Consider the following 61,258-nt stretch of genomic DNA (forward strand, 5'->3'; position numbering starts at 1 on the left):
GTTGTCTCCTTGCAAATACAGGGTTGATGTTTTGAGCCAGTTTGTCTCTGCTGAATGGACCTGAGAATGGCTACCTGAGTGAGTACTCTAACATGGGAACCCACAACCAAAGGGAGAGCCACTGCCACTCTGAGTAGATGAGGAGGGGAAGGGAGAAGCTTGCAATGCCCACCCATTTCATGTTTTCCTAGGCTCAGAGCATTTTATATTTTTAGTTTATATTTTTAGTTTCTGCTGTGATCCTTGTGCTTTTTCTTGATGTTTTATTTTTAAAATTGCATTGCCAAATCCCACTATTCCCCCACTTTTCCATTTTAGGCAGGCATCTTTTAAGGGGGGGAAGGTTCGGGGTGTCAGTTATCAAAGACTGTTAAATTAAAAAAATGCATGTTTGTATTTTAACTAAAATATCTTTAATTGTGTTTTCTGTATCCTTTATAAAGTTTATATCTTCGCTACCTGGCATTACATTTTATGACACACATGACCTGGCTCCACAAAGTCCCATTTATGTCTGATCTGGCCCTTGTAACAAATGAGTTTCACATCCCTGGTCTACATTGCATTAGAATGGTTTATTGATTTATTTAAATTATTTTTTACTGCTTCCCAGCAATTATCTTTCAAGGTACTTGTTTGAACTTCTAGTGGGAAAGACATCACTGTTAATGTGAAGGACTAAACTAGATTAAAGTTAAGGTAAAGGTTTCCCTTGCTCAAAAGCTAGTTGAATCTGACTCTAGGGGGTGGTGCTCATCTCCATTTCCAAGCCAAACAGCCAGTGTTGTCCGAAGATGTTTCCATGGTCATGTGGCTGGCTTGACTAAACACCAAGGCACACGGCACGCTGTTAAATTATCGCCAAAGCGGTGCCTATTTGCTATTTCTTGCTTTCGAACTGCTAGGTTCGCAGGAATTGGGGCCAGAGACGAGAGCTCACTCTGTCATGTGGCACTAGGGTCTTCAACTGCCAAACTACAGACCTCTGGTCTGCAGCTCAGCATCTTAACCTCTGAGCCACCTCAGTACCTACCCCTGGATTAAAGTTACCTGTCATAAATAGGAAAATATCAATTGTCCTGCATTGTCCCAAATGGTACATTCATAAATATCCTGAAAACAGTTGATTTCAATGCTGGTTTTAATTTTATAAACACACAGCAAGGGTTTTATTGATGTAATCCATCATCCTAAAACAGAAGACATATTGTTACATGCACCCCACTTCCCCAAGCAGTGAGAATTTCCAGGGTCAGCATCTCCCTGGGTGGGCTCCCTTTACAGAAGAGAGAACTGAAGATTTACGGCACTTTGTAGTATTTGCTTTATTTATAAATAAGCAAGTAGAGTAAAGGTGGAGGCAGACAGGCACACCTGTGGGGCAGTAGTTCTACTGTCCCATATCAGAGCTGATCATCTGTGCAACCACAGGGTACTTCACTCTCAAGTCTAAGTGCTTCTCTGTTAGTCCCTTTCACAATTTTACACTGCATGTTCGTTTCTCACTGACACCCATAATTTCCTTCCATTCAGCTTGGTGGGAAGGTATACCTTCTCCAAACCCAGATAGGCACTTCACCAGAGCAACTATCTGACACATAAGGTCCAGTGCTGGGCATTTAAGGCCCATTGGGTGCAGAATCATTTACATTACCATTCATGTTGGAAATCCACTATGGTCAGTCGAAGCTTGTAACAATGGAAACACTTCAATTTCTCTCTTACTTATGCTATCAAGTGTAGTGAATTATAAACAAATAAAAACAATCCCAGGAAGACAAAGGGGCATTTCCCCTACCTTTTGTCAGAAGGCTTTGGTGGGCCAAATAGCTGTAGCGGGGGCTCAGTGAATGGTATTGGGAGTTGGGATGGATTGAGTGTTGGTAATGATTTCCATTCATTACCCAAAGTTTTCTATTTGAAGTATGCTTGAAATTCCAAATTCATTCATTTCTTTGTGTAGCAGTTTATAACCCTCTAATCTACAAGAAATCCAAGGCCCATTAACTCAACTTTTGAAGTGAAAAAGAATTAAATTAAATTCTTAAAATTTGAAAGAAGTGAATGTATTACATTTGGTCACAGGAAACATTAAATTTCTGATCCATTACCATCTCATCTGCTTCAGATTCAGAATTCAAATATATAAAATAGAAAAGACAGCTAATGGAAAACTGTGAACTTGAAGTCAAATATGAAAGTCATGATTAAATGCAGTTTCCCCCCTAAAAATTATGTAATTGTACACAATCCACAATAGCAAAAGGGCAGTAACACCGTTACAGAAGGATGTGAACAGCACCCTTCATTGTTTGTACAGAGAGACTGGTTGGAAGCCATGACCACAGCCTGTGTTGCTTTTCCCTGCATTGTAGAGGAAATCATCTGGATGCTTTGCATTATGTTGGAAGCCAAACACTGGAGTGCAAAACGTCCTTGTTATGTGCATAACTTCCTCTTTAATAGTGAGATAGGCATTAGAAATATCCTTGGTCCATCCCAAGGGCCTCATGTCTTGCCTGTGCCTTGTGCACATTTGTAGAATCTGTTCCAACAAGGGATGCCTTTGGCTGATTCACAACACAAACATAGCCAGAGAATGTACAGCCTGTGAGCCTTGTTGGCCTTACAACAATGAACAGACGAAGACACAAAATACTATGTGCTAATTGAGGCCAATGATCCCTATAGTTATAGGTCAAGCTAACTATCATCTGCTAAAATGTTTAGCAGTGCATCCATTCCTCTGTGAATATTTTCAGGGATGCTGAACACACTTATTTATTTATTTTATTGGATTTATGAATCTCTCACCCTGCAAGTAGGCTCTAGGTAATTAACCTTATAAACATTTAAAATACAATTGACATACGATTAAAATTATCAACAGTAGAACCATAAATTAAAATCAATTCAAGATGACATAGTAATCCTTTTTTGCCAGCCACACTGCTGTCCTGTGCAGCAGGGCAGGGCAGGTTACATGGGGGCCATAGAAGAGAAAGAGAGGGTGCCAGTCCTAACCTCCCATTGCTGCCCTCAACTAAAAGCCTGGCGGAACATCTTTGCCTTACAGGCCCTGTGGAATTGCATCAGATCCTGGAAGGCCCTGATGTTATTCAGCAGAGTTCCACCACATCGGGGCCAGGACTGAAAAGGTCCTGGCCATAGTCAAGGACAGACGGATCTCCCTAAAGCCAGGGATCACCAGTAGGTTGTTATCAGCTGGTCTCAGCATTCTTCTGGGGACATATTGGAGGAGATGGTTCTGAAAGTACGTGGGTCCTTAATTGCTCAAAGCCTTAAAAATCAACACTAATACCTTGAACTTGACTCGGTATTCCACTAGTAACCAGTGTAGCTGGCACAGCACAGGTTGTATATGTGCTGTCCATAACATTCCCACCAGAACTCATGCCACCACATTCTGGACTAGCTGGAGCCTCCAGGTCAGTCTCATGGGCTACAAGATGCTCTTGTAGCTTTTTTGCGAACACGCTGCCAGACTTGCTCAAGTCATCTGAGTTCTTGCTTCATCCCCCTGAGCTCTTCCATATACCAGGGGGACATGTCCTCTTCCTGTAGCATTTTTTTGTATTCACGAGATATATAAAACCAGAAGCCTTCTAACTTATATGATGGAAAGATAAATAATTTTTTAACTGGGTAGTGCTGAACAGAATCTAGGCGCTGTTGTACCCAAATCAAATAGTCTCAAGAGAGTGCTATGTGAAAACTAAGCACTCATAAAATGTGGTGTAGTGGTAAGGTTGGGCTAGGACTGGGTTGCCTTGATTCAAGTCCTCACAGGGCTCACTGGGAGATTTGGGGCCAATTGTTGTTTCTTGGCCCAATTTATCTCACAATGTTGTTGAGAGGACAAAAGGTACAAGGAAGAAACATGTTATGACTGACGCCTGCTTCTTCTTTACTGTGATCACCAAAAAATAAGAAAGCTGCAATCGTGCAAGTGCGCTTATTTTCTAACAAAAGTGTACTTATGTTCTTACAGCAATACGAAAATGCAAAGAATGTTATTACAGTATACAATGTCTATAATATTTCAATCCCAGATGTTCAATTCCAGATGTTGACGAAATTCTCCAGAGTAGATCCTTCGTTTCGTAAGAACTTCCTCCAAACATCAAATTCCTTTATAAAATACAATGTGTAGTAATTATCTCATTATTTGAACAATGTACCAAAAAGCTTATTGTTATTAAAAATATTATACATGCAGTTGTATCTCTTCGTTTCAAATTTCATTCCATGATTAATTCATTGTTCATTATTATTCCTCAGTTTCTATGAATAAATCATATTACTATCATTAGTTATACATCTAATGGTATGTAACAGAATTCAACATTAAAAAATTGTGTAACATCTTACCCCAAAAGGTAGAACATTTTTTTGCAAGACTAATTCTTTCAAAATCATGGGCGAACACGTTCAATAACAAGCCTTAACAGGTGTATATAGTTTATTTTTTATTTTATTTATTCAGGTATTTCTACCCCGGCCTACCCCGCAAGCGGGCTCACCTCCTATTATGTCCGCGGACCTCCTATTATGTCCGCGGGTATTATGTCTGCGGACAACCACCAGGGGTCTGTGGCCTCAGTCCTTAGCTTGGTTCCAAACACAATAGGAACCAAGGATCCTAGTCCACCATGAGCCCTCCAATAGGACCTTGGAGGGAAATTCAAACCCTCTAATGGAACTGTGGGTGTGCCTGGGTGGAGTGTATATAGTTGGCCCTTGCCAGGCCATGTGTGTTCTCTTGTGAAGTACAATAAACACATCTAGTTAGCATGTCGTAGTCCGAGTCTCCATGTGTGAACCCAGTACTTTACAGTTTTATTAATCTGAAGGTCCCACCCTGTGACAGAATCTAATTTGGCTTTTGCCCAGCCCAGGAACTTGTCAGGAGAAAACAGGTGCCCTCCTTTTAGATCCCTTGAAATAGTAATGGAGACGGTGTACAGTGAACAATAATAACCATTTTATTTAATAGGCAGGGATGGTATGGGTAGTAAAAAATTAGAAAGGCTGAGGTAAACATTGTTGGTAAAACAGTATATTTTTCAGTTGACGGACAAGATGGCGTTGTAGCAGCTTATTTTACAAATTCTTGGTTCTTATCAGTGAGAGATGGTTGACTGAGTATTTAAGTTTCAGTTACAATGTTACTGCATCTAGTTTCCTATTAACTGTTCAGGATTTCTGGAAAGGTCACTCTTTTAGTGTATCAAATTCTTTCCCCTTTTCTGAAATCACGTGTCTTCTTTTCCTTGAATAGTCTATAAGCGCTTCCTTTCACAACAGACCAGGGACTGCCTCAGTGCCAAGTCCCTGTATAACTGGAAAGGGCTTGTATTTCTTTCCTGAAAATATAATACTTGTCGTTTTGGCCTGATTGGGAGCTTCAGCCTGTGACCCAGTCACTCTGCCAAAATTTCAAACCCCAGTTCTTGGCATCTGCTTGTTTGTACTTAGGTTTGCAACTTGTACTTAGGATTGCAACAATGCCATCCATTTTAAAAAATTCTTCCTAGCCTTTACATATGGCCCAATACTGCTGAGAACTGTAGTGGGTAGGGAGGCAGGGGTCTCTTCTCTTTTCCATGGTTGAAATGAAAACCCCCAGCTAATAGCAACTATAGTGGGGTTGATTTGATGGGAAAGAGAAGAGTTAGGCCCCTAAAATTATACTTCTCATATTTTTATTTATTCAAAGATTATATTGAAACTCTGCAACTGCTGCTCTGCTAAAAATTCTGTAAGAAGATTCCTGCAAAAGAAAACGCTGTTTCAAAGAAATGAAAAATTGAAGATGAGCATCGTGTCTTTAATGGCAAATGGACTACTGAGTACTTCTTTTGTTTTAAACAAAAATAAAGCAGTTTGCCTGATATGTCTTGAGAGTACAACGTTAAAAGGCACTTTGAATCCTGTCACAAGAGCTACTAAATATGTCAAGGAGAGGTAAAGGTAAAGGTTCCCTTGCTCGAAAGCCAGTCGAATCCGACTCTAGGGTTGCGGTGCTCATCTCCGTTTCAAAGCCGAAGAGCCAGCGCTGTCCGAAGACGTTTCCGTGGTCATGTGGCCGGCATGACTAAGCACCAAGGTGCACGGAACGCTGTTACCTTCCCTATTATAGTGGTTCCTATTTATCTACTTGCAATTTCTTGCTTTCGAACTGCTAGGTTGGCAGGAGCTGGAACTAGAGATGGGAGCTCACTTTGTCATGCGGTACCCGGGTCTTGAACTCCTGAACTACTGACCTTCCACAGCCTGCAGTTCAGCGTCTTAACCACTTGAGCCACCACAGCTCCCAAGGAGAGGTACAAGTGAACAAATTCTGGCTGCAGTCACACTGGAGACTTGGCATGATCTGGTTGCTCCTCTATTTGTGGCAGTTTAAATAGTTGTGGGAAGTTTTGATCAGACATCCCACCCTGAACTGGCTTCACTCTGTGCTTGTCCCATGATCAGATTGTTGCAGCATTCTTTTGTTTTTGTCTTTCACCCATGCACATAAATGGGTATCCAAAGCTTTGGCTCCTTTTTGACAGCTCCATAATCTCTCTGCTAAGTACTCCAGCCCCTCTCAGTCTCCTTCCCTTCACCTCTCATCCATGGAATATTGCGGGGGGAGTAAAGTGCAGATTTACATGAGAGTAGTCCCATTTATGTCAGTGCATTTACCCTTGTATCAATCATGGGATGCTCTCAGACTTTGATGCAGAAACAGGAGAAAGCACATAGCTACCTGATCCAAAACCAACCAAACAACCAAAGGAGATGGAAACAGAAGGAAAGGTTCAGACTTCCCAAACAACTTGGTTTTGCAATGCGGGGGGGGGGGAAGGAAGGTTCTGATGTCATAATATGCAGGGTGGAAGTGCTGGCATCCCTTAATACCGGACTTTCCCTGGTCTCTGATTACTCTGCTTCCAAAGCGGAGCAACACTGGGTGCCGACCACTGGGGCATGGAAGACAGATGTTGTCACCTGATCTTGCTCTTTAAGGTCCTTTCCACACTTGGATCTCATCCCTGGTTTTATCAGAGTTCAACAGAGTTCAACTTGCACCATACCTCGCATTTATCCCTTGTTATAACAGCATCCGTTTATCCTGGGACAAGTGTGAGGCAAAACCAGGGTGACCTCAATGTAATGTGGAAACAAAAAATACCCCGAGATAATTACAGGGGTGAACTCGAGTGTAGTGTAGGAACAAAAAATACTCTGAGATAATTACAGGGGTGAACTCGAGTGTAATGTAGAATGTAAGTTCAGAGACAGGACTGCACAAGGATTTAAAGTCTAGTGCGCAAAGGACATAAATCTGCAAAGGTAATGCTACTATATTGCAGTAAACTGCTCATGTGACCACAGCCAAAATCTCTTAAAACTCAATGTTTTTGCAGCAAAATCATTTTAGAAAGCATGTTGAGGAGAACCTATCTACTGTGAGGGCCAGCTATCATGTTTCTGAGTGTATTGCTGGGAGTAGTAGACCATTCACTGATGGTGAATTTATTAAAAAGTCTGTGGTTAAAGTAATGGAGGAAATGTGCCCTGATAAGGTACCTTGTGTTAGTTGTGTCAGGACCTGCATCTAAAATCACCACGTGTGCTGAAGAACTAGGGGGGAAAGCTGTGTTAGGGAACAAAGCATGATATTTGTTTTATGGACTGCTTATTGCTACACAATGGACTGTGCACATACACCTAGGCTCAGAAAACTGTACACTTTAGGTCACCTGTTGTGATCACACATAGAGGGTGCCTGCACATACCTTACATGTAAATAAGGTTTCAGCAATACAGTTGCCCAGCCTGGTGAAGAAGCACAAATCTCCATTATTGTTAGCAATGAAACAACAACTTTGGGAAGAAACAGCCACCATAGCAAAGCTGCTTGTGGTCACGTATTACCCATTGCCATGTAACTGCTTTGTTCCTGAGCTGGAATTTCCTGTCAGATGGACATTTGGTTATCAAAGGAACTGGCCAACTTCATCAGCATTACAAGGAAGCATCCTGACACCTGGATTTCACACCTGTCCAGATGCCATACTTAGAGTAAGGTTTTAGGTTACAATATTGGCCATCCCTCCTAGGTAACCTCCCTCCCTACCTGCAACCAATGGGATTGTTTTGGGGACGGACTAACAGGTAGGTGGGTCAAGAGGTTGGCACAGTTACCACCCACCTCGTGGACCCCCTATAACAGGAGAGAACCAGTCACCTGGCCCCTCCTGGCTAATTAGCATTCCCCCAAGACAACCCCTGTCTGCTTTTACCCCTCTTAAGTCCCACTTGCTATCCCCAACCCTTGCCTCTACTATTAATCTATTGATCTATAGTCAAGAGACCCACGCATTCCGGCTGGTTCTGGTCGTGTGGACTCCCTTTGTTTTCCATTTCTTCCCATCCATTCTTCATTGGAACAACCAAGCTTCAAGACAGATTATAGCCCATCACCACCCCTACCTGCTAATGCAACTGTGCTTATTTCCTACTGTAATTCTTAGGAACTTGATTGAATGTGTGAGTGCATCAGTATTGTTTGTATGAGATATATTTTTAAGTAAAAGACATCTATTTTAACTACAACAGCCTCGAATCCTTTACTGGTAACCCTTGGTGGGATCAGGACCTTGGTATAAATTGGCAAGAACCCATCTATAATTGCCAATTGCTATAAATACAAGCAATTCGGCTAACAGCTGCATATGTCACTGATTTTCAAGGCAAAAAGTTTCAATTTGTTTTCTTTGGCATTAGATGAGAGCAATGACATTATAGACACTGCTCAACTACTAATTTTTATCAAGGGGATAGATTTCAACTTCAGAATTACAGAAGAGTTGTGTGCACTGCAGAATTTGAAAGGCACTACAACTGCAGAAAACATATTCTTGAAGGTAACATGAATGAATGAATTTTATTGTTATGATGCTTAGCCAGCAATTTCCTGAAGGTGTGTAAATCAGTAGAAAAGCTTGTCTGAGTTAAGATAAATTGAAAAACATCACAAGTGATGGTGCAAGAAATATGGCGGGAAGTAAAACTTGTGTAGTTGCAAGAATCAATGAAGAGATATTGAAATTAAATGGTACACTTCCCATGCAATCTCACTGCATCATCCATCAGCAAGCCTTGTGTAGTAAGATTTCTCAGTGGGAAAGTGTGATGTGTATTGTATCCAGCATTAATTACATCAATTTCAAAATTTTCTTTCAGAGATAGATGCAGAATATGGAGATTATTGTACCATGCAGAAGTCAGGTGGCTTAGCAGAGTCAAAATCCTCAAATGTTTTTTCAGTCTTCACCATGATGTCTTTCTCAAGGAGAAAGGAAAAGATCAAGAAGTACTTTCTGACCCTGAATGGATTTTTGATTTGGCTCTCTTAACTGATATCACAGAGCATCTGAACACGTTGAATCTAAGGTTGCAAGGAAAAGGAAAGCTTGAGTGTCACATGTTTTCTGAACTGAAAGCCTTTGAAGCAAAAATAAACATTTTTGTGAAGCAAGTTAAGGTAACTTTTCAATTTTTTCATGCTGCAATGGACTAAAATTTGAGAAGGATGGGAATTTACAATTCAATATTGAAAAACACATTAAAGCACAGAACCTCTTGCAGATGGAATTCCGGAACAGATTCACTGATTGTCATAAGTATGGAAAGGAAATAAGAATGTTTCAGAACCATTTGAAGTAGCACCAGAAGACACAAACAGCTTTTTTACATAGAACAATTTGATTTGCAAGCCAGTGATAATCTCAGAGGCATTTACAAAGAAAATAGTCTGTTAAATTTCTATTAGAATCATTAGGGAATTAGAATTAGGGACTTCCAGGGTCATCCAACCCCCTGCACAATGTAGGAAATTCACAAATACCTCCTCCCCACACACCCTGATCCCTGCCTGGAAGATGACAAAAAACCTCCAAGATCCCTGGCAAAACTGGCCTGGAGAAAAATTGCTTCCTGATCCCAAAGTGGCAATCAGGATTTCCCTGGGCATGTAAGAAAGGGCTACAAGAACTAAACACTGATGCAACCCTTCCTGCTCTCCCTTTCATGAGCTGCCTAAGTTCACAGAATCAGCATTGCTGTCAGATGGCCATCTAGCCTCTGTTTGAAAACCCCCAAAGAAGGAGAGCCCACCAAGCCTGTTCCACTGAGGAACGACTCTGTCAGGAAGTTCTTCCTAATCCTTAACTGAAAACTCTTCTGATTTAATTTCAGCTGGTTGGTTCTGGTCTGACCTTCTGGGGCAACAGAAAACAACTCTGCACCAACCTCTATTTGACAGTCCTTCAAGTATTTATTTATTTATTATTTGCATTTATAGCCCGCTCATCGCACAAGCAAGCTCAGGGCGGGTAACATCATAAAACATACAATAAATACAATTAAAATTAAACAATTTAAACAATTTAAAATTAATAAACATTAAAACAGTCACACTTCTAACTTGAAGTACTTGAAGATGGTTATCATATCACCTCTCAGTCATCTCCTTTCCAGGCTAAACATTCCCAGCTCCTTCAAACTTTCCGCATAGGACTTGGTCTCCAGACCCCTCACCATCTTCATTGCCCTCCTCTGGACACATTCCAGCTTGTCTATATCCTTCTTAAATTGTGGTGCCCAAAACTGAACACAATACTCTAGGTGAGGTGTAACCAAAGCATAGTGACACTATACTTCCGTTGATACAGCCCCAAATGGCATTTGCCTTTTTAGCTACCGCATCACACTGCTGACTCATGTTTAGTGTATGGTCTACTAAGACCCCTAGATCCTTTTCACACTTACTACTGCCGAGACAAGTCTCCTCCATCCTATAATTATGCATTTGTCTTTTCCTACCTAAATACAGAACTTTACATTTATCCCCACTGAAATTCATTTTATTTGGTTTAGTCCAGTTTTCCAACCTGTCAAGATCATCCTGTATCCTGACTCTGTCTTATACCATATTTCCTACTCCTCCCAATTTAGTGTCATCTGCAAATTTAATAAGCATTCCCTCTATTCCTTCATCCAAATCATTTATCAAGATGTTGAACAAAACAGGTCCCAGGACAGATCCTTGAGGCACTCCACTTGTCACTCCTCTCCAAGAGGATGTGGAACCATTAACAAGCACTCTTTGGGTGTGATCTGTCAACTAGTTACAGATCCACCTAACCATAATAGGATCCAAACCACATTTTACCAACTTGTCAACAAGAATATTGTGTGAAACCTTATCAAAAGCCTTACTGAAATCAAAATACCTGGTTTACCTGATATATTTATCAACCTAAAGAAATTTGCTGCAGGCATATTCACAGTCTTTGGCTCCAACTACATCTGCAAATGAACTTTTTCAAAAATGAAAATTGTGAAATCCAAGTGTAGGTCAAGACATACAGATGAACATTTACAAGACATTTTAAAGATGTCTGTCACAAACCTTGAGTTGGACATTAATGCCTTGGCTAATAGAAAACAACCACAAAAATCACACTCACTAAATAATCCACTTTCAATCCACATTTCAACTGGATTTTGCCAGTTCACACAGTACAGTTGGAAAGTGCTCTGAAAGTGGATTGAAAGTAGATTTTTCGTGTGTGTGACCACAGCCTAGGTGAGCATGTGTAGCATAAAAGGATTCCACAGTAAAATAACATTTCTTCATTGACCTCTGAATGTTTACTTTTGATCTAAATTGGTAGGTTAATAATTTTGTTACATTTTAAGATGTGGCCCTCTTTAGGCATTGGGTACTCTAATGTGCCAGACGTTTGGGGATCCCTAATCTAAACTATATTCAAAAGACTTGTGACCAAAGACGGCCCCATGCATTATACTGCAACAGCAAGATCTATTCAAAGGAGAAATTTGGAAGAAGCTGAGGATGGTCCGTATGAAGGTATAAATCTTGGAGTTCTTATATTTGGCCCAGATCATGTTCCCTTGGCAGCTGGCAGACATATGCTGTATTCACTCACTCCCTTGAGAGCTCTAAGCACCCACTATCAGTAACAACATGTCAGCGAAAAATAAGCTTCTTACAGCTGAAACCTAACCCTTGGGAGCAGTGATAATGGCACATGTAAAAATAGCCACACTGAACCACTAGTTCCTTTGAGATGTACTTGTGAAGGACTTGCTGGTCCAAGTAGAGGAGAACAAATTTTCATATCAAACCGGGTTCACCTGCCCAGGGCACTTTTTTTGTGGCAGATCCCTTAAACAAGGACAAAGGGGTTCTTTAGCAACATGCCAGCAAGGGATGAGGATGTCCTCCTCTATTATCTTCCTACAATCTTCTGTACCTCTCACTCTTAAGCATGGAGTTAACAATGTATGGAAAGCATGAAATACCGATAACATCTTTAGTTTAGAGTGCTATTAGGTCCATAGTATAAGTTTGTTAGTATTTTAAATAATACACTAATAGTATTTTAAATAATACACAGGACAATCTCTTGTGAACAAAACAATCTGCTTACACCAAATGAATAAACATAAGCATACATGTATTGCTAGCAGTACTAAATGGTTCAATATAAGCAGTTGCCCATGGTTCAATATAAGCAGTTGCCCAGCGGGCCGAAAGCCAACTAACATCTGAGGCAAGTAGGCAAAATGGGTACCTACCCTTAGACGGGTAGGGGGCACCCACCTCGGTCGGATGGACGACAGCATGGCATCAGTGGCGGCATGATACCGCCGGCGGCGGCAGTACGACATCGGCGGCAGTAACGGCGGCGGCAACCCTGAGCAGATCGGAGCGATCCCTGGTGGCCAGAGGGGAAACACCGAGCAACGACGGGCGACAATGGGCGGCTGAGAACGAGGTGCGCAGCAATGACGCAGGCACGGCGGTGCCTGATGGACGGAGCCGGCCAGCGAAGGGGCTGTGCGCAGCGTGGTGCTGCTGTGCTGTGGTCGCCGAGGAGTTTCGTGAGCCAGGAGGAGAAAGTCACGCCGCAAGTTGCAGAGAAAGAACAAGCGCCGTGCTGAATCAAGAAGAAGAAGACAAACCCCACCGAAAATGGGTGCTGGTAGGCTGTCCCCCCCCCCCCCTCCCAATGGGGCCCAAGTTAGGAGAATTAAACCATTAGACGACAAAGTGTGAGCCGCCCAGAGACCCCTTCGGGGGTTAGGGCGGGATATCAAGCCTAAGGTTAAATAAAATAAATAAATAAATAAGCATATATGGCATATAAGTGCACTGTTATTTTTGTTTCTTGCATTGCAATAGTTTTCCACTAGATTTTTATAGCAGCTATCAACACCAGGAAACCTGCAGACCCTTATAAGGTGACTTATTAATATAGTCCCAGTAATAATCAGGGACCATCCGGTTTCATAGCATTTAAAAGTTAAACTGAGTCTGTTTCCGCTAGAAGGATATCATAGCTGAGATAATGATTAAAGTCCTCTCAGCTTTGATTATTGTAGCAGCCCTAATAGGTCAGACTAGGTTGATCTCATCAGAGCTGAGAAGAAATGCAAGGTCTTAGATGGGAGACCACCAAGGTAGACAGGGGCTACTCTGCAGAGGAACGCAATGGCAAACGACCTCTGCTTATCTCTTGCCTTGTTGCCATGAGTTGGTTGCAACTCAATAGCACACTTTCCCTTTAGCTTTGATTTTACTTGAAACTGGAAATGTGTCCATCTATCCAGCATAGGATTGCCAGATCAAGGTTGGAAAAGCCCTGGATATTTGGGGGTAGAGCCTTGGGAGGACTGGGACCTCAGTGGGGTACAATGCCATTCAGTCCACCCTCCAAAGCTGCCACTTTCTCCAGGCAAACTGACCTCTGTCATCTGGAAATCAGTTGTACTTCCAGGTGATCTCCAAGCCCTCACTTGGAGGTTGGCAACTCTAATCCATCAGTCATTTACACTGATGAAAAATGGAGGTACCAGGCACTTGTATTAGTTTTTCAAATCAATCAGTTCTTGGGAAGTATTCTGTCTTGAGCAAGATACTATACGAGTTGCAAGGTCAGAGCAAACTGGGCCTTTTGTATTCACAGAGGGGGCCTTTTCCTTGGAGGAAGATCCCAGTGAATAAAATGGGATTTACTTCCAAGTAGATTTGCTTAAGATTGCTTCCATAGTCTCAGGAGCTGTTCCTTCGTGTTAAGAAGGAGCATGTGGATAGCTTCTTAATTTCCCTAATTAGGGGAAGATGTTTCAACTATTCATGAGTCCAAACGTTATGTTGTACTCCTGAAGGTCACTGAAGTACCTCATGTGCAACTGCTGTATCCTCTCAGGTCTCACTTTGTCCCGACAAACTTTAATCTCATGACAGTTTCTAAAGAGCAACAGCTCCTCTGGTATTTATATTCCTTGGTGATTAACCCCCCTGACATGCTAGGTCCAATGATGTTGGGAAAAATGAAGGGACACTATGAAAGAAAGCTCATACTTTAAAAATATTGACTGTGCAGCATCAGTGTAGACCCAACATGACTCCGAAGGGTAGGAAGAAAGCCCCCATATATTTCCCACAACACTTCTGAAGAAGCAAGTCGTTGATTGTGATTGTTGCAGGAGTCTGACATTCCCCAGCTTTCAATCTCTATGCATTATGTCCTTCTAGTATGAAGTAAAATCTTCATGCTCTCCTAACTAAGGTTGCCTCCTCCCACATAAATAACTTATGACAAGACCATAAAAATGACATTAGTTTCAGAACATTAATGGTATTTTATTAGAATACACTACCTTTTATGCCATCGTAACAATGGGGCAAATTAAAGTTAGCTTTGGCAGTTATTATGGTCCATCTTTTCTTTTCCATAAATATTTTTCACTACTGCAGTCTGGTTCAACCCCCCCCCTGGCTTTGGGGCTCCAAAACCACAGGGTGCCTCCAGCTCACTCTCCTCGAGATGCCCACCAAGTTTGGTCTGCATTGGACTTTGGGGGGCTGAGCTACAGACCCCTAAAAAAGGTCACCTGAGACAATGCTTTTCAATTGGATGTCACCCCTGATGGTTTGGGAGTGACAAAAACTGACCTGGATGAACTAGAAGACTCCAGTTCACACAGTTCCTCCCTGGGGTGACCCTCCTCAAGCCCCACAAGTTACGTGCATGCTGAGTTTCAGGGGTTCATGTAGCGGACCCCTAAGCAAAGTGCCCCCAGGTAACTGCTTTTGGTAGAGTTGTCCAGTGCTGGTTTCAAACAGTACAGAGCAGACCTAGTTAAGCTACAGGCATCCAGCTCCCAGAGTACCTCCCTAGGGACCACCTGCATGGTTGTGGGTGGCTGGGTCTTCCTGGAGCACACCACCCAGCCCATTTGACATGATGACTGGTTGGAGCCCAGCCTCCCACCCTGCCCAGAGAGATGACAGGGACCTGGCACCTGACGACTGAGAAACTGCACTGCTGTGGCAGGAGGGCACTGGTGGACTAGTGGCATAGGAGCGGGTGGCAGTCTTTCCACAGGCCCACCCTCTATCCACTGGCAATGCAATCAGTCCCTAAGCCCACCCTCCACCTGGGAATGGCAACGTGATCACCTGGAAGGACCGAAACCTCTGCCCTGCCCAGGGCCTGGGAACACCTGCAAAGGGGTGGGTGGTGCTCCCCCCCCCAGGCCATCCATCCAGCAATGACAGTGTGATCACTGAGCAGGGCTGATCCTCCTGCATGCCCAGGGTCTGAAGAATACCCGCACAAAGGTGGGTGGTGCTCCTAGGCACTCCTAGGTGGTGACCAGTTTGCTGGGCTGCTGGTCATGAACCAGACCGATGGCTTAAGACTGGAGCTGGGTGACTTGCCTGAGAAAAGGACAAGAAGGTTGGTCAGGGGAGTGACACCTGCCTTGCCTGTTCCGTACTCGCTTAGCTGGTCCCTTGCCGCAATGTTTTGTTAAATAGTTAATAAAGTGGCCCTTGTTTACTTCCAAACTGTTGTCTGTCTCGTTATTCCAACTGGGGGGGCAACTACACATTTGCCCTTTTTGCGCCTAGCGTGCATGACCGAGACCTGGGTGTGGGACGGGGAGACTGTAGCTCTCTCCCAACTTGCCCCTCCAGGTTTCTCGGTCCTCCACCAATCACGGACTAGGGGGCGGGGGGAGGAGTGGCTATTTTCATTCGGGAGGCTTACTCCTTCAGGGCACTCCCACCCCTGGAAATCGTGGGCATAGAGTGCGTTGGCTCGGTGCTGGAGGCCGCAGAGAGTTTAGTAATCTGGCTGGTGTACCGACCGCCTAACGCACCGGCCGGTAGCCTACCGTCCCTGATGGAGGCCGTATCAGGCTGGGCGTTGGAGCACCCTAAACTGGTAGTCCTGGGTGACTTCAACATCCATGCTGATGATGCGGCCTCCAGTCAGGCAACGGACCTGGTGTTGTCCATGGCGGCACTGGGACTCTCCCAACTTGTATCGACCCCCACACACCGATCCAGTCACGCGCTCGAGCTGATCTTCACAGCTGGGGTGACAGTGGACCAGATTACTGCAATAGCAGTACCATGGTCGGACCACTATGCCCTGAAGGCCCATCTGAATGTTCCACCCCAACCCTGTTTAGGTGGAGAGCAGATTTTAGCTTGCCCGCGGAGCCAAATGGACCCTGTGCAACTCCAGATGGCTCTGCGGGATCTGAGATGGCTTGCGAGACGGTGGCGCCATGTTCGTGACAAGGCTACAAGAACATCTTATAGGACATTTATGAGATCTTATGAGATGGCAGTCAAGGCTGCAAAGAGTAAATTTTATGCGACCATGATTGCATCTGCGAGCTCACGCCCAGCCCAATTGTTTAGCATGATTCAGTCTTTAACGATTCTGCCACAGGGCAGACAAAATGCTAGGGAATTGGATATTGGCTGTGAGGCATTTGCCTTCACCGGGACCTCCCCACCACAGTTGAAACAGTGAGTGAACTTGAGGCCCCTTGCATGTCTTTGGTTCCGGGTTTAGATCGCTTTAGCCTGCTCAGTCCGGAGGAAGTCGACAGATTGCTCGTATCTGTGCACCCAACCACATGCAGCCTTGATCTGTGCCCCTCCTGGCCACGAGGGGTTTTGACGTGACCTAAGGGAGATTGTCAACAAGTCCCTCTCTGAGGAACAGTTCCTGAGGGCACTCAAGGAAGCGATGGTCCGTCCTCTCCTGAAAAAACCAACCTCGGACCCAGCTGAATTGGCCAACTATTGGTTGATGTCCAATTTGCCCTATTTGGGCAAACTTATAGAGAGGGTGGTGGTGATACAGCTACAGGGCTTTCTGGATGATGCTTCTGTCCTAGACCCTTTCCAGTCCGGCTTCCGCCCGGGACATGGGAGGGAGACAGTGCTGGTCGCTTTGACTGACGACCTCCGGAGGCATCTGGATTGAGGCAGTGTGGCGGTACTGGTGCTGTTAGATCTGTCGGTTGTGTTTGACACGGTTGACCACCAGTTGCTGACCCACCGCCTCACCAACATGGGGATACAGGGGCTTGCCCTTCAGTGGCTCACCTCTTTTCTCCAGGGTCGGGGACAAAGGGTGGCACTTGGGGACCAGCAGTCCTGGAGACACCCGCTCGAATGCAGGGTGCCTCAGGGGGCGGTGCTCTCCCCAATGTTGTTTAACATCTATATGTGCCCCCTTGCCCAGATTGCCTGGAGGTATGGGCTTGGGTGTCATTAATTTGCAGATGACACCCAGCTCTATCTGATGTTGAGTGGCCGGTCGGACTCCAACCCAGAAGATCTACACCGGGTGTTGCAAGCCGTGGCTGGTTGGTTCAGGCTGAGCCGGCTGAAGCTAAACCCGGCAAAGATGGAGGTCCTGGGCCTTAAGTCGTGCTGGTTCGGGGTTCGGGGTCCCTCTCCTGACCTTCAATGGGGTGCCTCTGGTGCCAGCGTCAGAGGACAGGAGCTTGGGAGTGCTCCTGGACTCCTCTCTAACTATGGAGGCCCAGGTGACAGCCACTGCCAGGTCAGCCTTCTACCATCTTAGGCTGGCTCAACAGTTGGTTCCTTTCCTTGACTGCAATGACCTGGCCACAGTAATCCATGTGACTGTCACCTCAAGGCTAGACTACCGTAACACTCTCTACGTGGGGCTGCCTTTGTCGCATACCCGAAAACTGCAGCTAGTGCAGAATGCTGCAACCAGGTTCCTGATGTGCCTCCCTAGATGGGAGCACATTCGCTCTCTGCTGAAAGCGCTGCACTGGCTGCCAATAGCATACCGGATTTGCTTCTAAGTGCTGGTTCTTACGTTTAAAGCCCTATACGGCCAGGGTTTGACATACCTGAGGGACCGCCTTTCCCCATATATACCCCCAAGGGCACTACGGTCAGGGACGCAACATCTACTGGTGACTCCAGGCCCCAAAGAGGCCAGGCTTGCTACCATTAGGGCCAAGGCCTTTTCGGTGGCAGCTCCTATCTGGTGGAATGAGCTCCCGGAAGAGATCAGGGCCCTGCGGAACCTTGCACAGTTCCGCAGGGTCTGTAAGACGGAGCTCTTCCACCAGGCTTTTGATTAGGAGCTGCCACCACCAGCACTACTACCACCAATGAGTTGGCAACAGTGGGGTATTGGAACGGCCCGGTGACAAACAAAATGCAGCACTATGGTGCATAGAGACCACTGAACGGAGATCTGCTTAAATATCCTCCTGATACAATCTACTAAATAGAAGACTGTTATCTCGGACCATCTTGGAGCACTTTATTTTGTAAATTTGGTAACCAGTTGTTTTATCTTGTTTTTATGTACTGGCATGCATGCCCTGATGCTGGCCGCCCTGAGCCCGTTCGCAGGGAGGGCAGCCTAGAAATTGAAAAAATAAATAAATAAAATAAATAAATGTTATGCTTTTAGAAGCTTCACTTAGTCTTGCCAAGTTCCTGATGAGGGTGGGGGATCGCCTGCTGCCAGTGAGCCCTTCTCACCACCACTCAGCTGGATAGCAGGGAAGAATGAGGGAAATGTGTGGACAATGGCCAGCATACTGATGTGCTGATGTCATTTTCAGCAAAACCAGATGTGACATCAGCCTGTTGCTGGTGACAATCTAGCATTCAGTCAAAACTCTAAACCATGATGTGCTAACATCACTTCTGTTTGCACGGGAAATTATGTCAGTGTGTCACCGGCATTGTCATTATGTTGCCAGTGAAGCCCTGCCCAACAGTGAGTCTCCCTCAACCTTATTTTTACTGTTAATGTGGAGCACCACAACTTTAAACCCCTAATGTAGCCAATCCTCCAAGAGCTTACAGTAGCCCCTGTAGGAAGAGCTCTGTAAGCTCTTAGAGGATTGGCTACATTAGGGGTGTGTCACCTAATATGCAAAGGAGTTCCTGCTACAAAAAGAGCCCTGGTACCATTGTATTGATATATACAGGGAAGTGATAGCTAGGGATAGCCAGGATTTATAGATGTATCACCCCCAGATCCTCAGATCTTATTCTGTAAAAAACAAAATAAATACTAAAATTGTTTTGATCAAAGTCTAGCTAACTAATACAAAGTGGGCAACACAAAAGTCCTGATTCTTATTAGGTTTCATTCCTTGGATTGATTTTTGATAACTTCTCACTGTTTTTTGTCTTCTGCAAGCTTTTTCTGAACATTATATATCCGCATTTTGTTTCTTTGTTTTATGTCATTATAGGTTTCTTTCTTGCTTTTCATTATTCTAATTTCCCCTGTAAGCCGCCCTGAGCCCGCGTGCGGGGAGGGCGGGGTAAAAATACTTAAATAAATAAATAAATAAATAAATGAGTCTATTGCTTCCTAAAATGTGCTTACTAAACTTGATTATCTTTGCATTACTTGTTCTTCTCCCGTTTTAACCAATATTGTTTTTATTTGAGTCTTGATAAACACTTCTCCAATGCTATATTTCCTTTCCCTTCCATTTTACCTATTGTCTGGGACTGACAAAGTCCTCCCCACATTCATCTGCTGTTCTGGAGGCTGGCTGGAAAGGCATGGTGACATCAGGGCTGGATAAGCACCCCCAGGACAAGGCCAGGTAGCTGTAGCAACCTTGGCAGGGCAGAAATAACCCTCCCTGCACCCATATGGCCCAGCAGATCAGCATTAGAGGGACACAGCAGCAGCTGTTAACATTTTGCAGGAGAGGGAGAGAGGTGGCTGCCAATGGATGCTCTTGGGGGGGGCTTGGGGGGGCTTTCCCCCCACTGACCAGCCAGCCGGTGGCAAGCAGAAACCCTCAAAATCAGGGGATCCCCCATCCCCACCTGGGGACTGGCATCCCTAGGGTGGACAGAGATGGCTAGGGATATTGTAACCACCTCCTCTCCTTTGCTGAGACATGTGTGGGTTGTGCTAAAGAAAGGAGGAGGCTGGAGGGCATGCCCACCCCAGGTCTGACCCCCCCCCCAAGGAGACAGAGTCTGACAACTTACAGGGACTGCAGCCTGCTCTCTTGCTTACCTGAGAGGCAGCTCTGCCCCAGGGTCAAAGCCTTCAGTTCAGGCATCAGGACATCTTTGTTCCATCTCACCTAGCTCAGCCCAGATGAAGACATAGAGACCTTCCTAGATATATTTGAGAGGGTGGCAGAAATGGTTCAGTGACCAGAGGCTCATTGGTCATACATCTAGTATGAAGCCCAGGCTGCTTTCCCTCCAGGTATGACACGTTAAAGGCAGCTATCATTGGGCTATGGGACTTCTGAGGTTCTTATCACGGCCAGAGGTAGCTTGAGTATTGTTAACGTCGCATGCCCCATTTATCAACTTATCCAACTTGGAGTGCAACAAACGAAGCTCTTTAAAAATAAGCTCTACCGTCCTTGCAGTAAGCAAAAAGAGGTTATCTGAGACTTCACTCAATGTTTCAATACTGTCCCCACTTGTTGTTAGTGGAGGGATTTCGTCTCCCTCAGACACTGTTCTTACAGGTGGGCTCTGTGGAGAACGTTTTATCAGATCATCTGCAATCTCCTCCAAGGGAGCAAAGCAATTAAAAGTTGAAATTGGGGAGAGTGCATTATGAGAGGACAAAAAATAGTCTCCAATCTTGGCTTGCTTAGCGGCCCGTGGAGAATCAGCCTCCTTCCCTCTCCCCCGCTTTTGGAGCTTCATTCCCAGTTGACTCGAGGTAAGTTTGTTGCTATACTGTCATATAAGCCGGACAGCAGAAGACTAGAAGATTGCTCAGAGTGCATAAAATATGCAGTAGTAATTGCACCGAAGAACAGAAACAAAGGGATGAAGAATCTCAAAGGAAAGCTTCCCAAGGCTAGGACTCCTCCACACGTCCTTCAACTTATCACAGCAGTACTCAAAAATAGATACTTGAAACAAGCTGCTACAAGCCACTGTTTAAAAAAAGCAATTATGCTGCATAAAAGCCGAGCAGTAAATTAAAATAAGATAGTAAAATTAGCCAATCACTTGCATAGTGTCGTAAGTCAGAGCAGCTGCCTCAATGCCATCTTCCAGAGCGATTCCTCCTACCTCTGTCACCCTCTCTCTTTACTGAAGAGTTGTTTTGAAATGAGCAGCCTTCATTTATAGCACCTCAGGTGTTCATATACCAGGCAGTTTGGATTGAATGTACACAAGATGGATACCTGACTGTCAGGCCTCACATACAGGTCGAGGCAGGGGCCCTGGGAAGGTGTAAGATCCTGGTCTGACCACGCTGCAACTCCTCCCTTCACCTTAAGGTCTGCATATGCTGGAACAATAGACTTGCCTCACCCCAGAGCTAACACTACCCACCTAGATAGTTAATCCTTTCAACCTTACACAATCTTTCCTCTACCCACATTTCCCTCACAGAAGCATCCCCTAACATAGATAGGTTTCCCATCCCATCACACACAAAAGAAGGGTGATCAGGCAACATTTTGATTAGTTTAATTAGAAAACCATTAACATTCCAAATCATTCAGAGGAAGCAACCAGAGTTTCACCTCAAACTTTACATCAGGAAATCCTCCCAACCATCTCCTGTTTTTTAATCCATTCCTAGGAATGCTATTCAGCATGATCTCAACACATCATTTTACTCCCAGCTAATTCCATCTGTGCATTGTTCTAAGGGGCAATCACATCACCATGCCCCTGGGTAGCATTTTGACCTATAGCCGGACATATGCAGCTCCATTGCAAAGTATCTTGTCTTGGGCACCTAGTGACAACCTACCCCCAAATCCATTTGGGTACTTCTGTGAGATGCTGGTTCATTTCACAGCCTTTTCCCGCAGATTGCTGCTCTTCTGGACAGGTTCCCCCCCCCCCAAACCCTCCTATTTCCTTTTCCTTCCATTAGCTTCTGTGTTTGCTTTTTAGTGTGCATTTATTCCTGTATGCGTGCATTATTTTATTATTTTCTCTTTCAATAAAGCAGCCTTTTCTAGGTTAAGCAACTGCCTGGTTCTTTTTTGAGAGTTTCTAATAGGGAACGATCCCTGTAAATGCTGGTAGCCAATCTTGCTAGTTGCCTCCCTCTCACAAGCTTCTGGGTGTGATCACATGAGCAGTTTGGCCCAACATAACCACCCCTCCACTCCAGATCAAATGGGTGTGATCAAATGCGCACATCTGGTTCCCATGCCCTACTTGTCCCTACCTCGTGCTAAAACAACTCCCACACAGATTAGCCACTGGCAAATTCCAGTGGCTACCTCAGTGAGGTGCTTCCATGGTGGGTTTCTGGGCACCTGATCGCCCAGACACACCATGGAAACACATAAGCAGTGTGATCATTCCACTCTGTTTCCAGCATGTCCTTCCCCCCCCCCAAGCCCACTCCAACATGCGTTCTGTGCCCTCATAGAACGTGGCCAGGAGTGCATGTGCGTTTGTCTGCTTCTGCACATGCACAGTGAGACTTAGAAAAAAACAACCCAGCCATGGGTTCGTGGTTGTGGCACATTAGCGATGTGAATGACCAACCATGAACCTTCAGCACTATGATGCTGACTTAGGGGGTTCTGTGTGAAGCATCCCAAACTCATGCGGCTCATTTAGAGCTGATATACTGCCGCAGCAAACTGCTTGTGTGACCACGCCCTGTCTCCTCTGCTAATCCCCCCAAACAAAAACAGGAGACAGACCCTTTTGGACAACATATTTATTTATTATTTATTTATTTATTAAATTTATACCCCGCCCTCCCCATACGGGCTCAGGGCGGCTTACAAAAGAGGCAGATGCCATAACAACAGTTAAAAGAACATAGAAACAATAATTAAACAGCATAAAACAATCATTAAATAAAGAGCGGTGCTCGTTGATGTTCAGTCTTCTTAGTCCAAGATGGATTCCTTTTATCAACCTGGCCTGACACATCCGTTCTTTGGTCATCTGGCGTCTGCCCAGGGCAAGCTCACCTCCCAATCTAACCCACCGTCAAAGATGGCAACTCGGTGGTGGTGCAATAACGGCGGCGGCTCCTATGTGAAGGCCTGGCGGAAGAGCTCCGTCTTGCAGGCCCTGCGGGACTTGGCACAGTTCCGCAGGGGCTGGATCTGCTCTGGGAGCTCGTTCCACCAGACAGGAGCCGCCGCCGAGAAAGCCCTGGTCCTGGTTGTAGCCAGCCTGATGTCCTTGGGGCCGGGAACCACCAATAGGTGCTGCACCCCTGACCGTAGTGCTCTTGGGGGAACATATAGAGAAAGGCGGTCCCTTAAGTATGCTGGACCCTGGCCATCAAGGGCTTTATAGGTAAGAACCAGCACTTTGAAGCGAATCCGGTACGCTATAGGCAGCCAGTGCAGTGCCTTCAGCACAGGCTGGACGTGGTCCCGTCTAGTGAGACCCAGCAGCAGCCTGGCCGCCGCATTCTGCATCAGCTGCAGCTTCCGGATTTGCGACAAAGGCAGCCCCATGTAGAGAGCATTGCAGTAGCCCAGCCTTGAGGTGACCGTCGCATAGATCACTGTGGCCAAGTCATCGCGGTCAAGGAAAGGAACCAACTGCCGCGCCAGCCAAAGATAGTAAAAGGCTGACTTGGCAGTGGCTGCCACCTGGGCCTCCATAGATAAGGAGGAATCCAGGAGCACCCCCAAACTCCTAACCCCCGACACCGGCACCAGCGGCGCCCCATCGAAAGGCCAGGAGAGGGAGCCCCAGCCCCAAACCACCCCGACTTAGGCCTAGGTTGCAACTAGCAAGATTGGCTACCAGCATTTGGAGTAACAGAAGGGCTCAGTATAAATTGTTATGGAGCCCAGCCTTGCCTCAGAGATGACAGACTCTAAAGTGGCTTCTTTGGTGTGGTGGTTCATGTGCCAGAGTTGCTCAGCCTGAATCCCCTCATCCATCTGGTAAGGGTGATCAACTAATTCTATATTCTTTGTAAGGCTGTAATACCTTTATTGTTATTCCATAACACTGATTTGCTTGGTACAATATGCAGAGAAGAATTTAATCAGCACCTTGTATCAAAAATCTCTGTTTTGCTCATACCATCGAAACCTATAAAGATCAATATCATGACTAGTTATATGTGAGCCAATTTTCCCAGGTTTTGTTTCAAGAACTGTAATATAAAGTCTCAGCAGAATATCAGTTTCCCTGCTAATAAGCTGATGCCATGAGAGATGCCCTTCTTATTGGTCTCAAATGAGGCCTCAGCAGTAATTTAAGAACCTGTGTGCCTCTAGAGTGCAATTGTGAGAATAAACAACATGGCTGCTTAAGCAAACTTACTTTATCACCACCACACATTTCTCCCCACAAGCCCCAACCAACACCTTCCCCACCAAAGCCAAATCATTTGAAAAAAAAGGAGTGATAAAATTCGGTGAATTTTTTTAAAAGAGCTTCAGCAATTTTAAAATGTTTTTGCCTAGAATTTCTTATTGGATTTGAAAGTTTTTGCTGTTATATCCTAATTAAAACCACCTATTAATATTATGTTAGAGTTACTGACTTCAAGGTGCAGCCTGGAGTTCTGGAATTACAACTAATTACAATTACAGAGATCAGTTCTCCTGGAGTTCAGAGAACAAACTTGGTGCTTGGTGCTTCATGGGCCATAGTGGGAGGGCTTCTGGAGTTCTAGCTTTGCTGGGGGACCTCCTGATGGTGCCTTGGTTTTGGCCACTGTGTGACACAGAGTGTTGGACTGGATGGGCCATTGGCCTGATCCAACATGGCTTCTCTTATGTTCTTATGACTTTATGGCATCACATTCCCTTTGAGTTTTGTTCCCTCCCCCAAGTGCCTTATCCACAAGCACCACCCTCAAATCTCTGTGAATTTCCCATTCCAGAGTTGGTAGCCCTAATATAACATGTAACAATCACATCACTCATCCCAAGGAGTTTGTAACGCGAATTCCTTCTGTCATTGAAACCTGACATGCATTCTCATTGGGACTGAAGAATACGAACTATATAAAATCACAACATCAGATTCAATGCATAGCCGCATAGGCCAACGAGTATAAAACTCCTCAAGGGATCACAGGCTTTTCTTTAACATAATATGCTAAACTTAGTTTAAATGTGAGGACATTTTTTTACCAATTAGATACCCTTATACATATTGTGAGTAAACAAAACATCAAAACCAAAAAAAGAGCCAGAGGTGCAGTTGGGCCATTAGATAAGGCATAACAAATTCTTGGAGGACTGGAAGAATACAGAAAATTGAGTGACCCTTCACTGCAGAAAATATTGGATACAGATTCATGTATGAATCCTCTATTTATTACAAGGGAATCACCTGGAAGAGTTGGATAAAAATGACAGATTAAAAATTAAAAAGTCACTGGGCCTAGACAGCATATTTCTGAGTCTTCAAACATGACAATGTTCTATTCAACTTGTCAATTATTCAGTTTGCAGGACAAGGCTAGGCTGCTCACTTCAGCACTCTTCTTGATTTCAACCCTTTGCTCTTGTGGTTTTTTCAGGATTAGTATTAGAAGGCCTAAAAGCCAGGGCTTCCATCCCAGGGCAAAATAGTAATTGTACAGTTCTCCCATCCCTTTGAAGTATCAGGGCTATATAATCACAAAACAAACAGCAGGAAGTCTAAGAAACTAAGCCCTCCACTTGCCACCACTTTTGGTGCTCTTAAAAGAGCGTCAACTGTAAGAGAGAAGGAGGGGCAAAGAAAAGTTGTATTTCCACCATTCTTACTGTCCTTACAGTGATACTGTTAGCAGCAGAAGGAGTGGTCAAAACGAGAAGTCAGGTTTTGCATTAGATTCTTATGACTTGCCATTCCATTATTTTTACATACATTCAGTGTTTTACTGAATTTTTCAGCAATAATGCTTTAAGGCAGACCGCACTGCTAAGTATGCTGTCGAAGGCTTTCACGGGTGGAGTTAATTAGTTGTTGTAGATTTTCCAGGCTGTATGGCCATGGTCTTGGCATTGTAGTACCTGACATTTTGCCAGCAGCTGTGACTGGCATCTTCAGAGGTATAACACAGAAAGATGGAGTATTCTCTGTGTCACTGTGAGAAGAAAAATGGTAGGCAGGTAATTTATATCTACTCAGGAAGGTGGGGTAGGGCTGTTACTCAGGCAATGTCTAGGCTTACTTTGGAAGCTTTTGCCACAAAAACAACCAGCTGTCTTAAGTTCAAAAAGCTATGAAGTAAAACAGCTCTAGTCTGTTACGTTGTTGCTGATGAAGGCCTGTATGTCTTGGGGGCTCCAACTGAAAAGCACTATGGGAGACACACACTAGTCCAATAAACCCTTCTGGCACACACAAAATCCACTAAACCCGATTTCTCTCCAGCAGGGTATAGAGGAACGTGAATCTCTTGTTTAACCACCAAGAGCTTATTTTCCTTTTTAAGATGCTTTAGATTTCACTATGGTATAGAACCACATTTGGCTTTTCTCAGATTCCCTTAATATTGGAATCTGTAGAGAAATCTCCCATGGAGCTGCGGTGGCTCAAGTGGTTAAGACGCTGAACTGCAGTCTGTGGAAGGTCAGTAGTTCAGCAGTTTGAGACCCAGGTGCCGCATGATGGAGTGAGCTCCCATCTCTAGTTCCAGCTCCTGCCTACCTAGCAGTTCGAAAGCAAGAAATTGCAAGTAGATAAATAGATACCACTTCGGTGGGAAGGTAACAGCGTTCCGTCTGCCTTGGTGTTTAGTCATGCTGGCCACATGACCACGGAAACGTCTTCGGACAGTGCAGGCTCTTCGGCTTTGAAACGGAGATGAGCACCGCAACCCTAGAGTCAGATTCAACTGGCTTTTGAGCAAGGGAACCTTTACCTTTAGAGAAATCTCAGATACTCCTTGGACTCAGCGAGGTCCAACATGACTTGTCCGCCTCTCCCCGCATGTTTCCCCAAGGGCACTATGGTCAGGGAATCAAAATCTCCTGGATATTCCAGGCCCCAGGAACATCACGTTTGTGGTTACCAGGGCCAGGGTGTTTTCGGTGGCGGCTCCTACCTGGTGGAACGAGCTCCCAGAGGAGATCCGGGCCCTGCGGGACCTGGTGCAGTTCTGCAGGGCCTGTAAAACGGAGCTCTTCTGCCAGGCTTTCGGGTAGGAGCCGCCGCCATTATCATTCCATCATCGCCCCCCCCCCTTTAATTCTGCAATTTGACCGGTCTGCAATTGAGACATTCCTGGCAGAGGACAGCACTATTGGGACGTATACTGCTGTTATTGCTGCTATTGTATATTGCTATTATCGTTGTTCTGTTGTTTTAGCATAAATAATCCCAGAACCCCATCTTGAATTTTATAGCTAATGTTCTTGGAGCACCGTAAAAGTAATTTTTAGTGAATTGCATATACTGTATTTTATATTGTTTGTACTGTTTTATTGTTTTAACCTTGGCATTTATGCCCCTTGTGAGCCGCCCTGAGCCTTCGGGGAGGGCAGGATATAAATTTAAAGATAAATAAATAAATAAAATTGTCAGTCCCCTGGCACAATACCCACTGCCCATAAAAAACTGACAGTCTCAACGGTCAAACTCCAACTGTCAAGAGTTTTTTAAAAGATCATTAGAACCCCCTCCGAGTTCTGCATCAGAATTAGATCACCACTGCTAGTCAGGTGTCTTTTCTTGCAGGCTGATCCCAAGCCTGGAGTCCATCACAGATGGGCCAGCTTTGAGGTCTATTATTTTGGCTGACATAACACTTTGCAATAGCACCATCCTACACTCACATTGCCCATCACCACAGCAAGCCCCCTTGTGTACCAGCACCCTTTGCTCATGTCAGTCTCTCTAGTCATGTACATCATGAATATTGTGCCCTCTCCCCAACACAGACCTGAACTGGCTTATATCATCCCCCCTTCCCTCCATTTCATCCTCATAACAACCCTGTGAAATAGTTCAGGGTGAGAGTGTGTAACTGGTCCAGGGTTATCCAGCATGCTTCCATTACAGAGTGGCCATCCAAACGTGGCTGGTCCAGATCCAATTCCAGTCCCCAAACCACTACTTGTTACTTTACTGAACCAGCAGCAGGATTAGATGTGATGGCATCTGATAATATCCATGCCCTGTCGGACCTGATGCAGTTCCATGGGGCTTGCAAGGCAGAGATGTTTTGCCAAGCTTTTGGTTGAGGACAGCAATGGGTACCATCTTGTCTGGCACTCCCCTCCCCTTTTGCCTCCCCTCCCCCTCCCCCTTCCCCCTCTTCTTCCTTTCTTTTCCCTCTCCCAGAAAGTGACACAGTCTGAAATTCGAATCATTAACACCATTTATGAAGTGTTTTTAATTGATTGTAATTAATTTTAAATTGTTTGAAGTTGTTTTATATATATATATAGAGTTGTTTGTTGTTTTTCATAGCTAATACCCCTGAGTATTTAGGGATTGAGCGATTCACAAATATAAATTATACATGAATATATAAACTGTTCCTATTTTAAAAATAAATTTTTCTCTATTGTGTTTAAATATTCTTTGAAGATTGACAGACTGTACTTTTATTGGCTCCTGCCACAATAAATTAGATTGATTGACTGTACTTTGTCACTGGATAAGTTATGAAATTGTGAAATATGCTGCCAGTGTGGATGTAGTGATGGTCACTAGCACAGATAGCTTTAAAAGGCCATGGATCAGTAGCTATAGACATGATGAATAATAGTAGCCACCAAGTCCAAAGGCAGTAAACCTCTATCAGTGCACGGAGGCAAGGGGAGGCATTGGTATCTGTTCACCCTGCAAGGCAACTGGTTGACAGCTGTGTGATACAAGATCCTGGAGTAGATGGACCACTGGTCTGATCCAGCAGGGCATCTGTTCCCTGCTGTAGACTGTTCCCACTATACATTTAAGTCAATCTCCAGCAAAACATAAACTCTCTGTTTTCGCTTTCTTTAGCACGCTTTCCTTGATCTTTGAACATAGAGGAGAAATGGCAGGAGTCAACAGTCTTATTGTTAATGTAATTATAATACATCTGCTTTAATAAAGCCATTAGGATGTGATAAATTCCATTATCTAAATTTCATTTTGAATATCTCTTCTGTTTACTCCTTGATTGCCAAGAGTTTATGGAAACAAAAGTAAATCCAAGAGAAGTAATTCCTCCTGTTAGAAGTCTGCAGGGCTACATAATGTGTTTGAAGAGATCAGTTAATCTCCTCTGGATATAACTGAGGTCCTGAATTCCTAATCCTCCAGTTGATCTCCTGAATTCCTAATCTTCCTGTTGCTAATCTTATTATGGATGCATCACCCCAATTCATGAAACTGAGAATCAAAGCCTTCTTCCTGCCTCTTTACTAAGGTCATGCCTTCACTTGGAATAGAATTTTTTATTTTTATAGATTTTTATTAAAGTATAAAACAAATACAAACATATGACAGTAACATTTAAAGAACATATCAGAGCAAAGCAAACCAATCATGAAAATACGATAATTAACCAATCCAAACAGAATTGTACCTACTAACCGAATAGATAACTGGAAAGTGGTAAATGTCATAGATGAGAATGATCTCTCTCTCATTTTTCTTTCCATTCCTTTGTCCAGTAAAAGCTCCATAACTTAATGCCTTGAGTAGTATAAGTATCTGAAACTTCATTTATAATCTCTATTTATTTCCCAAAGAGTGAAAGGAATAAAAAAGGACCAATGGTGTATTTTAGGATTCCTTTTTGTTTAAAGTAAAAAACACTCCCTTGGACTTCTGGCAGTTTACTGTCAAACCTTCTTTGCAACAGTAGTAGAAAGAAAAGCTTTAAGGATCTCTGTAAACCAATATGAATGCAGGATAAGAAGACTTCATCATCTGCATACAGCAGAATACGAATCCTATGGTGTGGTAGACAAGGAGGATGACAGGATTGATCAAAATTTGTTTGAAAGATCATTTATATATAAATTAAATAGATATGGAGCAGCAGGCAACCTTGTCTGACACCGCATTCAAGGTTGAATGAGACAGACAGCTCACCCCCCCCCATCCACAATGAACCTGAGCAGTAGTGTCAGGATACAAGCAATATATTAACCATAATTACCTTTTATCAATTGAGGTGCCTTGCAGCTTCTCCCACAGTCTAGACCAGGGGACAGAATCGAAAGGTCCCTTTAGGACCATAAACCCTATGTAAGGAATACCACCTGAAAAATGTGTATGGTTTTCTAACAAGTGGGATAAGAGCAGACAATGATCCAGGGTTAAACTACCTCACCTGAAACTGATCTGTTCCCATCCTAAAATATCCTGTTGCTCTAGCCACTCCAGAAGAACCTTCAACAAATAAGAATAACACAATTTGTCTAAACATGGCAATAAACTGATTGGTTGATAGCAACCAGGGTCAGATCGGGAATCATTTTTTTTAATTGGCCCAATTATTGTGTGCATCCATGTTTTTGGGTAACCCCTGTCTGGTTTATCCAAGTAAACAAGGGAGCAAGAATTTCTGCCCACCGACATGGATTAATCTTAAGCAACTCATTTTGAATAAGATCAACACCTGAGGCTTTTCCTGGGTGAAGACTAACTATTAACACCTCTATTTCCAAAGGAGTAACAGCTGGCCAGTTTGGTAAACAATAATCAAAACAAAGAATCATTACAAATCCCCCCCTTGTCCTTAAGTGGAACACACCTCTTTTTCCAAAGAGCTGTGTGTAGCATCTTCTGACGTAGGGAAGTTCTTATGGTCTTTAGTCTGGAAGCTCAATTTAGTTCATTCTTCTTCTCTGTTGTTGTTAAAGTCTGTGGGTTCTTTAACTCACAGTCCCACTGCTGGGGTGTTGTTTTTTAAGTGATATCCTCTGCTAGGCTACTGTCATCTCTGGGATGTTCCACTGAGGAGCTGCCGTCATCTCTGTGATGATGCTCTGATGGGCTGTCGTCATCTCTGGGATGTTACACTGCTGGGCTGAGGTCATCTTGGCTTTGGTCTTACATCTCAATAATGCATCAGCTATCACATTATCTTTGCCTTTGATGTACTGGATGTTAATATTGAATTCTTGAAAGTACCAAGAACATCCCTGTAATTGTGTATTAGTATTCCTCATCGATTGAAGCCAAATTCAAGCATGATGATCTGTTAATAGAGTGAATTCCTGTCTCCATATGTAACTTCTTAAGTTGTTTAAAGCCCATACTATTCCTAAGCATTCTTTCTGAACTGAGGAATAATTCCTCTCTCTGTCTGTCAATTTTCTGCTTAAATAAGCTACAGGATGTTTGATGTCATCTTCTTCTTGTAGTAACACTGCACCTAAAGCTATCTGGGAAGCATCTGTGGCAATGTAGAATCTTTTCTTGTAGTCTGGTGCTCTTAAAATGGGCTTGTTCATTTAGGGCTTGTTTCAGTTTGGAAAATGCTTCTTGGCATATTTCATCCAAATTATTTTGTCTGGGTTTGACTTCTTGGTCAATTCATGTAAGGGTATGGCTATTTCTCCAACATTAGGAATGAACCTTCTATAATAGTTTGCCATCCCTATGAAACTTCTCACTTTTTTTTTGGTTTGGGGAATATCTAAGTTCTGGATAGCCTCCACTCTATCCCAGCATGGTGAAATGTTTCCATTCCCCACTCTGTGACCCAAATAGGTTACTTCAGCCAATCCAAACTGATATTTGTTAGCTTTAATGGTAAGCCCTGCCTCCTTCATTCTACGAAATACGACTTCCAAACATTTTGAATGTTCTTGTAAGCTTTGACTGAATATAGCAATATCATCTATATACGCTACTGCAAACTCATTAATGTCATTTAACAGTGAATTAATTAGTCTTTGAAATTAGGCAGGAGAATTTTTTAACCCAAAAGGTAACACGTTAAACGCATATAACCCATCAGAGGTTATAAAGGCTGTCTTGCATTGGGATCCTTTCTCCATCCCTAATTGCCAAAATCCTTTGCATAGATCTATGGTGGATATAATCCTAGCTGCTCCTAAAGATTCCAGTAAAGTGTCCACTCTAGGCATTGGATAGGCATCTGGCTTTGTGATAGCATTCAATTTTCTGTAGTCTATAAAAAACGGATGGTGTGATCTGGCTTGGGCACTAGTATTACTGGTGGAGCCCAGGAACTAACAGATGACTCTATAAAACCTAGTGTAAGCATTTCTTTCACCTCCTTTTGTATGCTGTTCAGCACTTCTCCATTGGCCTTGTAGGGTGGCATTCTAATAGGTGGGTGGTCTCCTGTGTCAATGTAATGTTCAGCTAAATGCATTCTGCCAGGTTTAGAAGAGAACAAATTGTAACATTTCTCTAGGATTTTACAAATATCTTCTTTAATGTTAGGATCTATCTGAGAGTCCCACACAATCTGCTGAAGTGTATTCCCCCCTCTGGTCTCTTCCAATAAATCAATTAGGATAACCTCCTCCACATCCACCTGTCTGACACCTAGTAAGGCTTTAACGTAGTCACATGTACAATCTTCCATCTCTGGTCATTTTTGTCTCTAGAGATAGCGTGAATAAGTTTTTTCTGTCTCTTACTACAAACGGTCCTTCCCAGGCTGCTCTCTGTTTATTAGTCTTTATAGCTAAAAATACCATCACTTGCTCTCCTACTTCAAAAGTTCTTTGTCTGGCATTTCTGTCATACCAGAGTTTTTGTTTGGTCTGTGCAGTTGCCATATTATTCTGTACCAGTCTCATCATTTCTTTCATTTTTCCTCTGAGACTCAATATATAATCCACTACAGAAGTTTTTCTTTCTGATACCTTCCCTTCCCATTCCTGTTTTACTAAATTAAGAGGTCCCCAAGAATAATGCCCATACATCAGTTCAAATGGGGAGAATCCTGTGGATTCTTGAGGTACCTCCTTATATGCGAATAGAAAATATGGAAGCTTGTCATCCCAATCATTTGGGTGATCCTGCACATATTAAACTGCCATTGAACTTTCCCACAATACCATTAGTCTGAAGATGAAATGCAGTGGTCCTTAAATGCTTGATGGCACAATATTTCCAATGGCCTGCATGATATCAGATAGAAATACTGAGCCTAGATCTGACAAAATTTCTACAGGGAATCCTAATCTCAAGAAGATCTTTATAAATGCTTCTGCAACTAACTTGACATCCACAGAGGATAAGGCTTCTGTCTCTGGGTACCTAGTTGCAAATTCCATCAGGGTTAGGATGTACCAATGTCCTTTTCTAGTGGGTTTGGGTAGTGGACCCACAATATCTATTCCCACTCTATGAAAGGCTTCTCCAATTATGGGTAAGGGGTTGAGATGAGCTTTAACTTTGTGTCCATGTTTTCCCACACTTTGGCAAATCACACAGCTCCTGCAATATTTTTTTGCATCTTATCAGATTTTTGGCCTAAAGTATTCTCTCATTATTCTTTTCTTGGTTTTGTGAATTCCTAGATGACCTGAACATGGAATGTCATGTGCCATCTCCATCAAGGCTTGTCTATACACTTTGGGAACAACTAGCTGTTTTACAGGCTCCCGATTTGACTTGGCTCCTCTTGGTTTCCAAACCCTGTATATCAGCCCCCTTTCCCACATAAAGTGTTCACGTTCTGTGTCAACCTCTGACTGACTGGCCTTTTCTCTTATGATCTTTAACTCAGGGTCTGTTTTAATCTCTTTCGTAAACTCTTCAGAGTTTTTATTTTCCCCTACTTCAGTAAGTTGGGAATTTTCCTTAACACTGCCAAGGGTATGTGAGGCCTGCTCTCCTTCTGGCTCTTGAAATGTATCGATGGCATTGGTTGCTAAGATACTTAGAGACTGGCTTGTCTGTCCTATTGGCTGATCTTGCAGCACTTCATTAGAGTCTATACATATTTTAATCTTTGCCTTTGCTCCTATTACATCTCTTCCTAATATTACTGGTATTTTCTGTTCACTAATAACTGCTACAGGAAAGTATTCTTCTATTCCCCTCCAGTTGATTTTCAGCTGGGCTAATGGCACACTTCTAGAATTTCCCCAAACACCTTGTAAGGAGATGTCTATCTGGAAGCATGTTTTCCTTGTCAACCAGATCCTCTCTGTCAAGAGTTACTGCAGCTCCAGTGTCTAGAATTGCCAATGTTTCTCTCCCATTTATTTGAAATACTTCTCTCAATTCAGTATCCTGAGCAATTTTATCTATCTTCATCCCACACAAATAAATTGTTTCTTCAGCTATAAGTGAGGGAGTGGTTTTACAGGACTTTTCAGGTGCCTCTGCTGTACCATTGGAGTCTCTAGGCTCATTTTCTGAGGTAAATCTAGTGACTCTCCGTACATGCTCAGGTCTTCTCTGTTTATTTTGGTTCCTGGCACACTGGTAGGATAAATGCCTGGTTTTTCCACATACATAGCATTGTCTGTCTCTCCAATAACTCCCTTTGTTTTTATCCATATTTCTGTCCTGTCTCTTTGTAATCTCAGTTCTCTCATATGTCCCCTTTTTGTCTGAGTCTGAACTTCTCTGTGTCTGGACCTTTGGTTTGAAAGCTGGTTTATAAGGACCATCTCTCTTGTCATACCGATCCCAACCTCCTCTATTAAGCATTATCTTGTGAGCCCATTCTGCTGCCTGTTTGACATTCTCTGGAAGCTTATATTTCATCAGAAGTCTTATATCTGAGGGAAGTTGAACAAAAATTGGTCTAAAATCATCCACTCCCTTATTCCTTCTTTAGAGTCAGCTTTGGCTGATGAAATCCATTTGTCAAAATAATCTGTTAACTTTGCACTAAATGACTTGAATGACTTCTCTTTCTGTGGAATCAGGCTTCTAATTTTTTTTCCTGAAGTAATCAGCACTTAATCTGAACCTGTCATATACTGCCTCTTTAAATTCAGCATAAACAGGCTTATCTGAGGGAAAGGTGTTATAAATTTCAGCCAATTCCCCTCTAATTAAACTGGGCAAGTACTTAATATATTGAGTCTCTGGTATTCCCCAATTTTGAGCAGATTTTTCAAAAGTAGACAAGAAGATTTGTGACTCATTATGAAATCCTTTGGTGTAACTCGAGGAAACTCATGTCCTTTTTCTCTTCAGTTTTAAGTCTCTCCCTTTCTAAATGTAATCGTTCTGCATCCAATTGTAATTCTTTATCTCTAAGTGCTGTTGTCTGTTATAATTCTTTATTTTTAAGTTCAGCTTCAACTTTCCATTTTATCATTCCTTTAGCTTTAAGTTCCATTTCCTTATCTTTAAATTCTGCTTCAACTTTCATTTCTCTCTCTCAGAAACTCTAAATATTATGGACTGGGGTTAAACATTCCCTCAGGGTTTCTCTCACTAGTGGTTTTACTAAATTCCACAGTGCTTTGAATCAAGATAACTCTCAGCTCTTCTACACTTTTGCATTCATGAGGTAAATGTAATTCTTTACACTTTTGGATCAGAGCCTCTTTCTTTAATCCTAGAAACTCTGCCATGTTTCTCTCAGAGTTTTCCTTCTCCCAGAATTTCCTTCTCCCTGCTCTCTTCCTCAGGACGTTTGAATCCCACTGCTAGTGCCAACACTCTGTGGCATCCTTCCTATTGGGGGGACCTGTTTTTCCTTTAATTCATACTCTGTGATGTGTTAGCTTATGGGGGAAACAGTTTTACTTTTTAATTCACACTTTGTGTATATGAACTTGGTAGTTTCTGCTGTCACCAGGAATTTAAAATTCCAACTCTCTCTCCTTTGGTAGTGTAACCCAGGGTCTGGGCACTCACAGGTTGTATCCCAGTGTCACACACTCTCTGAATGTTTTTAACATATATGTCGTGCCCCACCTCAGGCACTCCTTCAGCACTCTTCTTGTTTGTGCGTGGCTACATAGATCTGGGTGTGAGTGTGTCTGTGTTTCTGGTTTGCCACATGCCTCGGGTGTGTGTCTTCTGGTTTTCTGTGTGTATGAGCCTATGTTCTTTCTGTGCTTGTCTGAGTTCCCACCCCTCCTCAATCCTCACCCTCTCCAAACTCCATCTCTGAAATCTCCAGGCATCAAGTTATTACCTTTATTTTCCCCTCAGTCTTCAGGTTTGCATCTCCCCCCCCCCGACCTGCAGTCCCATCCGTGCTCTGAAACCCTGACTGCCACATCACAATGGCTGTTGTAGGGTTAGGAGCATGTGATATGTCCAGAATGTGCAGGACTCAGGCAAGGCAGCCAGTGGATAGGGACAACTTCTGAATGACACATCATGGAGGTAAGTGACTTAGAGCAGCTTTCTGGAGTCCCATAGATATAACTGTAACATCAGTGCTAAGTCCATGTATCTTTCTCCATCAGCATCCATGGATCGTAGTCATTGGCATACACATACACTTTACACACACATCCATGTCTCTCATAGGTGTGAGAGCCTCTCTAAGTGTGCCCTGCTGGTGTTTAGCTCTTCTAAACATTTCAAGAAGGGAGTTTTGTTTAATGTTGAGATACCTGAACCCAAATGCTCCAGTGCAGGTGCTAATTCAGCATTTAAAACAGTCCCTGGGAAGCAGCCCCAAGCTGAAATACTCTCCCCTACCCCAAGTCTGCTGGCCCACAGAGGACGCCTCTTCAGTCCAGAGTCCACAGGAAGGAATCACAGCACCAGCAGTGCAGGCAGGGGGAAAGGTCAGTTCTTGGCAGTACACACACACACAGAGGGTTGTCAGTGGCTCCTGGAGGGGACCTGGGAGGGCCAAAAATAGTCTAAAGTTTCTTGAAAGGAAGAGGAGGAGGAGGCCTCAGTGGAGGGGCAACTTGTTCCCAACCCCCATCAGCCTCCAAGTTGGATGCTCTGGATAAGTTGAAAGGGGAGCAGTGGCACAGTGGGTATATCCCACTGCCTTAACATCAGAACTGTGTCAGTTTGAGCCCTGCGCTAGTGTGAGCAGCCAGCCCATTGTCCCCAGCTCATCGTCCACCTAGCGATTCGAAAGCCTCGGTGAGTAGATAAAATGGGAACCACTCCTTAGATAGGGTGGGCACACCAACTCCCCTGTGGGAAGGTGTTAGCTGTCGGTTGGGATGTCCTGCTCCAGGATCAGAAAGGCGGAAGAACTACTCGGCTACAAAAAAATCCCTGCAGTGGGATGCTTCGGCCAGGCAGTGGCAGTGTGGCAATACGACATACGGGTCCTGAAGCCCCAACGTCATCAAGCCGGTCGACGCAGCCGTTCGGGACATGACTGATACAAGCCAGAAGACGTTTCCACCATCCAGTTACGGCGTGTGCAATTAAATGAATTATATATGTTGTCTTTCCTATTCCCTATGAACATTGTTAGTCCCCTGTCTAAAGTGTAACTGTAAATCACTTTGAGCCCACTTGTGGGGAAAGCGATTAATAAATCGAAAGGATGATGATGATGATGATGATGATGCCTGAGCCGCAGATGATGAAGACAAAGAGGGCCAAGAGCCAGGGCGTCTTCAGCGAAAGGAGTGTGTTAGAGGCCAGCCTCCTCCGGCTGACACGCTACTGCCTTCCCTGTCCCTAGGGCTAGGAGAGTTTGTTGGCCCGGTCCGGCAGGTCCTCAACCCCCCTCGCCCATTCCCGCCCCCCATGGAAGCCAAGTGGCCAAAGTTCCACACCCTTGGGGTGCGCAAGGGAAGTGGCCCTTTTGGCAACAGACTTGGGCCCATCACGGTGCCCCCCCCTCGGCTGTAAGCCCACCAGCAAGAAGACCCCCTTTGCCACCCGCCAGGCAACTGGGAACGACTTGTGGGGGATGTCTCTTCCTGCAACCTGCCTGAAAGCCATGAGAAAGGCTGCCTACTTACCTTGAGGAGCCGTTGGGGCTCTGGGAGGGAAGATACCTCTGCCACAGATTACAAAGACCAAGAGGGCCAAGAGCCAGGGCTCGACGGGGGCTTTTTCCTCCTGAAGCATCTTCGGTGAAAGGAGAGCATTAGAGGCCGGCCTCCTCCTGTTGATGCACCAATGCCTTCCCAGTCCCTGGGGCTGGGAGAGTTTGTTGGCCCAGGTTGGCAGGTTCTCAACCTCTCCCCCCAGCCCCGTAGCTAGGGATTTTGTGGGGAGGGGGCCTGGGGCGGGTCTCAGCTAATTAAATCAAAGTTAATCACATTAATTCAATTTGGGACTGGCCCGGGAGAGAGGGGGCCCACTAGAAATGTTAGGGGGCCAGGCCCTACAGGCCCCGCATTAGCTACGGGCCTCTTCCCCCCCCCCCCGTGGAAGCCAGGTGGGCGAAGTTCTGCGCCCTCGGGGTGCGCAAGGGAAATGGTCCTTTTGGCAATGGACTTGGGCCCATCACAGTGCCCCCCCTTTCTAGGCTGCGAGCCCACTGGCAAGAAGATCCTATTTGCTGCCAGCCCCCCACCAGGCAACTGGGAATGACTTGTGGGAGACGACTCTTCTAGCGACCTACCCAAAAGCCACAAGGAAGGCTGCCTACTTACCTTGGGGAATTGTGGGGGTTCTGGGAGGGGCCGGGACATGCAGTGGTGTGGAGTGGTTGGAGGCAGTGGCTTCAGTGCAGGCTGAGGCCGGGCCGGGAGCAGCAGGAGTTTGAAGCGGCAGGGCCAGAGTCAGTGGGAAGTGACAGGGCCGGAGTCTCCGTCTTCTCTTCTGAGGTGAATTTTATTTACCAGGAAGGGGCTAATCCCTCCTGCGGACTTAATAGAGAATTGAATTTCTGGTTTAGCGGGAGAAAGTGGCTGATCAGCTGACATACCATGTAAGTCCTTTCTGTAACTTCCCCTTATCAGCAGGACTATTTTGGGGCAGGAACGCACAGGAACGGAGTTCCGGCTGGCTCCCGAGTTGGCCACACCCAGCAGGAACTCATTAGCATAATAGGCCACACCCAACGATAGAAACTCATTAGGACTGGCTACGTTAGGGGTGTGTGGCCTTACATGCAAAGGAGGTCCTGCTACAAAAAAGCCCTGGGTTTTGACAACAAACAAGGTAAACAGAATAAGAAGCAAAAGGTGGGTGTGTCTCGATGACCACACTTCTGCAAACATGGGGTGTGTGGCCTAATATGCTAATGAGCTGTGCTGTCAGGGGTCTAATGAGTTTCTGCTGTTGGGTGTGGCCTATTATGCTAATGAGTTCCTGCTGGGCTTTTTCTACAAAAAAAGCCCTGCTTATCAGTATAATCATTGGTAGACAGGCCACAGTTTTAAGTTACTGGCTGTGCTGATTCATGTAGCTGTGCCAGGGTATTAAGGGCAGCCAGACTATGCAGTCAATCTTGCAGAGAATCCAATGAAGATTTATGCTGAATACATTCGCTGAATTTAAATACTGTCTGTATATCCTGGAATCATTTTACACACCATACCCTGGAAGGAGTTAATCCCAGTTTGTATTTGTATATCACCATCATCTTTCTCCCGTGCCTGTTCTGAAAAATATTTGTGTGTTGTCAATATACTCACAGATTTTAATCCAGTAATTGCTCATTCTAAACTTCCTATATAAACTATATAAACTTCTACTTTATTTTCATACACTTGACTCTTATCCATTTCCTTTAGTATTTGCTTTCTTCACATCAGTGCATATATATCATTTGAAGGTAACCCTTGACTTTCTCATTTATAAAACTATGCAGCGTTTTGGCCTCTCTCATGCAAATATATTGTCTTTCCCTGTCACTATATTGACAACATATTGTCAGTATATTATCCCTTTATGTTTATGTACCATTTAGATCTTACTGTTGATTATTAAAAATGGATTCAGTTGATCATTCTGATATTGGTAGTGATCTGATGACACTGCCATGGGTTCGGGATGCTCAAATATATACCAATTCAACTCATGTCCTGTTAGCCACTTGCAAACAGGAAGCCAATTTTTCAGAGGGCTGTTCATTAGCCTGTTTGTGACTGTTTGGCTGGTTGCTTCCCTGTATTTCTTCTTCATATTGCAGAATAGTGCAATCAGCTTTTCATGCAAGCATGTTCTCCTATAGCCCAATTGTGTTCAACCCTGGAAGGAGGTATTGCAAATGTTGTGACATCATGGTGGGCACAGGACTTTTGGATTTCCCACAGTCTCTATGATAAAGACTATATTGATATGGGGAAATTCCTACAGTGCTGTGGGCTCCATGATGTCACTTCTATGTGTCACATCCAGGAAATGAGGTTGCAGTATCCATGCCATTTTTAACACCCATTCTTTCTCCCACTGCTCCATTTGGTGAGTGCAGGGAAGGAGTGTGATGGTGGAGGGCTGCTCGCTACAGAAGGGCAACTGGTAAGCCTGTTCTACTTTCTTCATCTTTGCTGTGCTGCTCCTCCACTCAGTTGGCAATTACTTCTACCACGTGATGTTCATTGAAGTAGTTGTTAGCAATATTAGTGGATGCTGATCTGTTTGGTTTGGCAGTCCTTACATGCATGGATTGAAGAAAGCAGACTTGGACTGAACAAAACAGACTTTCCCACTGAACAAAACAGACTTGGGCTGATTTCACACTAGAGCTGCCTCGATGTTGCTCCGCCGTTTGCCCCGATACTATTGGTCAATTTCACACCCGAAGCTGCGGGGCTGCATTTGACCCGCGGCTTCGCCACACCTGAAGCCACGGGGCTGCATTTGACCTGTGGCTTTGCCCGATTTCCTCCGCAGTTTCGTAATCCTCAAAAAACAGGACCACGAAACGGGGGGAAAAACCGGGCGAAGCCGCAAGTCAAAATGCAGCCCCGCAGCTTCGGGTGGGAAATTCACCAATAGTATCGGGGCAAACGGCGGCGCAACATCGGGGCAGCTCTAGTGCGAAATCAGCCTTGGTGATTGGCTCATGTCTGATTGCCATTGCTGAACATGAAAAGCTCAATTGTCAAACACATTCAATGTGATATTTGCAGCATCCATACCATGGCTTGTTTGGCCTCCAGGCTCTGTGGAGACAATTGTCTGCTGCAGGACTGCTTTCCTCTCTAGGCACTTCTGTTTGCACAATTCTGAACTTTTTCAATGAATCCCAAGTGCCTAGTGCAAAAAGAAGCAAGTTTTGCAGCAAAGAATTGCCTCTGTGGCAACTGGATAAAAGAGTTCTGGGAGAAAGGACTGGTAGTTGGTGATGGATTGTATACAGAGTAGTATGGAGGAAATTCCACTTATGAAAAATAGCTTTCCCACCTCATCCCCTGCTGCAGCCTACTGTGCCCCCTGAAATGGTGCCCTCAGTAGCAGGACTTTTGAGGGTGTATGTGTTATGTACTGAGCCTAAAGCCATTCCTCAAGCTGTACCTAGAACTGGCTGAGCTTGCTTCTCCAGAACAATAGCTCACCTGGATCCAGGAACTAACCGATAGATAAATGGTGTAATGTAAATAGCCTATCACTGGGTGTGTTGGTTGTGTTGTTTGCAGGCTTTATAAGCAAGGCTCAAGTCCTGCTAGCTTGTCTTATAGTTTGCTGAAATCACTTAATAACCAGAGCTGATCACTGCAATGCATCTAGAACCCAGTATTTAACTTTGGCAACGAAGGTGGGATCCTGTTAAGCCAGCCCAGCACCCACCAGCATTGCACCACACACCGAGCTCCAGTGCTACATGCAGTGCACCACTTCCGGGACCATGGCTGCCACTCCAGGACACTTTGATGCCTGTCACCTCTACCTCCTCCAAGTCAGTGAACTGGGCCCTCCAACAGATTTTCAGCGCATACGCAGCCTACCCGACACAGTCGTGATGGACAACAGAAGAACCTTCACTTCAGGGGAGTTCCAGGAATTTATGGGCCGCTACCTCATCAGGCACATCCGCTCCACTTCCTTTCACCCGGCCACCAACGGGCAAACAGAGAGGATGGTGCAAACCATGAAGGATTCCCTTTGGCAGATTGTCCACGGAGACTGAGACCATAGACTCTTGGCTTTCCTTTTTGGCCACCCAGTGACCCCGAGCACCATCACTGGGTGCAGCCCCATGGAACTCCTCATGGGCACCTGCCACCCAACTGGACAGGCTGCTACCCAATCCCCTGGAACATCGCCCATCTCCAGAGAGCCAAGAGGCACCCAGAGGATTTCCCCCCCGACGACTCCGTCTACTCGAGGAACTTTTCCATCGGTCCTGCCTGGATTCCCGTCAAGGTAATCTGAGTTACCAGACCCCTTTTTTATGAGGTGTCTACCGATGATGGTCAGGTCCTTCATAGGCACATAGACCAGCTCCACTGCCACCACCTCCCAGCTGAACCAAAGTTGCCGTCAACGGTCTCGGAAAATTGTGATGTGGAGCTGCCACAGCCATAGGAACCAGAACTCACGAGAGAGCTTCGAGTGGGCAGCAAGTAGCCAGACAGACCAGCTGACGCAGCACCTGAGCAGGCAGCTACCGACTGTCCCAACATCATGCCAATGCCACTACCATCTGCCAGCACCATGCCAGCAACGTCAAACCCAAGTCCAGAGACCATGACCCCTCTGACAGAACCGCTATGTTCAACCCATGAACGACGCAAACCAGCCTACTTAAAATACTTTGTCTGTTAAGGAGCTTTTGAACTTGGGGGGGGGGGGTTATGTACTAAGCCTAAAGCCATTCCTCAAGCTGTACCTAGAACAGGTTGAGCTTGCTTCTCTAGATCAATACCTCGCCTGGATCCAGGAACTAACAGGAAATAGATAAGTGGTGTAATGTAAATAGCCTATCACTGGGAGTGTGTGTGTTGGTTGTGGTGTTTGCGGGCTTTATAAGCAGGGCTCAGGCCCTGCTAGCTTGTCTTGTAGTTTGCTGAAATCACTTAATAAACCAGAGCTGATCACTGCAATGTGTCTAGAACCCAGTATTTAACAGGGGGAGAGGTGCCAAAACTCTCAAGAGGGAAATGAAGTTTTCAATCTGTATACTGAAAACTCATGAACTTTTCAACATTTTAAAAGAATTTTGTCAAAGAGGTTTCAGAACTCCATTCTGGTGCATCGCCCCAGAAAAAAAGCCCTGCCCAGTAGTCTAGGGACCATTCCGGGCAGCAGTATATGTGCTCTATACAAATGTGAGCGGAAAACTGGTGAAAAGTCCAATCTCTTGTATGAAGTGAAAGCCCAGATCTTCTATACATCACTTCTACATTTAATTGACAATAATAGTGTGTCATTTTATAGGATGTTTAATTATTTTTGCAATTATTTCCTAATAAGCTATTCATAATAGGAAACAGTATCATTTCCTTGCAAGAAAAAAGCAATAAGATATGAAAGCAGTGTGTAGGAGGTCATTCAGCAAAGACAACACCAGCAATAGCACTCAAGAGGCCTAATGCCATGCTTTGGCTTTCTTGAATAGCCCAGATTCTCTCCTTTAAGACCCTTGTGAAATTATTTATAGGGCATTTTCTCACATAGTCGGTAGGACATCAAATATTTCTAATTATATCTGGTCATGTCAAATGACAATTATGTCTTTAGTCAAGTTTGCCAAACAATGCTTTATGGAGAAAGGTTAGCCAAAATGCCTTGAGTGAAGAATGGCTGGGGAGGAGGACAGGGGATGGTACTTGGGCTCAGCCTACAGTATAAAAGGGTGTCTAGAACAAATCTGCCTTGTCCTTCTTAAGATATTTAATAAGTAAGTGCTGCGGGGATATGGAGGGGACAGCACCCACCAAATTCAGCATATGACATTTTATTTCTTCTGCATCAGTCATTAATGCAAAAGGACTGCCTGTGTGAGCAAGGATTTCCAATGGGCCCATGCATTTCCACTCAATAGTTTATCAGGGGAAGGCTTTTAAAAAATCAATCAGTGAAGAGTGATTCACTTTTTATTTTATTTTTTATTTTGCAGTATTGGCCAGTGTTGAGCCTCTACACTACCCATTCTAAACATCAGGAGGTAAGACTGTGATTTTCTCATTCTTGGTGGAGGGGTGTACAGAGAAATACAACTCTTTGGTGTGAAATGGAGGGACACTCTTTTCTGTTGATATTCTGCATGAAATGGATATGGTGTCCATGCATGGCATTCATTGTGACTGCTGTGTAAAGTCTTATTAACAAGTGCTCCTCCCCTTCAAGGATGTGCTAGGAGTTCTAGCTTTTAACTGCTTTCTAGGACATTATCCGAAACTTCCAGAGGAAACCTTACTGCCTCCAGATAAACAGTTAGAAAGCAGTCCTTGCCATTTTTAAAAAATAATTCTAGTTATGGTTTATTATATTATTTTTTGAGTATTTTTATCCTGCCCTTCCTTCAGGAAGTATACATGGTCCCTTTCCCTCCATTTTACCCTCATAACAATGCTGAGAGAAAAAGATTTGCCCAAGAACACTCAGTCAGTTTTAGGGCAAGTGGGAGTTTGAACCCAGATCTCATAGTCCAACACTTTGGCCTCTGTACCTCCATCACTGAAGGTATGCTACCCTTTCCATTAGTTACTATTAGCCATATTGACAAGCCCAAATCCACTGAACTGATGTTTCTCATACTTTGTCTAAAGGGTCTCTACTAGAGCTGTTTTATGCTATATGAAGCATGATACAAACTGAGAAAAAGGCAGCTGCTTGGGTTGAATGTGACCGTGTGCAATTTCTGTCATGGGCAGCTTTCAGAGGCAGAATCTAAACTCAGGGAAACTCTCTCATATGCTGCCAATATCCTCCCCTCCCCCTCCGGAGCAAACAGGAAAGAAAAGAAAGGAGAAACTTTAATGATTAAAGATGTAAGAAAAAGGCTAGAAACAGAACTGGAGATACAGTAAGCCCAGGAAATATGCTCAATTTAGGAGGCTGTCAGTTTGAAAGACTTGTGATAGATCAATAGAAAGCTGGAGGAAAATATATCTTAGAATCACCTTCCCCTCACCAGTTCCTGAGTGACTATATTTCTCTGTTGGCGGCAAATTTGTTTTGTTCCTGAGTGACTATATTTCTCTGTTGGTGGCAAATTAACTATGCTTCCAGTCTGTTGTAGATACTAGCTACTCTGCCAACTCTAATTCACACATTAAAGAATGCAATGGTTGGGTCCAGGGTCCCCATCCTGAGCTCTGTATGACAGTCACACATGGGTTGTTGATGCTCCTCAGTTCCTCTGCATGCAGTGCATGTTTTGATACCTGTATTGGCTGCTAATTTGGTAAATAAAACAGAATGATACCTGTATTGGCTGCTAATTTGGTAACACCTTAACATTTGGTCAGCACCTTAAAGACTAACAACTTTTATTTAACTATGAGCTTTCAGAAGTCACAGAACACTTTGTCAGCTAGATATGTGAAGGAAAATCATACTGGGGTACCCCTTTGCTTGTTTATTTCCATTCCCAATTCAAGGTGCCTTATGTGGCTAAAGACCAGGGTCCTTAAAGGACCACTTATCCCATACAGTTCTGCTTCACAGGTCCTTCTTCATGACCCCTTTTCTTTGGAAGCAAGATGGGTAGTCACAAGGAATATGGTCTTTTGGTGATGGCTTCAGGGTCCCCAACATCTTTCTGACTGAGACAGTCCCAGGGATGCACTATTTGCCCCACTGGGAAAACCCACATGTACATGTTGCCCCACATGTTGGGAAAACCCAACAGGGCCAGTAATACCACCTAGACTGTTTCTGGTCAGGAAAATAGTGCAGGGAGACTATAGCCCATTCATGCTGCAATTGCAATCTAAATCATACACTGTATGATTGGGAATTGAGGAGAACCTGGAACATATGTATGACTGCCAGGACACAGGGCGGGCCAAAACTGTGTACTCTGTAATGTATGATACATTAGCACCTGAGTTGTATTTATTATAACCTAAGTGGCTATGTGTGCATGTCAGCAAATTTTTGTGACAGGAATAGAAGAGTCAACCAAATTATTGAAATTAACACATATTTAATTACATTTGGCCATGAATTTGGACAGTGGAGGTGACAAAAAGCAATGGTTCTGGGGATTCCATGCTGCATAGACATGTCCATTATTATTTTTTATTATTTTCACTGCATCACATTTCATGGGAAAAATCCCTTAATGATGGCTTTCCCCTGCCAATTTGTAGTTAAAGTTAGAACATAGTTTGTATTTCAGAATCAAACTATGATAGCTTTCCTTCTAATGGAAGAACCACAATTAAATGGCATGTCAGTATGCAGTGGGAATCAGTATTAATACACTATTATGTCCAGGTATTTGAACCTGTTTATTTCTATAATTTTGATACAGTTCTTGTAACAATGTGGAATACTGGAATCATCACTACATCTAATTCTCAATGTGGCCAAATTTTTGGATACTTAAATCCGGAGATTGGAGCTGTGAGCAGAAAACACATCTCTCTGTATATCCGGGGAAAGCCCTAGGTTTGAAAAAAAATCTGAAATCTTAAAATAAAAATAAAAATGGGGAGTTAACCCCCAAATAATAGAAGCAATGCCTGTAGCTTTAACAAATGAATACCCTGTCAGTGGCTATTGTGGGAGTTGTCTAGCTTTGGTTTATGTCAGTAAAAGGCAGAGGGAGGGGGCAGGGTCCTTTCCTGGGCTGTTCAGGCTTTTGAGGGAGATCTCATCAGGGCAATGCCTGACAGAACCACCAGGCAACTTGTTATCATGTGACTTGCATTACTTACCCAGGACTGGCTGCTTGCTACTGTTCAGCAGCATCCACTCCCCAAAAAGCCAGCATTGTGTAGTGGTTAGAGTATCAGACTAGGGTCTGGGAGACCCAGAATAGAATGTTTGCTGTGGAAGCTCACAGGGTGATCTTGGGCCAGTCACACATTCTGAGCCTAACCTACCTCACAGGGTTGTTGTGAGGATAAAATGGAGGAAAGGAGAATGTTGTAAGTTGCTTTAGGTCCACATTGCATTGAAAAGTAGGCTATAAATGAAGTAAATAAATAATATAGCTGATAAAGATAAAAGGTTGGTTGGTGGGAAGGAGGAAAGGAAGCAGGGAAAGGTGAGGATATGGAGACTACCGAGAAGAAATAGTCTGGAGAGAGAGGTACAGGGGGAAATTTAAAAACAACAACAGTCTTTGCATGTTCTCCTCTGTGTAAATTGGCCTAGCCCAGCCTCCAGCACTGTACAAGTGGACCAGAGTTTTCCCAGGGAGAGATGAAGGAGGAAAGGGAAGGAGGGAAAGCTGAAGACAGGGGGCAAAAGGGTTGGTTAACTGGTGCATGTGAAGAAAAGAAAGCAGGAAAAGTGGAAAGGAAATGGGGGCTTTCAGGGAAGGGAAACAGAAAATAGTGGGAGATGGGAAAAGCCCTCCCACATGTATTTCCAAATTCCCATGGTTTATGAAAACCTATTAAAGATGACATTTTCTTCTAGCAATGAATGATAGTGATTGCTGTGTTATTTTACACTAACAATAAATTTTCCCTTTTCTGAAAATTCTACCAAAAATTGTTTAAAACTCTTTTAATTGAAACAATTATATGTGGAAGGATTTAAATCTTATTCCCTCACATCTTTTAAAGCTAATCTCAGGAGCAGCTTGCAAGTTGGCTTATCCAATTCTTGTCTCCCTATATTTTAATTCAGAATTAATTACTTTACAGACATGTAGTCCCATGGTGCAACCTATTAAGCTTGACCTTGACAAATTCACTTTAATGATAATAAATCTATATATTTATCCTTGTCTAAACAATCCAACCCTTCTCCAGCACTGGAATTACCTAACAAACCTTATGGAGGAACGGGAGCCAAAATTCCACTTTGCAGAAATAATTCTAGTGGGAGACTTCAATGCTAGAACGGGTAGTGATGACTCAGTATTCTTTAAGGCTTTAGAAGTTGATCATGATGTTCCGTTCCCACCTTCCTTTTCCCTCAGGAGACTATACAAGGAAAAACATTTGAATTTTGCCAAATTCTGTACTCATTTTAAGAGAATTTGGCTTAATGTTTTAACTAATTTTGCTAACTCAGGTGAATTCACTTTTACATCACCAAGAGGCTCCAGCGTGATTGATTACAGCTTGATCTCTCCTTCATTTAGGATTTATATTGTAGATTTTTCTGTGAGCAATTATATTATTAGTGATTATCTTCCTTTAATTTTGACTAAGTTTTAATTGTCTTCAGGATCGCTTTATGTCATACCGTCTTTAGATATTAAGTTAGACTTTCTGCCAAGTATTTTCTGGGACACAGTTTTAATTCAAAAGACTCAACAATTATTTAAAACTAAAACATTCCAGGAGTATAGATCCTCCATAATTACTACAGGTGAACCAGCAGAAATTATTAAAATAAAATGGGAAGAACTATACAAACTCTTGGTTTGGTAAGGAACGTAGGGATCTGAAAATCCTTTACCATCACTATTGAAATTTCATGGGCATAGCTTTGCCATCAGAATATTTTAATCTTAAAAATCAGCTCCAAAAACTTATAAAAAGAAAGAGAAATAACTTTATTAACAAGCTTTGACCCTAAATAAATATAGACATTTCTGGGCTATAGTCTCAGTATCATTTTGTGAGGAAGTCCCCAATATGTCTGCTATTTCCCTTCATACTTGGCTTCAATATTTTTCAACTCTATTTTATGAGGGGAGGATGAGTGTAATGGAACTATTTGAGTTTTCTTTGGATGACTTACCTGACCAGCCTCCTATAACGCCCGATGAAATAAAAGAGTTAATTATCCAACTAAAGTTGGGGAAAGCCCCTGGACCAAATGTGATGCCACCTGAAATCTTTAAACTGGATCCATATTGGTGGGCCTCTCCCCTTGCTGCTCTCTTTATGGTGGTAGACAAAACTGGCTTAATGTGTGAGGCTTGGACGAATGCAATAGTGGTACCCATTTACAAAAAGGGTGACCACATGATCACATCAAACTGCAGATCTGTAATTCTCCTTTCTATAACTGGGAAATTATATGCTAAGCACTTATTATCCAAACTTACTCTCTGGATGCCACAGCAAAGAATTTTGGAGCCAGAACAGATGGGTTTTTCTCAGGGAAAAACTACATTGGATCATTGTATTACTTTATCCCATCTGGTTAATAAATACACTAGTCTTAAGCTATACACTGCTTAGACTTTAAAGGAGCCTTTGACTCTATAGCTAGAGAACTACTCTGGGACAAATTAAGCAAAATGAACATTGACAAGAGGTTACTTTTGCTTATTAAGCCTTTTGTTATTAAGAAGTTATATACCTCTACAACCTGTCGAGTAAAATGTTCCCTAACAGGAAAATTATCACCCCAAGTCCCCACTAATAAAGGAGTCAAACAGGGCTGTATCTTAGTTCCCACGTCGTTTAATTTTTTTCTTAATGACCTGGTCCCATATTTGGCAGGAGTTGATGGTCATAGTCCTAAACTTGGCTCCATACATGTACCATTGTTACTATACACAAATGATACAGTTCTAATGTCTTGCTTACAAGTGGGCCTGAAGCATCTCCTGAATCGTTGCCTTGAGTTCTTTGCATCTAATAGGTGCCAACTGAATTACGAAAAACAACAAACAAATAAAAAACCCTTTTAATTTAAGTTTGAAATGTGTAAGTAGATTTAAATTAAACGTACTAATTAATGATTTTTAACTAGCTCAACTAAAACATATTTAATTGGTTGACAGGCCTAAATTGGAGCTCTGTTTTTGTTTTTAAATGTTGAGTGTTTTATAAATTAATTAAAAATATTGAAAGCAAGTACTTAAGATGTAGGAAATATACTAAACTAATTAGTTCTACATTACTAAACTGATTCGTTCTAAGTCCTTTGAAGGGTCTATGAGTATGTAACTCTGTTTAGGATTGCACTGACAGAGTCAAACCTGCTGTTTTAACTAACATGCTTAAATACTTCTCAGTGCAGCACTAATTTTTCTAGTTAAATCTAGTTAGGAAGCTGGCTCTCTGCTTACAGACACCTGATCTGGCCATGTTGATCCATGTTTCAGTAATCTTGAAGCTAGAGCACTGTAATGTGCTCTTCATGTGACTCCCCTTGAAGATTCAATTCAATTCTGACCTTTAATGGCATAACATACAAAATCAAGTATATACAGAATGGAAAAAAAAGAAAAATAATTGCACATACAGTCATACTTAGGTTTGGATTTAAGAATATCCACCAAAAAAATGGCTACAACCACAGTTATCTCCCACTTAGTATCACTCAGTAAATGCCGACAGAAAGAAGGATTGATCAAATAGTCAGGGGGTAGACAGAGCTTTTGAAATAGTTCCTTACGGAGATTGTCATACCTAGAACAGTGGAGTAATATATGCTGAATTAAGTTGGGGGTATTCATTCCGCAGGAGCAGTCTTTCACCCAGGGGTACTCAATGATATCTCCCCTGTAAGACTTTAGAGGGGAATGCATTTAATCTGGCCAGCATAAATGCCCTACGGTGGTTTGGAGTCATTAGGTCCAATAAATAATGTGGCATCTTGTTGCAGAAAATATTGAGACTCAGTGAGGCTGGAGATCAAGTATAAAGATTAATTGGACATAATTTAAGTTTCTACCAGTCTACCAGTCTCTGTTTGATACAACTAAAGATATATGACTCGTTCGATGTAGAAAAGTAATCAACTACTATCCCTAATTGATTGACTTTGGATATAAGAGCCACTGACCAATGTGAGGTATAGAGATCTCTGTTCAGATCATTGAGAAGGCTTTCAGGATCTGTTCTAAAATAAATTTTAAGCCAGAATTTAAACATTACAATCCAAGCCTTCATCTCAACCAGGGACTGACCCACCTTGGAGCAAAGAGCAAAATAAGATACACATTTTGGCATACCAAGAATTTGTCTAAAAAATGAGGCTTGGATGTCCTCCATTTTCTTAGTAAATGCTGAGATCCATATAAAGATACCAAAAGAAATTTGGGTTAGTGTTTTGGCTTTATACACTCTGATTGCCACCAGGGCTAATTGGGCCCCTGCCACACGGCAGAGGAAAAGCCTCTAAAGGCGCGGCTTTTAAAAGCCGCGCCAACGTTGAGACGCCGCGGCGGGATCCCACGGATCCCCTGGCCACAGCGCCTTTTCTCCCTGGCACGATCAAACACCAGGGAGAAAACACGGCCCTGACCGGGAGCCAGCCGAACTACGCATGTCGGAGCATGCGCAGTTCGGCTACGGGCCGGGGTTGTGCCGGCGCAAGGACGTGCCGGCAATCAAACGCCTGGCTTGCCTCGCAGCTTCCCGTTGAACCACCAAGGTAGGTGGTTGCAACTTGAGGCGGATTTTCGCGGGGAAGGGCCAGTTCGGGGACGGAAGCACGATGCTTCCCAGATGTTGTGGTGTGATCCCGCCGGTTTGATCCGCCCCCGAACTGTCCCGCTCCCGGCCCAAATCGCCTAGTGTGAACGGGACCTTGGTTGCCTATTGCAAAGTAAAATTATTTGATTTGAGAGACCGAACATTTAGCCAAGTTAATGGTCCTATCTCAATGTGGCACCCAGCTTAGTTTGTGACTAAAAGTGATCCCCAAACATTTTTAAAAAATTGTTTGTTCAGTTGTCGAATTGCCGATTGTCCATTTCTGTGGGTGCCAACAACATGAAAAGACAACTACTTTAGATTTAGCATAATTAATTGAAAGTGAGTTATATTGACAGTAGTCATAGAAGGCATTCAAGTACCTTTGCAAGCCCACTCTTGTACAAGAGAGGATGGTAGTAAGGGGATGGCTTGACCACCTAATTTAGGTGGGTGACCATTTATAGGTTCTAGAACTTGTGCCAGATCTGTTAAAAATAAATTAAAAAGATGTGGGGGCTAGCACACAGCCTTGTTTTACCCGTTTTACCATTGAGATTTTACTAGTCAGGCTACCACTAGCAGAATATTTCACTTGGCAAAATGTATTCGTATGAGGTTTCCTCAAAAGGAACAACAGGCAAGGATCCACTCCCAAACTCCCTAGCTTAGTCCATAATTGGGCTCTGTCAATTGAGTTGAATGCACTCTTCAAATCAATAAAAGCAACATATAACTTGTTTGTCCCTGTATTCATATATTTCTCTGTAAGAAAAGCCAGGGTACAACAGTGATCCATAATGGATTTACCTTTGAAAAAAAAATTGTTCAGAACATATAATTTTATTCAGGTGCATCCAGTCAGATGGAGTTCCAAATGTTTGTCATACAGTTTGCCCACTATAGATAATAAACTAATGGGGCAGAAATGTTTAGGTAACTCCAAACTCCCTTTTTTGAAGATTGGTATAATTATAGAATTGAGCCAAGACTCTGGGATGGAGCCATGCAAATCAATAAAAGTGAACAATTTTGCAAGGGGCAAAAGCCACCAGTCAGCCATTTTTTTAAAGACTTCAGTGGGGAGGCCATCAGGACCTGGCGCTTTACCCACTTTTAAGCCCCTCAATAAAAAACTAATTTCATCCAGAGTTACTGGAGGCCAGGCTGGCATATCTATAGCAGTGAGGTAGCCTAGATTAGAAAGCGGTGCACATGGGGCTGTAAATATGTTAGAAAAATAAGCAACCCATGATTGCACAGGAATAGTTGGTTCGAAAATGGAGTTGGTTTTTAAATTACCCGAGATGATTCTCCAAAAAGCCTTGCTGTCATTAGATTTTATCGAATGATAAATTGATTCCATTTATTCTGAAAGAAAATTTTCTTTTTTGATACAATAAACTCTGAATAGGCTTTCTTATAATCAATATAGGCCTTGATTTTTGTTGAGTCTTCAGAGTGACAAGTCTATCTAAACAATACTCTCAGTACTTGTTTTTGTTGAGTCTTCAGAGTGACAAGTCTCTCTAAACAATACTCTCAGTACTTTCCAAGCTAGACAATCAACATCAAACCAATTGGTAAAATTAGACCTACATGGAGTCACAGGTTTAGCTTTAGCACTGCAATAATTAATTAACGACAGAAATCCTGAGAGAATTCTTTCATCAAAATCATCATTAATAATTGAATCTCTCCATCTATGTATCACTTCAGAGTCAAAGAGGAAAGAAAATTCCCTTTCCAAGGATGGGGACCATTCAACTTTTTTCAAAACTTCCTCAGAGTCCATCATAGATTGGGAGGATGATATGACAGTGGTAGATGGTCACTTTCTGTATGTGGTTCGATAGCAATATTATCAACAAACGGCAAAAGATTAGATGAGTCCGAACAATAATCTATCACACTGCGAACCCTGTAACAAAAAAAGTAAAATCGGATGTAGCCGGAAATTTAGAGAGACCGTTATATGAGTTATACAAAATTAAATTAATCTAAAGCATGCTTTGTTGGTGAGAGTATCTTTGGAATGATGGGGCAAACACAGTTATAATGGGAGTAATTCAATCGTTTCAAGACTGAAGTGTGAGATCCATTTCTGGTTGTTACTGCCAATCTGGGCATTAAAATCACCAAAAATCATACGCTGGGCAGCATGGAAATTCTTAATCAAGGTCAAGACATAATCAGAAAACTTCTCCCATATAGTAGTCAGCTCCAACTCCTCATTTAGAGGGGCTAGGTAAACAATCAAAATAATAGTGCCAGAAAAGACAACAAGAATAGTTAGTGCCAGAAAAGACAACAAGCCTGGGCAATCGGTGGACAGGGTTCCAACAGGACCACCTTAATTGGTAAGTTGGGTTTCACCAAAATAGCCAGGCCTACTTTATAACGGCCCATAGAGTAATTCCTGTAAACAGGGAGATTAAAAACTTTAAAACCCTTCAGCTCAAAACTATCAACCATTCATGTTTCCTGAAGTAAGACACAATCAAAAGACAGTAAAAAAAATCGAAGTCATTCGCTTTACCCTTCCACCCAGATATGTTCCAGGACACAAAATGGATATTCCTTACAGCCACACTAGCCGTTAGTCAATCAATATTGGATATATCTTCTAGCACCCTGGTGTCATTGATAAAAATAGAACCATTACGTTGGGGTGCCCTTAAACCAGTTAAGGAAGCTTCCAGAATTGAGTGATTTAGGTCAGTTGCTCGGTTTGAGGGAGCAAAAAATCATTTGAAGCTTCCATCAGATGCAACTCGGGGGGTGGGGGGAGGTTTACAACAGTTTCATTTAAAGAGTCTGCTGAACAAAAATTCCTATCACCCTCAAAATTATGGTTGGTTATAGAGACAAAATTTTCCAGTTCCATAGAATTTTGCAACTGCCTTTTAGCATGATCATGTCTTTCAAGGATCACTTGTTGATCTTTCACAGGGAGGCTCCCAAATCACTGAAGGAGATAATTTTCTATTGAAATGTCAAAGGATCTATGTGCCATAGAGGGTGGGGCTAACGGTGCTTCATCAACCACATGATTTGGTTGGGGTTGGCTAGAGCACACTCTTTGAACCTTAAGAACACTCAAAATCTATTGTCTTGGCATTGAAGTTGATACCTTTCTCCAAGAATGGGGGATACTTTGCAGGCTCTCCATTGAAGGCAAATTAGGCAGCAGAGCATTGGTTAGGGTATTGATAAACACACACACAGGGAAAATCCCCTTTGTCCACAGGAACTTCTTTGACCTTAGGACTAATTAAGGGATGTTGGAGGATTGAAAAGTAAGCAAAATTTATTGCATTTGTGACATATCGTTGAGAAGTTCGATAGCAGTCAAATCAATTTTATGATAGTTTAACTGAAGTAGGTCACAAAGATGAGATTTAATTAAATGTCTGCTTCTCCAACATGGGGTCTTTCTGCCATAAGGACAGACTGTAATACAGACCCTACTGGGTTGTAGGATCAATTGTTGGGCATTAATTTTATTTCCTGTACTGTCATCAACCACCATATGGGATCTCCAGGGGTCTGCAACCTGTGCTGCCAGCAGACAACCCTTTAAAGGTGCTAAAACTTCAGTAGAAGTTACTCCCAACAGGGCTGAATGGGTCTTATCCATTAGCACCGATAATCTTTTTATTTCCGAAGCAAGGTCAGAAATTTGATCTTCTATTCCCCTTAGTTTCTTTAATATACAATCTACGGCTGAGTTCGGACTGGCCCGATATAGGCACGTTTCAGAAACATTCCACAACCGGTTTAAAGGGGTCATTCACATAGGCACATCTGTCAGGCATTCCCCACCTGCACTCAACCCATCTTGTAACACTTCGCTCCTGAGTTTAAAAGATACCTAGTGAAAGTGGTAGCAAACCCTGGAAAGCGTTATTATCCCGCGTCCATCTCGCGCCAAAAAAGTATGAACGCCAAAAGCCACATTTTTCTTATGTGCTTATGCGCATAAGCACATATCTCCAGATTACAAAAAAGAAAGCTGCGCCTTACAGCTGTGTCTCTGGGCCAACAGTGTGAACGCTCCCTTGTGCCTCCTCCCGGTATGCTCCCGCATCAGTCGCTGCAGTGTGAACGGGAAAACCCAGAACAGTTTGTTCCAGCTCTTTTTTGCCAGGACGCCCTCCCGCTTCAAACTGCTAGTCTGAACTCTGCCTACAGTGCTTGCAATGAGTCTGTTCATGGAGAGTTCATTAGAAGACACAGTTCTTTCATCATTATCACAACAGATATATGGCTCATGTTGTTTTTGCTGTGCCTTTAAAGTCTCCACCCCAGACTGGAGTTTGGTGTCTTCAGCTGCTTCCTCCTCTCCAACAAATGCTGACTCATCTTCCAAAAGGAAGAAGCAGTTTGAAGTTTTTATGGCAAAGGACAACAAAACTGGACCAGTCTTATTGTTTAAGGGGGGAAAGTTATATCTTAGACTGTTTACTGATGGGCAAGGGAACCACCTCCTCTGTTTCTCTTGGCCATTTGCCCAAAGCCATTAAAAGAATACAACAGCTGCTCTGATAAGTAATATAAATAAAAGAAATACCAAACACTAGGACTTAAAAGCTTCTGATTATAGAGGTTAAAAAAGGAGAAAGGTAAAATCCAAGGAATAAGCTAAAAATATCTGCACTCCACACCAACTGGAACCCACTAAGGATTACCTGCTCTTGAAGATAATCTGAAAAAAATGCAGCTGGTGCAAAATGCAGTGGCCCTTTGCTTATCTAACTGTTGGGACAATGTCACTTCTCTGCTGAGGTTTCTCCACTGACTGTCTATTAGCTTCTGAGTCCAGTTCAATGTTCTAGAGCTCACCATTAAAGCCTTTCATGACCTGTGATCCACAGCATTGGAAGGACTCCCTCTCCCCGCATGTTTCTGTTAAGTAGCTTCATTCTTCCTGGCAAGGTCTACTGTCAGTGCCCTTCTTATTTAACACACCTTCAGCAACGGTTTGGGCCTGAGTCTTTTCAGTGACTGCCTCATTGCTCTGGAACAACCTTCTGGAAGAGCTCAAATTGTTTTATATTGTTATTACCTGTTATGATGCCCCCATCCAATCCCCTCCCTCAGAGATGAGATTTTCCCTCCATTTTTCTTTCCCTTTCTGAGTGAGCCACCCTGCATATGTTTTCTTATTTCCTGAAGTACTCTGGGTGTCCCACCATGTCACAGTATGATATTTTGGATGTTGACTCAGCCTAGGAACCTGAGGGAAGGATCGAGAGCCCCCTTTAAGAGCCCCCTTTAACTTAAATTTAATTGACACTCAAGGTATTTTGAAATTCCAAATTAACAAAATATTGTATTCAACAGAGGGGAAAGGTCAGGTGAAATCAGGGGTAAAATTTTCGAGGTAACTTAATATAGAACTTTGAAGAAAACAGTATATGCACGGACTTGAGTTCATATGTTTCAGGCTATTGATAGTTTCATAACTTTTCCCAGTGACTTAGGATCTTTAAGATGAGAGGCTTTTGTTCCAGTGTTTCCCAAACACTCCAGTACACTTTCTTCAAATATTTCCTGACTCTTTTGTTTTTCATAATGCTGGGACACTCTATCCAGTTCCCAAACCCCAACTCTTTACACACCATTACTCATCTTGAGTTTTAATTGATTCTTAAGATTTTGGGCTCTTTTTGTAGCAGGAACTCCTTTGCATATTAGGTGACACAACCCTAATGCAGCCAATCCTCCCAGAGCTTACAGTAGCCCCTGTAAGAAGAGGTCTGTAAGCTCTTGGAGGATTGGCTACAGGAGGATTGGTGTGTCGCCTAATATGCAAAGGAGTTCCTGCTACAAAAAGAGCCCTGGCAGCAAGTAACCACACCCAACCAGGGATCTCTCCACACCACAGATCTATCTCCCTGTTTTAACTGGGGTAGGGAAATTTCTTCTCTCCCTTTTCTTGTCTTCAATGGGAGTCTTCACATAACTTCCCACGCTTCCTTGCCAACTTTCCCCCAGTCTGTGTTAAACTGCTCTCAGTCAGAGCTGAATTCAGAATCTGTCAGTTGTTCACCCTTCTCAGCTAGGGCTGAAATCAGACTGAATTTCTCCTCAGCATCCAGCTCTCAAGCCTTTCTTTGCTCAGCTGATGCTAACCAATCAGATTCCTTGGAGCAGCCTGTCACTCAAGGCTCTCTGGCTCTATGAAGAATTAACCCTTCATAGTTCTTTACCTGTTTGTACAGCACTTCTAAGATTTTAAAGTGCAGTCCATCACACCTGTCTTTGGTCACCAAATGCTTAGGAGAAAGGTGGTCATATACATATTTAAAATAAGTAAATAAATGTATACAATCTTAATTACAAACAATTTAACAAAATGCCTAACACCACCATGCCTTTTCAACACTTTTCACCATATGTCATTCTTATGAATGTAAGATATTTATGTACAGGGGGACTATAATATTGTGATCCTCATGTGAGCTATTTTTTTGTACACTAGTGTTCCTTCCTAAGCCACAGCCATGGGTGACGCTGAGATGGCAGCCTTCGGGCCAGCTGCTCCTTTCCTCCGCAAGTCAGAAAAGGAGAGAATTGAGGCTCAAAATAAGCCGTTTGATGCCAAGACATCGGTCTTTGTGGTGGATCCAAAGATCTCTTTTGCGAAAGGTGCTGTCCAAAGCAGGGAAGGAGGGAAGGTCACAGTTAAGAAAGAAGGTAGTTCAGAGGTGAGCAGAGACACATCAACCTATATAGAAAAAACATAATGGTTTTCTTTGTTCTGCCCTTCATGCTTCTAGCTGAATGAACTTTTGTTTCCTTGCAGTCTGTGACTGTTAAGGATGACCAAGTTTTTCCTATGAACCCTCCCAAATTTGATAAAATTGAGGACATGGCCATGATGACCCATCTCAATGAACCTGCTGTCCTATATAACCTCAAAGAGCGTTATGCAGCCTGGATGATCTATGTGAGTACAGTTTGAAGCTTCCCAGAATATTCACCGTATAGAACATTATTCCACAGGGAAGCCAATTTACTATCTACTTTTCCTCCACAGACTTACTCAGGTCTCTTTTGTGTCACTGTCAATCCCTACAAGTGGCTGCCAGTGTACAACCCAGAGGTGGTAAATGCCTACAGGGGCAAAAAGCGTCAAGAGGCTCCTCCCCACATCTTCTCTATCTCTGATAATGCCTATCAGTTCATGTTAACTGGTGAGTAAGTCAACCTAAAGCAAAATGATGGACAGTTTTCTAGAATGAGTCCATATCCTTTCCAGAAAGTATAATGCATGAGCAGTTGCAGCAAAGGATTATATCTGTGCTCATCATATAAAGAAAAAATTATGTATTGATTGATTTTATTTAAAATGTTTCTCTACTAGCTTTCTATGCAAATTTGGTGCCCAAGGTAGAGAACATCAAAAATATTAATGCTATATATATGTGTGTGTTTGTGTGTGTATTTCAAGAAAAGCATATAAACACACATATATGTGTGTGTTTGTGTGTGTATTTCAAGAAAAACATATAAACACACAAGCAAATATAACATCAAAACCAGGAAGGATGGCCAATAACAGTGGTTGTGGTATGCCAAGCAAAACAAAAGAAACATAATGTAACATCTAAATTCTAACTCCAACACGGCAACATTTCAGAACATTATTCTTCTGTGTTACAATACTGCCCTGACCTGGATAGCTCAGGTTAGCCCAGTCTAATCAGATCTCAGAAACTAAGCAGGGTTGTCACTGGCTGGTATTTGGATGGGAGACCTCCAAGGAATACCAGGGTCAGGACATAGAACCAGGCAATTTCAAACCACCTCTGAACTTCTCTTGCCTTGAAAACCCTACAGGGTCACCATAAGTCAGTTGTGACTTGATGGCATCTTCCACCACCGCCATATTGCAATATTAGCATCAATTTACAATTAAGTGAGGGACCTACATACCTGAGGGACTACCCTTCCCCACATGTTCCCCAGAGAGCACTGCATTCAGGGTCCCAAAATCGAGTGGCCATCCTGGGTCCCAAAGATGCCAGGCTGGCCATAACCAGGGCCAGGGCCTTTTCAGTGGTGGCTCCATACTGGTGGAATGAGCTCCAAGGAGATATCAGGGTCATGCGGGAACTTATACAGTTCTGCCGTGCCTGTAAGACAGAGCTCTTCCACCAGGCCTTCAATCAAGGAGCCACCTCCAACAACTGAAAGGTATAGAGCCTTGGCCCTTGGATTTACCATCAACAGTCTGTGCCTACCACATAAATTAATAGACCAATGAGCATTAGGACAGACCTTTGAATACACCAGCAGGATTGTTGCTGCCATCGTTAAGCAACACTATTAGTGTTAGATCTAATGTTTACTAGCACTTTATGATATTGGATTGTTTTAGAAGGTTTTATGATTGTTTATAATTGTAAGCCGCCATGAGCCTGCTACAGTAAGGAGGGTGGGGTATAAATTAGATAAATAAATAAAATACTCTACATGGCAAGATCCTTCTTTGAAGGAAGAGCTATAAAGTGCACAGAAATCGTAGCAAAACCCAAGATTCAATTTAATGGCAAACATCATTATAAATAAACCATTGTCATTTTTTCTTCCCTCTTTTTGCATTGAAATGCTCTAACTTCAATATCTTACCACCTGAGGTTTTAAAAAGAAAAAAGAGTAACAGTTTAAGTCATTATGATTTAAGATTAGCAAGCAATCCAAATATATATATTAAAAACCAAATATGTTAATTTTTTCTAGATCGTGAGAATCAGTCAATCCTTATCACGTAAGTATACTTCTGCTCTAGCTGATAACAAAGCTTGGTGTGCATTTCACTGGTTTATAGTGTGCTGTTTTTCATCTTCTTGTCTTGATAGCGGAGAATCTGGTGCTGGAAAGACTGTAAACACAAAACGTGTCATTCAGTACTTTGCAACAATTGCAGTAGCTACTGATAAGAAGAAGGAGGAACCACAACAAACAGGCAAGCTAAAGGTGAGTTATAGATCTGGGAGAAGGTGACACTTCCCTTTTTGTTCACTGTTATATAGAGTTAAAATAGATAACTTGGAAATAATACTTTTGCAGGGGACCCTTGAAGATCAAATCATCAGTGCTAACCCCTTGCTAGAAGCCTTTGGGAATGCCAAAACTGTAAGGAATGACAACTCCTCCCGCTTTGTAAGTCAGAAATATATTTTTTAATTTATTTGTTAAAAGATTTATATCTTGCCTTGCCTGCTTTGGGAAGCTAAAAGCCAACCACTGCAAAATATGTTTACAGTCATATGCTTAGATTTATGCCATATTTCCTGGCATTTAAATACGGGTGATTTTTTAAAAAAAGTTTTAAAATCTTAAATAAACAGAAAAAAGAACAAGAATGAGGAAAAAAACTTGATACTGATGAAATATCATCCAAGCCCATGTAGGCCAGTTGGTAAATTGTTTGGCTAGGGTTTGGGTTAAGCCATGCTCACTTGGGTAGCCATAGGTAATCACTATTTTTCAGCCTTACTTTTTTACAGTTAGTGCAAGAATAAATTGATTAGTAACAATAAAGCCCTGGGCTTAAAAATGGAATTATTCATTCTAGATAGCAGAAACAGGCAAATATCAGTTTATAAAAGCAGCAGATACGCTTCTCCTTTCCTAAAAGAAACATTCTATACATTTCAAGTTTGTGCAGGTGTAGGGGTTCTGACTAAAATGGTGG

The 61,258-nt window shown here is 43.1% G+C and overlaps 1 protein-coding gene across 1 annotated transcript; it reads left to right on the forward strand.

Annotated features, from left to right (window-relative positions):
• Positions 1-43,918: 43,918 nt before the first annotated feature.
• On the forward strand, positions 43,919-60,723 carry LOC107123116 (myosin-2-like; the record flags this gene model as incomplete). Its single annotated transcript, XM_015426291.1, has 8 exons — positions 43,919-43,940; positions 44,160-44,207; positions 58,037-58,262; positions 58,361-58,504; positions 58,595-58,751; positions 60,301-60,328; positions 60,420-60,537; positions 60,631-60,723. Coding segments are annotated over exons 3-8 (744 nt in total), but the record flags the coding sequence as incomplete, so codon positions are not given.
• Between the last annotated feature and the right edge of the window lie 535 nt (positions 60,724-61,258).

The sequence above is a fragment of the Gekko japonicus genome, unplaced genomic scaffold (genome assembly GCF_001447785.1).
Source record: "Gekko japonicus isolate JY-2015 unplaced genomic scaffold, Gekko_japonicus_V1.1 scaffold501, whole genome shotgun sequence".
Taxonomy (NCBI): domain Eukaryota; kingdom Metazoa; phylum Chordata; class Lepidosauria; order Squamata; family Gekkonidae; genus Gekko; species Gekko japonicus.